Source organism: Vespula vulgaris, chromosome 13 (assembly GCF_905475345.1).
Source record: "Vespula vulgaris chromosome 13, iyVesVulg1.1, whole genome shotgun sequence".
In the NCBI taxonomy this organism is placed as follows: Eukaryota; Metazoa; Arthropoda; class Insecta; order Hymenoptera; family Vespidae; genus Vespula; species Vespula vulgaris.
Genome location: NC_066598.1, coordinates 5,248,115 through 5,320,203, shown reverse-complemented (window position 1 = coordinate 5,320,203; position 72,089 = coordinate 5,248,115). Strand labels below are relative to the sequence as shown.

General features: G+C 29.3%; 2 long non-coding RNA genes and 1 pseudogene across 4 annotated transcripts; 1 reads left to right on the top strand and 2 right to left on the bottom strand.

Annotated features, from left to right (window-relative positions):
* Nucleotides 1–25,211: 25,211 nt before the first annotated feature.
* LOC127068551 (uncharacterized) lies at nt 25,212–50,354 on the bottom strand. Of its 3 annotated transcripts, XR_007782970.1 has the most exons (7): nt 50,172–50,354; nt 46,455–49,262; nt 45,880–46,082; nt 45,608–45,776; nt 31,738–31,920; nt 29,532–30,063; nt 25,212–29,449 (listed from the first exon to the last, which is right to left on the bottom strand). It is a non-coding gene; the product is annotated as an uncharacterized LOC127068551 (long non-coding RNA). The 3 variants fall into 3 exon arrangements; XR_007782968.1 differs by lacking the exons at nt 25,212–29,449; nt 29,532–30,063; nt 31,738–31,920 and having other exon boundaries at nt 45,495–45,776; nt 50,172–50,352; XR_007782971.1 differs by lacking the exons at nt 25,212–29,449; nt 29,532–30,063; nt 31,738–31,920 and having other exon boundaries at nt 45,495–45,776; nt 45,880–45,984; nt 50,172–50,352.
* Nucleotides 50,355–50,364: 10 nt separating this feature from the next.
* LOC127068550 (uncharacterized) lies at nt 50,365–51,490 on the top strand. Its single transcript, XR_007782967.1, has 2 exons — nt 50,365–50,804; nt 50,900–51,490. It is a non-coding gene; the product is annotated as an uncharacterized LOC127068550 (long non-coding RNA).
* Nucleotides 51,491–61,320: 9,830 nt separating this feature from the next.
* LOC127068547 (short-chain dehydrogenase/reductase family 16C member 6-like) lies at nt 61,321–69,722 on the bottom strand (annotated as a pseudogene).
* Between the last annotated feature and the right edge of the window lie 2,367 nt (nt 69,723–72,089).

Sequence of the window (72,089 nt, the reverse complement as noted above, 5' to 3'; positions counted from 1 at the left end):
TTTCACGAATGAGTTTTGAATGTATTATTTATTTCTAACACTTTTATTAAAATGTACAGGACTTTTATAAATTTTATCCTAGGAATAATAATTGAATTTATATTAGTATTAGCTTACAATGATAAGTTACTAAAGCTGTGTCTAAATATACATCTTCTAATTAAATATTCGGTTGCTTATACCACAACTTGCGGTTATGTTCCAACGATATTTTTAGTATAAAAATTGTACAAAATAATAATGGAAAATTGTAGGGACTGCAATAGCAAATCTTACTTTTCTTGATATTGTTTTAAAACAGTACGTCAGAAAATTTAATTTTTGCCTAATATTCTATCTGTTAACTTTGAAACCAACGAAAACAAATGAACTGATCAATAATATTTGAAGTAATAATTAACATGTATATAAAGATGAATTAATATAAATTTTCTCTATTCGAAGTTTAGACTACTTATTCTGTTTGTTAATAGAAACAAAAATTATTAATAACAATAATTAATTATTGTCTACGATCTTTACTTTGCACTGTTTATCCAGTTATTTCTATTATTAAGAAGTTTTTAATTTTGCTTATATTTTACTTATAATAATTATTGAAAGTAATTAATTGGAAATTTTTACATAGTTATACCATAGGTGACTGCCATGATCCCGTTAACAAAACAATAGGGCCAAAATAGACAGAAAGTTACCAACTATCAAAGATCCGAAGTCGAGTAAATTTTATTAGAAGATAATTCTGACAAATCTCTGACAAAATTATTCTGTCGCTGGTCTCTGATATTTTTCTGTTAAAGAACTTTTTTACAATATTAGTTGCATTAAAGAAATCTGAAAATTCTATTCCATTCACAATAAATTCATATATTATTACAATTATATATATATATATATATATATATATATATATATATATATATATATATATATATATGTATATATGTTCTATTTTTATCAATTTGTGTGTGTCTGCATGTATGTATTACTTATAGAGGTTATAAATTATTAATATTATATAATTTTTATTCCTTTAATCCGATGATATTTAACTGATTGTAATGGAACAGAGAAAAACAAACAAAAGTCATTTCTCAACAATAGAAGATTTCTTATCTTAACAAAAAATTTTCTTTTCTTTGACGAAATATTTGTCACGAATCCCAGATATAACAATCGAATTTATTATTTTTTATTTAATGGAAAATTGCAGTCATTTAAAGCTTAATTTTCTTTTTTAAATAAAAAAAAAACCTACACTTTTTATGATATATTAGGAAACAATATGAATTAAATATTTCCGCAATTCACCAACGAAATTACAAACCTTTTTTGTATCCTTATGTGTTCCTCCGAATTCATAAATTCATTTCTTTCATATATATGTACATTGAGGCTTTCATCTAATGCTTGCTAATTGCCTACCTCGCTCCAACCTCACTACTTACTTTTGCTTGTTCAAGACTAACTCGTTCGCCCTTACTCTTTCAACATATTTTACGGTATGCTACTATACGTAATTAATTCTTCATAACACAAGATGAAACTTTTTATCATCAACCAGATAGCTTACTCATTACTATAAATTCTGTTGAAATATCAAATTCCCATTCGTGATAATCGTTCGATTAATCTATTCGTTTCTATCAGTTAATATCCAAGGATAATTTGAACATTAATACATCGATTAATATCACTAGCAATTAGACCGATAACAAATCAATACTATCGATATCAGTTTACAAATCATGATATCCTATCGAATACTAATTCTAAGTCGTAAGTATTATGTTATGAAAATATTCACGTGTATGCGCGCGTGTGTGTGTATATCGAAAGAGTGCTAAGATTAGTATCTATAAGATAGAAACGTAATACTAGTAATATAAATGACATGAGCGGTATGTAAGCGAGAGTATATGACCGATAGAGATGCACGTGAGGAGATTACATGATGTCTAGGACTTTGTTTGAAAAGTCCTAAAAGATATATCTGGATACAAGAAAGCGATAATAAGGGAACGAAAGAAAGAAGCGGTAACTAATATGAGAGACTAGGTATCAATGCAGAGAGAGCAGAGAATACAAGAGATCAGAGCAGAGAGTAGAAAACAATAAAGAGTACAAGAGAGTAAAATAGAGTAGTTGAATATTATCGAGTATTGACATTGTCGAGCAAATGTACAAACGAGAGAAAGTTTGTATATCTCAGGAAATAATAGAAAAACTGTTAATATTTTTATTTTCTTTGCTGTATCACGAATATTTATACGGCTATCGATACATCTGTGGAAGTATTAATACCCGTTCCGTACTTCTATGAAAATATAAAGACGATTTGTCTTTCAGTCTTTCATCTTTCAGATTTTCGTTCGTTAATCCAAAAAATCGCTATTCGTTTGTTTCTGTGTCAATATTAAACATCATCTCCTTTTTATTAAATTATATTATTATTTATTTAATAAAAAATTTATTTAATAAAAAACAATATTAAACATAAATATTAAACGAGTGTCAATACTTTCATTAGGTATCATCAAACGGAAATTGATTCAATATTATTAGGTATCATCAAACGGAAATTGATTCAATATTATTAGGTATCATCAAATGGATATTGATCCGATATAAACGCTTTTCAACTTGATATCGATTCATTGAAGTATGTCAGTTTCGAAAATTGATATCAAATACCTACAATTTTAATATATATCGACTCTTCCCATTGAGTGCTTTGATATTGAATTGCTTGGATATCATCAATAATATCAGTATCGATCCGATCATTAACTATTTTATACATAAAGAATAATGAAAGTTTGTAGAAATCGATCTTCCTTTTCGATAACCGATTGAAATCCAATTTTCAATTAACCATTTAACATATAATACTTTGTAAGTAGACCTAATATTTGTTTGACGACACGAGTCCTCTTTATTGACAATTTTATACGCAAACGAGTATTAAATGGACCTGTACTGTTATATTTACTAATCAAATTCTTATCTCTTAAAAAGATAAAGATGAAAGAAACAAGTTACTGTTGCTGAAATGTTTTCAAGATAAGATGATTACGCGCCGTGCCATGTTTCAAGTATCATAATCAATGAATTTTTTATTTCTTTTGAATAGTATTTAATATAAATAAACAACATATTTTTAACAATGTGTTTCCTAATATAAAAAAAAATAAATATTAAAAAAATAAATATTATTTCTAAACATAAAATGTTTCCCATAGAATAAATAAAATAAATATGTATTATAAAAATAATATCCTTAAAAAGGTATAATTTAATAAAAAGGAGATGATATATATATATCATTTTGTTAATTGTGACAAAATATTAACTATTAAAAATTCATGTTTTCTACATTAAAATGTCTGTGTCACGCCAATAATAATCATAAACTGGTAATATTACAATTATTATTGTAAAGAATTTATTATAACTAATTTTTTAATAATATTGTATTTCTTTTAATCATATACTAATAATAACAAATTTATTTAATAAAAAAAAAAATAGATAAGAATGCTTCTTTATAATGCCGTTCAACTTCTTGTTAACCCCCAAAACAGCTCGTTGATTTATTCTTTTTCGAAACCAAACTATTTGATTCCGTAGCTTTTTCTAAAACTCCTTATTCCTTCATGTCAGCAATTAAGTGCTGTTTCTCCTACTGTTAATGAATTTGAAACCTCTTAGGTGTTTATTTAATAGCAAAAAATCATCTGTGTCTATCTAACATTACGTCTCCCTATATCAAAAAAAGATTTGATAAAAATATCTTAATGATCCTTTCTAAAGAATTTTGTTCTATTTGTTTCGTCTCTTTCTCTCGAATTTTTTCTATATTCCTTTAAAACAAACCTTTCAAATAATAAAGTACTTCCCATTCTTTTCCTTTTTCTAAATTCTTCTTTTTACTTCATAATAACTGGTTTTCCTGCTATACGTATTTTTTCCTCCCCACCCATTAATTTTACATCTATTATACAATTATTCTTCTTAATAAAATTCGAATCTAATATAATATTCTCTGCTATGTTCGCTAAATGTACATTCTGACTTAAATAAAGTTCCCAATACGAATCTATATTAATTTTTGCCATATACGATTTTCAGCCCCCCTATTATCGTCGTAAATTCGATTTTATCGAATGAAAATGCTCTATATCTATTGTCCTGAAGTGAGGCTGACGGATCTGTGAGGAATTTTCGTTTTCTGAAAAGGAAAATAATTTCCTTGTTTTCTGTCCTTCGACGAAACTAGGTTATCCCTCTCGTCCTTACCTCGGTGTCACTTTTGAGCTTTAAATAATTCTTTTTCTTCTTTTAGTATTGCAGATACTAGTTCTTAAAATGTCCTCTTTTTCTGTAACGCCAACATTGCTCTATCCTTGTGTTACAGAATTTCTTTCTCGTCTCGTCCTGCTTTCCTGAAATTTTTTCGAAAATTTGTAGGGACGTTTCATCTTTCTTTCATTTCTAAAAACAGAATCATTGACTGATTTGAATCTCACAGGCTTCAACAATACTTCATCAAAAGAACGGCACTTAAATTAACAGAAAAGAAATTCAGCAGAATCATCACTTCAATACGAAAATTTGATATTTACATTTATATTTTACAATGATATAAATACGTATATGTATTATTTTTCTAAGTAATATTATTGTCAATTTATTGTTACAACACATTTTTTTAGATAGTAAGAGCAATATGGCAAGATAAACGAAAGATGAAGAAATACAGTACTTTTTGCAATAGAATATAAATATATTTATTAACATCTTTTGATAATATTATTACCTCCTAAATCATATTATTATAATATTATTATAATGAATTGTTTTAAGCAGATGCAAACAAAAAAAAAATGCATTTAGTTATTCGAGTATCTGAGGAGAAACTATGTCTAACTAGAAGACATACGAAGAATCTATATTGATTTTGTACCAGCTGTTCTGTAAAAATTGATAATTACACTGATGTCTTACAATCAGTTTAGTTCTTCAATTTTTGTTGTGGATGTACTACAAAATAATGAATACAAAACGTACTGGCATAGAAGCGTTACTACCGATAAAACAACATTACACAATAAACTGGAGATCACACTAATCCACAAACACAAGAAAATAACACAACTAATTGAAATAGCCATAACAAATACAATAAACATATAAAAGAAAACAGGAAGATAGTAAATATAGGAAGAAAATAGAAAAATACATTGAAGCAGCTAAAAAAATCAGAAAATTATGATATAAACAAAATAGTAGTAATTCTGATCATATTATCAACCAAAGGAGCCATAATACACAACATATGCATACTGTCATTATATACAAACATATATATACAGTTACGGCATTTAAGAAAGTCTATTACTCGTATCATATAATAGATCAGATTTATAATTCCGTAATATCTTTATCGAACAATATTGATTCAAATATTTTATTAATTCCAATAGCAATTTTAAATTACCGAAAGTATTGAAATACTACTGTATTTAATCCTTTTCTAATGTACGCTGCATTTCAACTCCATTCATATTATCTATGTCAATAATAATGTATTCGTTAGTTTTTTATATTTAAATAATTAAATAATTAAATTCTCATGAAAACGCTCCTGAAATATAATATATTCCGACTTGCTTTTTTCAACTTAATAGTAGTTGTCTAATTTTCTTTTCGATTTTTTTCAATAATTTTGATTACTTATTATCTTCTATTTTTTTCCAATTTCGAATTCTTTTTCTTCTCGCACTTCGTCCAGTGCTAGATTTATGCGGGGACAAATGACATCTACATTCTTACAAAGATCGATTGTATTTTTTCATTCCTCCCAACTATTGCTTTTAGCTTTACCTTCATTTACAACAAAAGCAATATTTGCAGTATCGTCGGTAGGAAGAATCTAATACTCCGAGAAAGCCAAGTAATGTTATTAATCCTCCTCACTTCGATATAGTCAATTTCCTCTTTTTCTTAACTTCTTAGGAAAGGATGAGTCACAAGTAATATCACAATCTCTAAGTGAATTTATCCTATTCAAACTTATGGAACCATATTCTATAAAGGGAAGAACCATAACAACTGACAATTTTTTTAGAAGCTTACCGTTTGTATCAAAATTACTAGCAAAAAGAATAACACTAGTTAGTACTATATGCGGAAAAAATAAATTATTTTATAAATAAAAAAATTTGTAAAACAAAGAAAGATACTATAGCTCGTTTTTCGTCATTACTTTCTAGATGAAATGGGATTGTTCTCACAATTCTCACAATTCGAGACTCGAAGCATTGTGTGTCGGGTCATGAAAAGGAGCAATAAAAAATCATAGAGTACATCAACTCCTTTATAACATTCAGCAAACCAATGTTCGTGCAACTGACTATGTTGGTTTATCTACTAAATCGATTAGTAAGATTCGGAAGGAAGGTTCCAAATTTGTATAAGAAGAAAAAAATATAAAGGAAAATGGAAAAGGTATTTCACTTTTTTGAAGATGAAAAAGTAAAAATAAGGAATATTATGTATGACTACATTAAATAAAAAATTTTATCAAGTACGCTTCAATTACGAGTACCTATTCGGGAAAAAATACATTTTCCGTGAGAACTACACAGTCTCTAGAAATTCTTGAAAAACTGTTGAAGCAGTGGAGGAATAATAACAGTATCTGTAAAATTTTAATAAACAGGCCAAATATTTGTGTTTCCGTAGCGGGGGAAATATATAAAAACGATTGATTATTGCAGATCTCAGAATAGAAATATGATATATATTGACGAAGAATATGCTAGTTAATAAACAATGCTCTATTTAGTTTCGATAAATATAGGCGAACGAAGAAAATGTTTGATGTTTTAAAAAATACAAGTATCTTTCATTGTTATATAGTAGTCCACGATGAAGGAGAACATGGATTTATGGATGGAGCTAAATTAATTTTTGAAACAAATACTATAATTGGCGACTAATATAGCCAAATGAATACGTAGAAGTTTGGAAAATAGATATAAGAAAATTTAATTCCAAAGATCCCAGTTAATTCTGTGATAGAATTCTAGTGATAGATAATATACCGTCGTATCACCTGACTGAAGTTAATAAAGCAATATACTGCAAAGAAAGACATGATTAAAAGACTCTTAAAAAATAAAGTCCCTCATTTATAAAATACGAAAAAATATCAATTATTTGCTCTGATAAATCGAAATAAAAATAATGAAAAAATATTTATAGCCAATGTAGCAGTTCATAAAACTGCATGGTCATAACTGCATGGTTTTAAGAGTACCTCCGTGTATGTGTAAGCTAAACCCCATCGAACTAGTATAGACAGAAATGGAACGAAATCCTTCTACTTTAACACGTAATGAATTGACTGATAGATTAGCTGATCCAAATAAATTTATCATAACAGATAGCTGCAAGAAATACTGTCGGCACACATCAAAGGTTCAGAAACCCTGATGAGATAAAGGCAGTTTAATGGAGAATGTATTAAAAATGTTATCATTACAAAATAATGATAGCGAGAATGACAATAAAAGTGATTCAAGTGACAAAGATACTATTTCTGAAAATTCTGAGGGAAAAGCAATTTACCTCGGAATTTATTTAAATTCCGACTAAAAAATTAATAAACCTTAAAATTTATTTCGACATCGAATTTACATTGAGAATAAAGAGAACTTAGTATTGAAGAATATTTTTTCATTATGTTAATAGCTAGAAATCCGGAACTATATTCATGATTTGACATTGAATTCATCGTTTGCTCTGTCTCATTTGTTCCTGATAGATCTTATTTATTATCTACTAATCTAGTCATTATCGTCACTTGATATAATTAGTATGTCTGACTGTTTCAACAAGACAGAGCAGAAAATATGTGTGAGAAAAGACCTCTCCTTTCATTCTGATCAATTAGATTCATATTCCTTCCGCAGAACTTTCTATCTCTACACAATAACAATCTAAATTTGTGAGAACGTAATAGACATTCCAAGTAAAGATCAATGATAGACATTAAAGAAACATGATGAACTTCGGAGAAAGATAACTGAACTCGACGCACAGTTCTGTAATGAAATTATTTTTATTGAACGAACATCGATGTGTTGTTAAATAAATGAAAATACGATGTTGCACGTTATAATTCGTAAAAATCAATATTATCAAAATAAAAATTACAAATCTGGTTTGTTATGAATTTTATGAATGTGGGAGATCAGATTTCCGGTGCCTTATAATCTCTATGCCAGTTAAAACTGTGTTTTTCCGCTGGCGATTATTTGTTTGCGGTAGTTATTAATCCTTTTCGTACGGTACTCATGGTTGCGATAAATTAAAATGGTTCACCGATAAATTAAACAGCGAATAATGTCACCTAAATAAAAAATAGTCGATCTTTTGCGAATTTTTGCAATATTTTAATAATCATTTATTATATATCGTTTACTATATCTTTTTTTATACTTCTTGTTCCTTTTATAATACATCCTATATTATTTCCTTATTGTAATAGTCGAGGCGTCGAACTCACAATAGTTTTGTCTCACGAATGATTTAAAAATGCCAGCAAAAAAAGGAAATCTGACAAGAAAAAACAGGCGCAATTCATTGGTCTATACCATCCGGTGACACTACGTTGATGCCACACGAAAATTTTCATACAGATGCTGGTAAGACCACGTTGGAATCTACGTAGCTATCGCATAAATGCCTATAACATACTGCTAGTGTTCTACACAAGGCAACAATTAATTACAGGTTGCAATACGATCATATTAACACATTTTCTCGTTTCTAACTTTTTAATAAAACAAGAAATTCTACTCTTTGATAATGGCAAACGAAGAAGTAAACTGGATAATAATTTATCCGATGTTCCTATTAAATTTTGGGATACATATTCAGATAAGGAACAAAGCCAGAACATCTTCATGGCTCCAAAACCCGAACTGATCCGACGTCGCACCATAAAATGTGTTACCAAGTGACATAGAAGAATCGGATGAAGATAACGATATAAAGTGATAAGATTTTGATTTACTGAAAAACAATAAGAAATTCGAAGACTCTACAGAACCTAATGTATTCTCCAAAGAGGTACAAAACGTGGAAGACTTCGCAGATTTATTTATTGAATCGGAATTGATTGAACTTATTAGCATGGAAACATACACACAGAATTCTAATAAGAGTAAGCAATATAAAAAAGTTTTTTATTTTTTTTTTATTTTTCTATTATTTTTCAAAGTTACTACACGCGAACTTAAAGATAGGTTGCTTTAGCGATTCTTATGGGATTGATAAAAAATCCGAGGATGAACGATTATTCGTCAACGAATTCGTTACTGGAAACTTCAATATTTCGTGAAATTATGACTCATAATAGAATTACAGAAATATTATCAGTTTTACATTTTTCCGATAACAACAGTATGCCCAACAATACTGATTGACTCTTTAAGGTGCAATCCATAATAGATTATTTCTCAAAAAAGTTTTGTGAAACCTTTAATATTAGGCAAAACATTTTCATCGACAAAGGTATGATACAATATCATGAATAAATGAGTTTATATAGTCCTTCGCAAATTACTAAATATGGTATCCTCATCTAAACGTTATGTGATTCCACCGTGGAATATATTTCATGCTTCAAAATATACTCGGGTATTAGACAGACCTTAAAGAGTACGCTGAAATATGGAATTACTGACATATTTTTTTACATTGGTATCATTTGTACATGAACAATTATTACAACAGCGTTGAACTCGCGGAGAATTTACTTAGGAAAAAAATCGGAAACTGCGAAAATATGTCTCAAAATTAGGATTTCCGACTAAATTAAAGAATTTTTAACTGAATATTTTCCAAACTCGATTACAACAAGTACATGAAAGTAGTGGATCAAACTTTTCAATTTCTCAAGTATTCCTAATTATTATAGAAAAAATATGAAATGGTAAAAAAAAGGCTTTATACCTTTCCAGAGTGCTCTATTCAATTTGTTCGAAATATATCAACACTTTAGTGTAAGAACCAAAAATCTACGTTTTAGTAATTTCTTATTGAAAATATCTGAAATTTCGTTAAAGGATAATTTACCCAATACTGAGAAAAACTTGTAAATCTCTGCAACAACACATCGTGCTTCACATCGTAATTGGACTGACAAACTTTCCGGGCAGCTAAAGCAATACTAATTGACACAAATTACTCAAACTTATAAACACAAAAGAACATGCAGCGCGTATTATGTAAATAAAATAAGCAAGGGAAATCTACTATGTAAATCATGTAGAGTTTCTTTACATTTCTGAGATTGTTTTGCCGCTTACCATTTAAGAAAAAAGTATTGAATATTCGCACAAATAATAAACATATATATATATATATATATATATATATATATATATAATAAGAATGAATCACATTTATTTACATTCTCTAAATTTCGCAAAAATGGAAGGACAGGATTAAAAATTTAGAAATTAGGAAAATAAGACATCTTACGATCTTTCGAAAAATACCGGTGACAAGCAGGAAAATCTACACGAAACTTATGTATGTCAAAAAAAGAAATGTTAGTTACACGTATGAACTATCCAAAGTTAAAAAATTATTATAAAAAGAAGAGAAAAGATATATTTCAAGAAAATATAAATACAAGTTTACCTAGCGAATCGTACATCTACAGTGTAATTTCACAGAATCCATTTTTGGAATCTGCACAGGTAATAAGTGTGAATATTTTTAATTCCTTTCCATGTCTTCTGCAAATTGAACGTAATTACAAATAATGATAAAAATTCATTTCAATTGTCAGGCTTTCGAGTAGTGAATATTGCATATATTTATAAATACCATTCGTTCTATAAAAGTGCATGTTCCTTTTTCTTGTATAGTTGTAGACATGTATCGAGTTTCAGAATGCTACAATAGTTTTGTTAACATCATAAAATTAAAACGTAGTATATGAGATTTGATATGAATATTAAGACTGAAGATACATTGGGAAAAAGTTCAAATATTAACGCCTGCATGATATTCGAAATAATATTTACATATATACCATGCTTCTCAAATATTACATGGGTATATACTATGCTATTGTATCTGAAAGTATCTGAAACTTTCCGGTATATGGCGTACAGGTTAATCAGAAGTTGCTAAGGTAAGAATTATTCGTCTAAAAGAAGAAATCGATTATGACGATATTCTTTGCATCGTCAATCTGGAGAAATTGTAGAAAAATATTCACAACACGTCGTACTGTTTTCGGCCTCCATGCGAAATTTAAAGATTGCGGATATCATTGTGTAGTAAAGCAAAAACTTCTAAGACTAATCACCCACGGTGGATATTAACCGATATTTTTTATGAAATACAATTGGCAATGCATTATATTGCAGTTAACGCATTCGGTTTAATATAACACGTCAATAATGATGTGGCAGAATTATAGAATTTTTATATTGTCAAATTTATAGGTAGCAAAAGAGTCAACTTTTCCCCATGCGGTTCATAAACAATGTAAAGATGCGGTTCAAACTCGATGTAAAGATGCTCTCATTAGTAAGAATTCCGGTAGTGTGTTGCACCGTGAAATAAATAATAAATTATCAAGTAAAGATATGAGCAACTTTATTTTATAATATATACGTAAAAAAAAAAACCAAGTTCGCTTTTCTCAAAGAGGAAGAAATCGTCTACATCCCGCAAAGAAATTTTATACTGAAAATATCGACGGTGATTATGCAGCAAATGCGTCTTGCCCTCAGATATATGATGTTTGTAATGAGAACTTAATTTATGCTAGAAATTACTTTGTAAAATTTTTGAAAAGAAAAGACCCCTTCAAAACCGAACGCGAAATTAACGAACAAGTAATTTCATTCCATCGAATACGAGCTCGATATTGAAGGTAGTGGTCTGATTATTGATAAAAATCATCCATTCTAAGCAATTTTTCCAAACAAGCTAATTGGTCCTGATATCATCGTTGAGGTCAAATGCCCAACTTCAGTGAAGGGTTAAAAATCAATGAAAGGAACTTAAAAAAATTACATTCATGCATACGATCATGCACATAGATAGAATGAAATGCCGAACATAAAAGACTTTGATAAATACATGTACCATTTGCAAAGTCTTTTATTCATGACGTAAAGACAAAAACATTATTTTATTGCTTAGACACCATAAGAAATGGTTGTCCTTAAGATCGAAAAAAAAGACCACTTTTTGTCAGCAGAAATAGAAAATAAATTTACGGTTTTTTATCTTGAGTGCTGTTTACCTGATTCGAGAATTGACCCGTATTTTATAAGCACAACGTACTTATAATTAGCAATTGTTGTTTCCTAAATAATAAAGTGTCTACAAAATGAAAATGAGCAGCCTTAAAGAACAAAAATTGTAACATTAACAAAAAATGTTATTACACGATTTGTATAACAATTTTGTACTTATTACAGAATGAAATAATAATCGATGAGATTCGGATATACATATCTATTATCAAAATTAGATATATTTTAACATGTCGATATGTAGATGAGGACAAAATAAAAGTTAATTTCTTAGATTTTTTTCGAGACAAGAATAATGCATGCTAACATATATACTAATATTTCGAATATGCATTATGTAAACATAATTAGTCGGTATGAAATATTATTCAGATTTCTATTAAGAATGTAAATGTTATATAGAGAAAATACAACTTGTTTGCGTTTGTAGTATAGGCTTCATATTGAAGGCAATTATAACGTTGGTTACAAGAGGTACTAAAGATAGAGAGAAACAAATGAACCTATATGCTGCACAAATAATATCAGAAGAGCAGCTACATCGACTAGATGAAGTCTGAAACAAATCTTAATGAAATAAAACGATATTTTGCTCTTATTATATGGATTGAACTAGTGCGATTACATAAATTTCACTTATAAAAGTAGAAATGAAGGATAGAAGAAGACATGTACAAGTACAGTGATATCTAGAAATCAATTTGAATCACTTCTGCAGTTTATTAATTTTAGTAAAGATGAAGAAAACGATCCTAATAATAGATTATTTAAAATTATTCGTATTATTGACATCCAGATGATTATTATTACATCCAGATTACATCCAGAATACATCCATTATTACAATCCAGATGGATCATTAACACCATCTCAAGACTGAAGAAAATTTCGATAATATTTGGTCAAACAAAAGTGTCATAGATACGAAATAAAAAATTATAAATTATGTGGTAGCGCAGGATACACTTGTTCCTTTCAAATATAAGCGGGGAAAATTGTAATGTCGTTTTGCAAGGATATATCTGGCAAAGATAATTGGTATACAAGTGTTGATCTGGCGAAAAAATTAATCCCAATACATACGCGTTTAGTGGTTATTCTATGGAAAAAATTGACGAAAAAATCCGCAAGAAGTAGTATTTCAAAAATTAAAACGTGGAGATGTTATGCCTTGGTAAAATAGAAAAAAAGTGAAAGTCTTAAAATGTAAGAAAAAGGGTGATTTATTGTTGTTCTTTACGAAACATTCGGCAAAATGGCTATTGTACATAAAATATCTTATCTATATAAAAATCCAAAAATAGTTGTGGAATAAAAATTAGGGAAATCTTCAATCGATTCATCTCACCAAATGATCGCATATAGTTCACCACTGTGTAGACCACAAAGTGATACAGGAAATTAGCAGTAGAACTGTTATTAAATACATGCATTGTAAATGCTATGTTATTGTTCGAACAGATAATTCGCAGAAACATTGAAATTCCCGATTTTAGAATGAAAATAGTTTCGTATTCAACGAAATGTCGCGAAGGTAAAATTGAGGATTACGTTTCTCCACGTGAGAACTTATTGAGAAAATCATCTCATGAAATGAAAAAATGCCCGAAAATTATAATGATTACTTCGCCACAAAAAATTTCATCGCAAGTGTTTATTTTAACTATTTATGTTGAATTTTGTACTAGAACAAACTTTACTGATAGCGTTTAATTTTTCTATACGAGGCAATAATGCTGCGATAACCACACACACCATAAACCAGGTATCTGGGCAGGACACTGTAAAGGAGAGGGAAATTTCGTTCTAGAGATTTATCACTACTAAAATGAACTGTGTGGAAGATCGAAGTTGTTTGTGAATAATGATGATTTGAAATCATTGATGGAAGTGAATCCAAGTGTAACAATAAAACAACCTTCTGTCAGAATGAAGGATACCATCCCGCTATTGGAAAGATCAAAAAATGAATAAATAGATACCGCGTGAATTGATTGATCAATATAAGCTTAATTGATTAAACGAATGTGTCATGGATTTTTGATAATAATAAAGAAAGGTCTGTTCGATAGCTTGACGGAGATGTGACACTTGCTCATGCTCCGAAATCATCACTTTGCCCATGTAAAATTTTAATGATAATTTCGTGGAATGTGAGTGGAAAGATTCATTATTCATATCTACGAACTGAGGAACGAACTCGGCATTACTGATCGGCAGAATGACAATACATTGATCAAATGTAGAAAAAATTAAAAATCGAACGCCCATTGTACACCAATACTTCTTCACGACAACGTTCGACCGCATACGTCGCAACATATAATCATAAAATTGATTGATTTAAAGTATGAAATTTTGCAACATCCACCGCATTCATCCAACCGACCTTTAACGTACTATCATTTCTTTAAACAGTTCGAACTATTTTTACGCAATAAGTACTTCAAAAAAGAAGAACGGGATTTATTGACTCAAAAAACTAAAACATTTTTAAGAAAAGCATTAAAAACTCATTGGGAAAAGTTTATCGAAGTAAATGGAGCCTATTTCAATTAAATAAACATTTTCTAGGAAAAGATATGATTTTAATATAAAAATATAAAAATAAAAATCCGACATTTCTTATCCATCAATTTAATTGTACACAGTGTAATCAATTAATACATCGACAGATCCATACTAGCCCTCAGCGAGCATTACATTCAAGAACATATGACCGAACTAATAGCATTTAAAGCATTTCAATATTCGCGGACTTACAATTTTTAGACAAGTATCCTATTATCGCCATAATTATAAAATAGCATTGTCTTAATTTGGAGCTCCGATCTTTTCGAGAATTTATGCATTTCCTCGAGCATTTTTGAATTTGCGCTTTGTTTATTTCTCAAATTTTCCTCATAAACTTATAAACGTTCCTTAAAATCATGCAATTCTTTCGCTCCATACAAGATAGGTTTCTTTCTTTCGCCATCAGTAATTACATGGAATACATGCTTTCTTGATGCCTCATTCTGAATCGTTCCTACAACAACCAACTGTTTCATTACCAAATAGTATTCTCGTTATATTTTTTTCTTTTTCATTCTTCTTTCAGACAGCATTTAATGTAATGAAATATTATTGATTTTAATAGAGAATTCGTACTTCAGAATAGCCTTTAAATGCATATCGCTCAAAATGTGACTTCAACGATAGATACGAAATATAATAAAATAATAACGTGTTAAAAAATGTCCCTTCTCTGGATTCATCATATCCGTGAATGTGCTCGTTAGGTACATTCATCCCCTTCACAACGTCGGAGCACGTGGATTGAAAATCTAAGTTGACAACGAGATATCAAAGAGAATACATGATAATCGATTTTTACAGAACAGCTAGTTCCAAGTCAATACGTATTCTGTAAGAGAAACGAAACGTATGATTTATACACAGACATTAATGCCCTTGACAAACTCAATTGACCTTAGGTGCAGAATTTTCTTCCATTTGCCTACAACAATTCAAGATATAATAATAATAAGCTGATAACAATATTGTAAATAATGTATTATTTATATTATTATAATATTAATAGTATTGTTAAAATAATTATGATATGTTATTATAAGTATGATATGATTTTAATAAGCCTTGAACAAATGATTCTACAGCCAAAATAAGGAAATACGTATTCAGCTCCTTATGTCGATAAAAATAAGCGTCAAAGATATTGAGATTGTTAAATTTTTCAAAAATTTGTATAATAATTATCTTCACATAGAAACGTAGCTAAAAACATAGAAATTTCATAAGTAACGTGAAACACAATGGCAATAATAATTTAGGAATTGTGACTTCAAGGCTATATATTTCTATTAGTTATTCTTTATTGAATAGATGTAAACAAACCTGACTAACTAATTTATCCTTTTCGCAATTACATTTATAATTATATTAAAATACAAGTTTAAAAACTAATCGCTTATCAGTTTATTGAATTAATCTTGGTTTATGAATTTCTTCGGTCTTATTACGTTAACTAGCTTTGTTATCATATCTGCATGTATATCATTATTATCCCAATATATTATATCAATCGTACTATTTTCCTAGGTCTCTTATGAAATAGTATAAAGTATCTATATCTTGCTAAAAATTACTATTTTAATCCCTTATAATTTCAATAGCTAAATCATTTTCTACTCGTGTGACATCATTTGTACCTTTTGATGCTATTAAGATATTATCTACGTATATAATTATATAGCTTTCCATTTTACTGATCTCTTTTGTATATAATCGCTTTTACCTTTCTTATATTTACAGAAGAAAAAATATGTCATCTTACGTGATGGTTTTTCGCACAAATTCAAAACAAATTATGTCCTTGATAATTTCAACACATAACCATCCATCGGTAGATACATCTAATACTAACTACAAAAAATGACAAATAAGAACCTTTTTTTTCTTTTTGTCCGTTTTAGTTTTTCCTTAGCTTTCTACATTACGATAATATCACTAGTTCGTAATGCATTTATTTTTATTCAATTTTTTAGTTACAATCATTCAAAGCGTTACTTACAATAAGCTTACTAGTTTTGTAATACGTAAATCTACAAATGGCGAACATTCGCAATTAGAAAACATTTCTGTCGTAATAAATATACCATACTTTTACACGAGTAAAATACCACGCTATTTGTATCTGAAGATTTATGTGATACAGACATATAAACTGAAGTTTTAATCTGCACGAGAGAAGGCATCGATTGCTTCTCTGAAAGCAGAGGTTGAACACGACTATATTTCTTGTATCGCCGTCGTCGCTGATGGATATGGGGTCAAAAGATCGTATAAAATTCGTTATAATCCGATATTAGGTATTACCACAAACGTCGGTTTCGTAAGCAAAAGATTTTATATATTGAGATTCGAAATAAATATGATTCTTTTTGCGACAGGTAAATCGTGTGTAAATCGCTCTTCAATCAATGTTGTAAAAAATGTTTATATCAATCGACATCGCGAAATAGAACGCGATAATAGAGGATTGTTTTACACATGGTACATTAAAACGTTGATAAACGTTGCTATTCGGAACGTTATGATATACTGAAACGTCGATATTCATGGTCTTAAATATATCAAATTGATCGTGAATGGGGACAGCAATTTCACAATTATACATTACGAAATTATAATAGCCGTTTGGAGGTTCTTTGTTTAAATAAAAATTACGGTATCGTCATATAGTGGAATACCTACCATCATACAGCGAAATTTAAAACGTTTACGAACTGCTGTTACGGCAGCAATTAAACATCGTAAGGGCCAAAAATCAACTTCATAGTATATAGTAACGTGGAGGAATTGCAAAAATAACTATATAGTAACGTGGAGGAATTGCAGAAAGATATTTGTAATGAGCCTTACCATGTTTTCGGCCATCATAGAAAATGTAGAAATTGCGGGTAATACTAAAGCGATGAAACAAAGCCAATTTGAGACCACTTACAGAGAACGCAAAGCACTGGCATTATTTATGAAGTAGAATTGGTAATTTATCGCGATTTAGTCAACGCGTCCAGTTCTACATGTGACGTCGATAATAATGTGAATTATTCTCCTATATTGCAAAATTTATAGGTAGCAAAATGGACTGTTATTAGTATGAATTCCAGAGAGACGTTGCATCGTGAAATAAATAATGAATTGTCAAATAAAAATACAGCCAACTTTACTCTATAATATGTATATAATGAAAAGAGTCCAGTTCGTGATTCGTGAAGTCGAAGCTCGATTTCGACTCGTGACCTCGTGTTCCGCGAAAAAATTTCATTTTCATATTCAACCCATCGATGGTGATCACGGATTAAACACAGTTTGTCTTCAAATATTTATGAGACGAGAACTTAATTTATGCTAAAAACTAATTTACAAAATTGTTGAAAGAAGGAGATCTTTCAAAGTCAATCACGAAACTCGTAGACAAATGATTTCTCAATCAAATGATGAGTTTAAATGATGTGAACAGTGTCGAAAATGAGCAACTTAGAAGAAATATACGAAAGCAGACTGCCCACTTCTTATTCAAAATTAGTAGAGTATTCGATATATCTGCTTCAAGGAAAGTACTAATACCAGGTGTGGAACTGAAAAAGTGCTATTGGCAATTAAACAATTCTCCATCGAGTATAGGCCCAATATTGAAAGTAATGGGTTAATTATTAATAAAAAATCAACCGTTTTGCCGGTTACTTCAGAATTACTAATTGACGTCTCACTGAAGTCAAACACCCAGCTACAGTGAAGGGTTTGACACCAATCAAGATAAACAAATTACGTTCATACTCCGACAAATGATATGCCGAAAATAATGAATCTAGACGTACGTATACCGAGTTAAAGATGTTTTACACGTTACTCAAAGACAGTGTTATTATATTCTTTGGACATCAAAAATAATGGTTAGCGATGAAATTAAAATAAATTATCTCTTTTTAATAAAACAACGGAAGAGAAGCTTATGATTTTTTATAACGAGCGTCTTCCGTCGAAAATAGTTTATTCTCGTAAAACTCACAAATTCAGATTTGGGAATGGACGCTTATTTTAGAAAATCTTAACACTAGGTGTTTAAAACCATCAATCCTAGGTTTCAAATAAAAATATGCAATTATTGACTTTACTATTATAATATCGAATGTAAATAATGTGCATGATACTTAAATATGTTCTTAACCATATCCTTTTCATTACTATGGATAACTATAGTCGCTCTTCATAAAATGCCATTGACTACGGTCATGCTTGTACTACGGTCGACTAAAGTCGTTCTCCATAAAATGCCATTGACGTATTTTATGGTTGACTAAAGTTGCTTTACATAAGATGCCACTGATATACTACGGGCAATTATAGTCGCTTTGCATAAGATGCCACGTATTGTACATATGACGAGCGATTGAAGTTGTTGCACATGGAATATCTTTTTGTGGAACTGTATCATCAGTCTTTTGTTTTTGTCATTTTTTTCTTATGAGATTGCTCAATCATAAAAGTCGCCATAACAATTTGATTGCGCTCGTCCGAATGTTCGCAACGAATAAAGTTAGTGCCTACTGAAGAAAGATAATTCGCTTTGTATCAACAACAGACACAAAGGTATACTTTGTTATTTTTTTAATTTTTTCACCATTATTTAGATTTAGTATTTTTTAACAGATTTTATCCCACCCCTTAAAATGATGAAAAATAAGACAAGATTAAGGACGATACGTCCGAATCTGAAGAAGAAAATTCAACTGAATCTGGAAAAGATAGTAGAGAAATTACATGGACTACCGAATTATTCCAACCGAATATTCACAAATTTCATTGCGAATATTGGGAGATATAAACATCAATTGGTTTTCCGGCATCAGTTTGAGAATTTTTTCAAATTATTCTGCTTCGAAAATTTTATAAATTTCATTGTTTGCATGACTAATAAGATAAATTCCCGAAACGCTTCTCTTCCAAAAATTTATTGCTTTCTCGCCATAAAATTATTAATGTCGCGAAATAAAAAATTATCATATTATGAATACTAGTTGAATTCAACGATGAATAGTTGAAGAAAAAATTGATAGAGAAGTTATGAGTAGAGATCGATTTTTATGTTTAAAAATTTTACATTTTAATATTAATAAAGTGACTATAGATAGTGACAAATTATACAAAATATGGGAAATTTGTAATATGCTTAGACAAAGATTTCAGAAGGTATTTTATTCTTTCGAAAATTTATGTATCGATGAGAGTTTACTCTTATGTAAAGGAAGATTGTCGTTTAAACAATGCATTCCCTCTAAAAGATTTGGGATCAAATCATTTATTTTATGTGATATTCGCCCAATCCGGATTTGTACAAGATTTTATAATTTATAATAGAGCATTGAGTTCTGCAAGCTGCAAAAAAGCTGCATAAAAACCATACATTGTACGTGGATAATTGGTACACAAGTCCGGCTGTTTTTATCCTTTTACATAAAAATGGAACTAATGCTTGTGAAACAGTAAGGAAAAGACGAAAAGGTGTGCCAATTATCCAAAATAAATTAAAAAATGGGTGAAGCGAGTTTTCGTTCTTCAAATCTTTTATTATCAATGAAATAGTGTGACAAGAGGCAAGTCTATATATTGTCCACTTTTCATAATGAAGTATTTGTTGACACGAGACGTCACTATCGCATACAAGAAATGATAAAAAAATCAAAGTGTGTTGTCGACATGGTTATCAGCAACGTTCATTCACAACACAAAAATATGAAGTTGTACAAAAAATATGTTTTTTCATTTAATAGAAATATACATTTGAAACGCTTATTGCTTATATAAATTAAAAACTGGCAAAGAAATATAAATACAAAATTTCACCTACAGTTAATTCTTTTAAATCGGCATTAATAAGGCAACTCTTAAATCATTATCTAGAAGGAAATAACAATAACATTTCAAATAAATCAGTAGAAATCAATCCACTTCATCTTATTAGAAGTTACTTTCCTTCACTTTACGCAAATGAAAAAGCCAAAACGAAAGAATCTGTTGCAAAAGTGTATTGTATGTTGAAAAAATGACAGGAAGAGCGAATAGCGATACCGTGTCGGATTTGCGATGTTGGTTTATGTGTAACATCGTGTTTCGAACAATATCACACGTGATACTATTAATAATAGTTATTATTATCATACTATTATATTCTGTAATTTTATTTGATTCTAAAGTGTAATTAAAAGTGTATTTTGAACTTATAGATACCCCGTTTTGAGGAAAGTTTTTCTTTTATTCAATAAACACCGTCATAGCAACTCGGGTTGTAATGAGACGTAAATGCAGTCACTTTCGATATTTCTGGAGCATCGTGCACATTTCTTGCGCGGTGGTTTGTTCAGTAGGAGTGTGGCGGCGGAGAAATCGCTCGTATCGAAAGAGTTTTTATTATATTATATTAGTAATAAAAGCAATATTAGTATAGATTAAACTAGTCCCACAGGAGAAACCATGTAAAAAAATAATTCTAGCACGTAAGAAGTGTGGAAATAAACTCAAGTTTTAATTTATATTAAAATAATATAATATTTAAATATTCATAAATAATTTTTAACAAAACATTCAAGAAAATTTTGTTTTTTATCGCAAATTTATATACTAGTTATATATATTCCAAATATATTAGTTATTCTCTAAACTGTGAACAAATGCATACCGACATCGTATCTAACACAAATCACTACGAGACCTACTGTCGAAAGAAGATATATACTTGTTGCCGAAGTTACACACGATTCAAAGGAAAGGTAAGGAGCAATCTAATACGAGTTTATATACAGTTTAATGCGAGTGCATACTGTTTTCTTACTGATATCGTCGTTCGAATAAGCTCACATAAATAGTGTATCAAATCAAGTATCTCCTTTGTTTTTCTATTCAAATCTTTTGGAAATGGTTTTCTTGATTTCTTTTCTTTAATATTTCACATATCTTCTTTGATCCACAGTTTTTTATTTCCAGCCTCATTAAAAGTCCTTTAGCAAATACTTTATAGTATCCGGATTACTATGTCCTAATTTCTTGTGCCATGTGTAAAGTATGTAGAAATCGTTATATTTAATTGCAGTTATATGATTTGTCCAAAAATGCATATCGTATTGTCCGTAAACATGTTACAATCGTTCGATTTGCATAAAAGCTATGCGCCGAAAAATAAGTCGCTTAATATTAGATCTAGTTGAGGAAGATCCGATGTTATGAGTGTAGAGATGTGTCCACAATTTAGAAATTCAATATAACATTTATACGCCATCACAGTACTCGAGTTAATTCTGGGAAATATGGTGGTGGGCAATTGCCGATATCCTTAGGTAATTTTATTCAGGCTACTCTTAAAGCACAATCAATCCTAAATCAAACCACGAAAAGTCAATTGCCCGAAAAATTTTCTCGTAATTCTTGATGTGCATTGCTATTGGCTTTGAAATTTATATCTGATTGATTAAAATATGATATAACTGGTTATAGTATATGATTGATACAATTAACCTTAGTAAAGTGCTAGTAGATGCTTCGTTATTTGTAGATCAGTTGACTGCATTGTCAATATTATCGATCATCAATGATTGAGTAACTGGTATCATAAATACATCTTTCAACGCTTTTTGGCGCAATCAAAATTCTCTCATTTTTGAATACGCTGTCTTTCACGGGATGCTTTTATACTTTCTGTACTTGCTTTTTTCGACTTTGTTTTAATTATATCAATTAATATCACTTAAAATTAATATAGCATTAACTCTATCATTAGCACAAAAAATTGGGACCTAAGATTTTCTCAGAAACAATGAACAGGAATAAATTCGCCGAAATTATTCTTCGGATAATTTATTTTGATAAGAAAAATGAAAGAATCAGATAAATTTGCATTAGTTTCAGAAATGTGGAATAAATTTGTATAAAATAACCAAATGTGTTATAGATCAGAAACTACCATTATAGTTGATGAACAATTATTCCCAACCAAAGCCAAATCTAAATATACGCAGTATATAACAAATCAGACAAGCTGAATAAATTTGGTATAAAATTTTGGTTGACATCAGATATAAAAAGTAAATATGTTGCAAATATATTTCCCTACTAGGAAAAGACGAAATGACATTATCAGTATCTTTGGGTGAATTTTTCGTCTTAAAACTTCTGGGACAATAAATTGATTACTGGAGGATAATGACAATAGATAATTTTTTTACAAGTTTATCATTAGCAACAAAATTGATAACTAAGAGAACTTCCTTAGTTGGCACTATTAGACGAAACAAGAGAGAATTACCTAAACTTGTAAAATCAAAAAAGCATAATATGCCTAGCTTCTCGACAATTCTTTACAAAACAGATAATTGTACTCTTACTATATACAAGACTAAACTAAATAAAAAAGTATTGTTACTGAGTTCGAAATGTAAGTCTGCTAAAATAAAAAAAGATTGTAAACTTTTGCTTGAAATTATTTAATAACAACATCAAATTTGACGCAGATATGATAGATCAAATGACAAGAAAATATACTATGAAAGCTGGATCCCGAAAATGGTCAGTATTTTATAATATCAGAATACAATTATAATACTATATTACAAATATTTTATAATATCTTAGATCTTAGGAATAAATGTCTGGATATTATACAAAGAAACAACAGGAGAAAATATTTCAAAAAAAGACTTCTTATTTCAATTAGCTGAACAACTTTCAGGTGACTACAAAAATCTAACCAAACAATTTTCAGTAAAAGCAGAAGAAATATCATCAAGCACAGCATCACAAAACCAGACACATATTTCGATAAAACGTAAACAGTGTCAAATAGCATATGTACTAATAATAAAACGAAGAATATTTGTGGTAGATGCTCTGCTAAAATAATTGTAACATGTAAAAAATATGTTTGAATTTTATACGTAATTATTTTAAAAATTATTATAGTTATTATATTATTATTATTTAGTTTATATTTAAGTTTCACTGATAAAATACGAAAATATATAAAAACGCATAAAATGCTATATCTTTTCTTAAATAAATTATTAATTGAAAAAGAACAAGTCATTTTGACTCCTCCGGTAGATATAAGTATACCTCAATCGTCGGTTATTCTAGTGTTAAATAAGTTTTGTTTTGCGAATAATTTAAAAAAAAATGCAGTCGAAAAAAGAAATCTGACAAGGAGCAAGAATCTAGCAAAGATTAAACATAATCCATTGGCGCTGAACAATTATTGAAGAAGAAAGAGAGATCAATATCAATATTTCAACAAAAGAAAATAAAAAATGTACTCACTACATTGAGCATACAATGCAAGTGCATAGAATCGACGTATGAAATCTGTATAAGGCAAATATTTCTAGTATCTCTCCATTTCATCTGCAAATAGTATGTTTATCGAATATAAATAGAAATGTAAATTTATTCCGGTTCTTCGAGTAGTAAATATTGCGTGTCGTACCTTACGAACAATATTATTTGATTAACAGGGACGCATTTACTTGTACCCCGCGTAAAAGTATTCAATTCCAGAATCCTGTAGTAATTGTACTAGTATTATTAAATTAAAATATATGTAGTTCGATTAATATAAATGAGACTGAAGACACATTGAAAAAAATTCGCTACAGTCCGTAGAATTTTTTCGAACATCATAAAAAATATAAAGATCGCATCTATTACTGTAGTGCTTGGAGAAAACTTGTTGAAACTAATAACATACAGAGGATGCAAACCACTGGTATCTTCTATGAAATAGAATCGTAAATATATAATGTTGCAGCTAATGCGTTACAGTTTGATTTGGGAGTTAATAATGTGACAGAATACCATAATTTGTATGTCGCCAAATCCATAAGTAGTAAAAATGTCAAATTTACCTTATGTGATCCATATCAAACTTTATCAAGCGAGAAAGCTGTTATTAATATAAACTCTGGTGATACACTGAACTGTGAAATTAGCGATAAATTATTAAGTGAAGCTACGAGCAACTTTACTATACAATAAATAGAAAAAGTCGATTTGTGTCAATTTCATATTCAAACTAACAACGGTGATGATGGAGTTCTCAGACATCCAATTTATGTGATGAGGATTTAATGTATGCTAAAGAATAATTTTGTAATTATTCTTCTATTATAATTAAATAATAATTTTTTTAATTATTGTATATATTATAATTAAATTTTTATTATTATTATTTATATTAGATATATTATAATTATTATATAAGAATAATTTTTTAATTATTCTTCTATTATAAGGAACAAAAGACGCTTTCAAATGTGGGTGTAGTATTCGTGGACAAATTACACCGTTTGAATAAAGTAAACAGTGTCGAAAACTGCTCCAGTATTCAGAACAATAAGTAATAGAAGGACGAGAACTTGTACAAAATTGGAAGATATTAAAAATTATTTATTGTTACGACTGATCCGTGCCTCCGAATATTATATCGATCCCGAGGAGCTCTTATCTTTCAGGATTTGTACCCGCTGCACGCGGTTATGGTTCGAAATTGGTGTTTGCGCAATATCCAACGGAATTGTAGTTCCAGTTACTTCATTGTTGGCTTGAATTTATATAAAAAGGATTCAGAAGGAAAAGTCATAGAATATAACATTATAGAATCGCAACAGTAATAACATATAATTGAATAAATCAAAACATAATAAACTTTTCTTAATGAATAAATCTACGAATAAGATCATTAAACAAATTCACTAATTTCACTAAGTTAACAAGCTACAATTTAACCGCTATAATTATAGATTACAAGAACAATTGTAACATTATTTTATATTGACTAATACCGAAACGAAGAGCTGAATTTCGACTTTACTGTTCGAGAATTGGTTGAAAACTACTTATGGGTCTCATTTCTCCCACGTAAGTGTACATGCCGCTCTGCATGCGGGCCCGTATCCCCGCGTCAGAGTAAATAATAACATTTCAGAAATGAAAAAAAAACTAATAACAAAATCAACCATTCGTGGCAGTTTCTCTAGACTAATTAATGCCAATACCCTCATTGAATACCCAACTTCCCTGAAGAGATTAATACCACGGAAAGCAACGTAAAAATTATGCTTACACGCCAGGAAATGGCATATCGAACATAGAAGATGTTGCTAGGTACGTGTATCAAGTACAGAGTTTCTTAGAAACATTAACGTTATTTTACTGTTTAGGTACCATAAGAATAAGTTGTTGGTAAGCAACAATTTCTCAATTGTGCAGTCAACCAAAAAAAATGACCGATTTTGATCAGAAAAAATGGAAGAGAGGTTTATGGTTTTTTATCCCCAATGCTTTCTGCCCGATTCGAGAATCGACGCATATTTTAGAAGCGCGATGTACTTACGACCACGAATCGTAGGTTTTTAAATAATAACATACTGAAATAATGGAAATGAACATTAAATAATAAAAATTGTATTATTAATAAAAAATGCTATTAGACGATTGTTACAACAACATTGTGCTTATTACAAAATAAAGTAATAATCGATGAGATTCGGATATATCCATAATCAAAAATTCGATATATTTTAACCAAACGAATAAAAACAAAATAAAAGCTTATTTCTTAGATTATTTTTGGGTCAACGATGGTACACCCAAACATTTATACTGATATTTCGAATATGCATTATGTAAGCATAATTAGTTGGTGCATAATATTATTTAGATTTGCATTGAGAAGTCAAATGTTATGTAGAGAAAACATACCTTGTTCGAGCTTGTAGTAAGCTCCATATTAAAGGTAATTTTAATATTGGTTAAGGGTACCGTTCTTTAAAACTATTTGAGCCAGCTCATTGAAAAATTGCGATCATCTAAAATATTGAAATTACCAGTAAAATACAATGTACAAAAGAGCAATAAATAAAATTGGTTTATCGATATCTTTGTACAGAAGAAAATTCTGTCACGTCTGAACACTTATTTTCCATAGCTGAAAATGAACTTATTCCTAATAGAAACAGATTGTCTGCAAAAAGATTATATAAATTATTTTTTCCCAAGTCATTGTAGAACAATGAGTGAAGTTACATATAAATGAACGAAGAAATATGCATTTGTTTTTTAGCTCATCTGTCGGAATAATTGCTAATACTTTTATTCTTCTCTGCAACAGACTTAATGTGTAGAACCTGAGTATAGCAGATATTGGATAAAATGTTAATCAATTTCAAGTATGAGATTATTATTGATAGAACTGAGTGATCGTAAGATAAAACAGGCAAGGTAGTTTAAGAACCAAGAGATAAAAACAGACTTGGATTTGAAACGAACTCCCTACAATTGGACAGAAAGTCTAATTTGACGACCGAGAACGAACTTTATCGACATCGGTGCCGAAAACGAAATCGCTGCCGACGTCGATATCGAGGGTGACTTTATTGTACTGTACGTCTGCTTTGAGAGCTTACGTCATGAATTTTCTTGGACGTAGTTCTTGTTCAATTTGGTGATTTGTTTTTTTCACGAAACAATCTTATCGGATTAAAAAAAAAAATGTTATTATCTTTACAAAAGTCATATTTAAAAAATAAGTAATTTTCAAAAATAATTTTCACACAAATGAAAACCTGTTTGGAAAATCGTGAAGGATGATCTCATATAGGAACTCTTTCTCTTTCGAATTCATGCTAGATCAATAAAACCGTATAAAAATTACGTTCAGAACTTATGATGTATATTCTTGGAACGCTCTGCAATGAGTTCAAGCTGATGATGTTTGTACAATTACGTTATGTCATATCAAGAAAATAATGGATGTGAGTACGTCTGATATTAATTTATTACAATACTTTCAAAAAATAAATAATCCATAGATTTTTAAACAAGAAATAAAATTATTCTTACAATGAGTAAATTTAGTACTTCAGATTTTTATAATGAACCAAGCTTAATAGTATAACGGCACTTAAGAGCGATATTCGAATAACAAAAATGCGAAGAGCCTTGTACACAGATATAGTTCAGTATTTGAGCCTTGGCGAAACGTATTCTGAAGCAAATCGAGCAACCGTCACGCGATACGATAATCACTTATATCCTAGTCTCATGACTTGACAAAGAAACATACAAAGATCCTCGGATCTAATGGATTTCCCACTCGTAAGTAATCTTTTAGTTTTTTGCATGAGAATTGCGATTTACTCATGCGTACACGTTAAGATATACTTGTTTATACGTATAACTGGTTATCACGTATAAATAAAGTAATGCGATTCTGAAAAATAATTCAATGTATCATCAGTGTGGATACTATACAGATCTTCGAAATCCACAAACAAGCCATCAAAACTACAGAATGAGCTCGACACACCTTCCTATTAACCGTAAATATACTTTGCGCCATTTGTGAATCGAGCTACTATACCTTTCAGTGCGCCAAGCTATCGAGACAACTATCCAACAGCGTCGCAGATTCGTCAAAAATTTTAAAGTTCAGCATATTTGTCTTTGCGTAGACCATGGCGTGAGCAAGTACAAGTTTATTGTCTTGCAGACGACGTAAGTACCAACATTACCATTTGCTTCATGAGGAACTACACCGACGGTTCCTAAAACATCAAATAATACGAGTATTTCCGCGGCCGCATATGGTTGTAAATTGTTACTAACGGCCGTAGTACAACTTAGATGCGGGAAACTTATCCGTAATAATAGATCGAAAACTTATCCAGTTCTAATAGATAGCACTTCTCAGTCGTATTTTATTACAGAAAAAATGGGTAAGCAGCTGAATTTTCCGCGTGAACGAGTTGACTTACCGATCTGCGGGGTTCATGATAACAACTATTTTAAAGGAGAACATCCGTAGAGTGCCGGTTCTTATGCTATCTCGTCAAAACTGGCATACGCTACGGAACCATCCATCCCCTATTTTATATTAAGTGCACGGACTCGGGAAAACCCAAAATTCCCGCAAGGTGAGCAGTTTTGTCACGGCTGACGTACCCGCAGTAACGAATAGCCGCGCTGACTCCCGCCGAGTCCACGGGGAACCACTCATAGTGTCATGTTTCGTGACACTTATTTCGTAGGATGGGAAGAGAGGATAGGACTGTAGATTGCGGGGTGAAAAAATAGAAAATGGCGTACGAGCTCCTTCGATCTCTCCCTGCTCGAGAGTGGGTTGATCTGAGAAGGTTACAGGCGGCCACCCCTACCACCAGGAACTTCGATAATTTCGGCTGAAAAGGATCTAAAAACTAAATGCCCTTGATAGAAAGGGTCTTTCTAGAAAAATCGTCGAAGAGAGAGAAGACTTCAGCCAAGGAGACGAGATGTTTGGCTACTTCGGTCTATGCTGACGCCTATTATTTTCTCCAGAGGGACTCTCTTCAAAGATCAAACAGTCAAGAATGTAATGCTGAACCGTGTCCATTTACCACACTCGCACTTCTCCTCTGTGGCAAGACTCGATGATGCGAGTTTGGCTTTGAGCCTATATGTATAGTAGTTTGGAGAGATGAAACGGGCGTTCATTCCCTCTCTGACGTCTGAGAAGAAAACGAATGCCGGTCTTACTTTATTCGACAGTTCCCATCTCTATTGCCAAAGCGCTAAGATTTCCTTATGTACCTTTTTCACTAACGCGGATTTCCTCTTCTGACTTCTCGCGTCACGATTTGTTGTTTATATCTCTGGTTCCGATTTCGATGTAAGGTACCTGTTTTTCTTTCGCTGTAGAATTCCCGATATTTATGAAGTTGAAGATCAATCGGGGGTTCGCTGACAAAGACGCATATGGGCTCCGTCGATGCCATGCGGTACGCTAACGTAATCGTTATAAGAGCCCGACTTTGCAGCGCATATTTCCCCTCTCTCTGCAGAGATCAGGCCATCCTGCTGCCGCGCACGTAACCCTCGATGTGAACACTCGTTGTTAGATCATTTGTAGAGCATTTGAATCTCCCTTCCATATTTTTTTTATAATACTGCCGTTTCGCCTAAGGGTGCTAATAACCTTCTCGACTCGGAGCTTGTTAGATCAATGCTTATAAACGAAGCCCCAAGACTTTAAGTTATCGTACAATGTTACTAACTTCCTCCAGCTGTTGAGTCTAGCTCGACGGACCTTCTTGATGTATACTCATAAAAAAGAACGGTATTCCTGCAATAGGCGAAGGAGTCTTTAGTTATTTCTTTGTCTTTGATGGTTCATAATGACAGTAAAGTGGCACACGATTCAGTCAGGCTCGAATCGTTAAGAACCAGATTTTCAGAGGAAATAAGATATACTGTCAAGATTAAATCCAGCTACATCTTCGCAAGTTTTAGATCGCGGCAAATTAACAATTCCGTCATCTATAAAGTTAACGGATTTTCAATTTTATAAGTCAGCTCCTATCGATGCCATCCTCGGCATCCCTCTATTTCATTCATAAGTTATTTTACTTCAGACAAATTTCAGTTCTCAATGATTCGATCGTCGCATTAAAAAACAAACTCAATTGGCTAGTATTTGGTGAAATGCACACTATGGTCTCAAAACAATATATTATGTGCAATACAGTGATAAGTTTCTTAGAATCGCAACAAAATTCTGGGATATCAAGGAGCCACCAATGAAAAGGTCCAATCGGCTAAGGAGATCGAATGCGAGTCTTTTAAGTATAATATATATTACGACTCTGAGAGAATGTTACGTCGTCAGTTTACCGTTCAAAAACGATAGACCGTATCTGGGTGATTCATATACAATCGCGCCTAAGATATTTCATGTCTTGGAGCGCGCCTTCGTAAGAAATCCAACTCTTAAGGAGCAATATTTAGGTTTTACGAACAAATATCGTGATTTATGGCACATGTCCGAGATTCGGTTATATGATTAATACCGGTCCCACTACTTCAGACAAAGTTACGCATCGTATTTGATGCCTCAACGTATATCACTATAAGAATAACAATCTTTCAATGACAATCTTATGATGAATTCAACATGGAATGAACTATTTGCCAATTTGACTCGGTTCCGAATAAACGCGTGTGTATTGATCGCGGACATCGCAAAAATGTATCGGCAGATAATTTTGCGACTGGACTAAAATTGCATAATATCAATATCACTAGATATTATGACATGAAAAGTCGCTCCTTATCCATCAATGGTAACGTACGGAATTATCATCGATATCTCTTCTAGCTATTAGAACATTGCGATAATTAGCTGACGACGAAAATGCAATCTGTTCCAAAGCCACAAACATTATTGAACGCAATTATTACGACGACGATCTAATCATGGACACTCACATATTCGATGAAGCCATAAGAATCAGAGACAGAATACTTGATATCACGTCAAAGCATGATTTTGCCTTACGACAGTGGACCTCCAACGAGGACAGTTTAATTTCAAATTTTGTCAACTATTCAGCGAATACATATATTCGTCTAAACCTGGAAGTTTTTTTTTTTTACTCTCGAGATAGTTTGAGTTCTACATCAGAATGATATAATATACCGTAAAAAATGATAAATTCAATGAACGCGTAACAAAGAGCCATCCTTTCTCGTATAGAGAAATTATTTGATCCACTCAGCCTACTTGGCCCGATCATAGCTTAGATAAAAATAATAATGCTGCAACTTTGGCTAAGTAGTGTTAGATGGGACGAACCGACCTCCAACTGAAACTATTGATTACGTATCGAGATCAATAAACTTATGTTGTTATATGGGCTGCATCTTTAATTGAACATATCTAAAGTGGATTGGCGCAAGTGCCAATAGCACGACTTTCGGCACGGCGACACATCTAAAAATTAAAACAAGGAATACTTACACGGCGAGCTGACAGCGAGAAGGAAATGGCATCGGGGAGAAACAAATAATCTTAAGATCCGCATATTCGTGCTCTTCAAAGAGTACAATGCACTACCGATCCAATGGTCGATAGGTCGCATCATTGATACATATCCAGGCATAGTCCACGTAGTCTCGATTGTTCGAATGTGGCCATGGCCATCTACAAGAACAATATCAAGAGCCTTTACCCTTTGCCTACCGATGACAGCTAGATGCAGACGTACCTTGACTATATATAATTTCATTATCTTATAAGTGCACACTAGCTATACACACACTAGCTTATAAATTGTTCATACAAAACGCGTACACATTATACATATGAATTATCATACATGAATTAACGCACAGTACGATAAATTATTAAGCCATTATTTTATATCAAACACTATATCTTAGTGAATCTCCAACGAATGTCTCTCTTCCCTTTTGTTTTAAACGCGAATGTTCAAGGGCACTGCTATGTTAACGCACACGAGCGTACCCTCGGTAAGTTCCAATACTATCTCTTAAGGGTCATATCAATATATCAATATCAATATATAAAATATTTGCCCTTAAAAATTCGTTGGATATTCACTCAGAAAACATATAGACAAAAAACGCATTGTCACCTTTGTCCGTGATTAGGCATTTTAGTCAAGCACGTAGTTTTCAATAATGTGAGGAATAAATAAATGTGAAAACCGATTCCTAGAGAAGACGAGTCAGGAATTGATGATTAACGTCTATTCTTGAAGTGTCCATTTGACGCCTGCCAATCGACACTACCATCGGAACAAAAGGGCACACATGGAATTGTTTAAACATTCCCAACGAACTATTCTATCCCACCCTCGACCATTAAGCATCTTTCCTTCACTTTCTATATTCAATTTTGACTCAAACTCCTCCCTTTCCATTTCTCTTTTCTAATCGCATTATTGTCTTCGCGGATAGTTCGAGAAACTCCAGAAAGTCAGTCAACCTACAACTTTTCTACTCAACTCATCAAAACCACCGAGTCTTACTAAACATTACCGGCCATCCCTTTTTCAGAGACCGCCAAAAAATAAGTAACAAAATACGAAACTCGCAGCAACTGTAACTCTTACTTAGAAATATATTGTTATAACTTCAATTCGCGAACTATTCTTTTTTGCGCATTTACTTCACGAGCTCTTTGAGATCCTTCAAAGTAATTGTGTTCTCTAAAAATTAATTTGCAAGAACACCGCATCGGTATTTTACGCCATCATCCTTATTCACCACGATCAATAGATCTATCACTTTGACTATTAAGAAGGAAAGGAGATCAGATTCTCCGTGAGAATAAACAACATTGCAGGTCAGGTGCGAGGAACACAATTAAACACGCTCTCATAGTTGCGCCCTCACGACGCAACACCATTTTATATGAATGTAATACGTTAATAATGTCGTCTAAACATCAAAAATAAATTCAAGATGTTAAATATTGTTCGCATAAAATGTATATATTTGTACAGTAGTCCTAATCATTAAAACATGACAAAAACATTAAAACGCATTGCAACTCAATTTTGTTAAAAATCCGAGTATTCCAAAGATTTTGATATACCATCGGAGGAAACATTATTATAGAGTTATTTCTACCGATAGAGAAAAAACAAAAAAAAACAAATTTTAAACTTATACAATCGCAAATAGTCAAATAATAAGAAATAGTAGGAGTCGATCAGTACGAATTATATGTGCTATCGGTGATTTTAATACAATAAAAAACTTATTGAAAAAAAAATTAATAAAATCTATACAGAAAAATGAAAAGCGTTTTCAGTTGTGTCATAGTTGCTTCGTCTTTTTTGGAACCGTCCTGTTTCGATCATTACGTTCGCCTTCCCTTTTGTCCTTTTCTCCCAGAGCCCAACCCTAATTCTCTTCCACACGCATACGTACACACACACATTCATTCACTCTAAAATAAAGCCTTGTAAAGTGACCGATACGAGAGGAGATACACTTATGCGTACCGACTCGCTCACATTACACACACAAAACATTGACCAAAATTCTCGATACCACATATACGTCTATGATTTTACATCAATCTCTATCTATCTAAATTATTGGAGCCCTTGTTGAACGTATTATCTATATCAATCGCCCAATTTTGATAGTTTATTACTGGTATTACCATTGCAGCAAAAATCAATTTACCATTTATGTCACTAAACTTTCCATTTAATACTTGCAAGAAAACAATTTCTGTGTATTTCTCTCCGAAACGAGAAATTTTCGCAAAACCTTTTAAGAGATTTATTTGAAATTTTGTACAGTAACATAATTTGTCATAATCCAAAAGCAATAATTTGTGGCCTATAAACTAAAATTGTATATATCGAAGTAAGCATATGCGTTAAATAGTAAACCTATATGATGGATAAAATTAAACAAATTTTCTTACCATTTCCAAAAAATGCGTTTGATATTATTAAAAACTTGACCATTTGATATTATCGGCAATAAAATATCAAATCGTTTAAAGTTTTATCATCACCTGCCATTATTTAAGAAATAGTCATGTTTCCAAGTTTTAGATGAAAATATCTCCGAAACTAATGATTTTTCATGTAAATGGTCTAATATTTTCTCGTAAAAGATAAAGAATTGGACCGAAGAGTTCATTAAAAAATATATATTTAAAAAAAAATTACCATTTTTTCATATTTTCTTTCGCTTGAAAGCTTCAAACAAGAAAAAATTGAAAAGAACCTGATTGGTGAAAACTCTATTTGGATTACTTCCAAAAGGAAGGACAGTTCATGTAAGCTTAAGAATAATGTAATGTGATGTGAAGGTACTCAGAGAATGCAGATTATTTCCAGAGTTTAGGAATTATTTACAAATCAAGACAAGCAGTTACTTAACGAAAGTTCACTTAGGAAAAATGTATTACGCGAACACTACAGACTGCTAGATAAGTTATCAAGAAACCAACTTTTTACATAGCTGTAAATAGTGTTAATAAAGTACTGCTCACATTCATATGCAAGACAGCAAGACCTTTGTCTCTTTGCATAATAAGTTGTACAATAACTGTGTCTAGCTTTCTTCAACGACAATTGACAATTAATTTTCATCACTTTTTATATTATCACCGTCATTTTTCTTACTACCAATATTTCCAAGGATACATGTTTTCTTCTTTCAAGTCACGTTTATATGATCTTTATTATTTTATAAACATACATCCCTAAACACTTTATTTACCGTTCATTATGTCTACTACTTTTATTTTGTTAAATCACATGGAGTAAAAAAGTATTCCGAAATTGCAATATTAATAACTTGATTAATGAAAAACTTTCACAGAGAAATAAAGATTTATAAAAGAACACTAGATTGTTCAATTTGAAATATTTTCTATAATCCTTTTGAAGATGTACATATATTTACTGGAAAAAGAAAAAAAGAAGAGAAGAAGAGAGTGAGAGATAAAAAAAAAAGAGATAAAATGAGAGAGGAAGAGAGAGAAAGTGATACGTATGCAAGTATGATATGCATACTTATTTAACTCTTAAAATAATGATTAAAAATAAATAATCGATCAAGAAAATTTATAATAATCTTCGAAGTAATACTATAATAATTTTATTTAAAATATTTTGTTCTCATATCTGTTAATATAAACATTGGCATAAATATACCTATGAGAAAAAACACGTAGGAGTTAAAATTAATATTATTACTAATTTAATTAAGTACTAGTTGATAAAGAAATGATACTAAAATTTCAAAATGATACTATACAGTTTCAATGTAAATGTTATTTTCTTTCCTTTTTGCACCTAATTGAGAATACATACACACATGCACGCACGCATACACACACACACTAATTCGACAAGAAAGAACTAGGGTAGTGTAGGACTCATAACTAATAAAATCTCCCACAATCACTCTAGGGACAATCTTCTCTAAGAACTACACTCCCAATATTATACTATTAAACGACGAGTATTCACTGATGGAATTCTCCAAGTATATTCTCCAAGTATATGAACCATGAATTCATTATCCTTTTATACATTATCTCTTAATGTTTGTGCGGAAAAAGTCGTAATAGCTAGCGACCAAATCCAGGAAATACAAAAAGCCCCATCAACTCCACAGCACATCCACGATAAGCCTCTTTAGGAAGATAGCTCCGCACCAACATGAGACAGGCACATCTATTTGATACCTGATAAATGATGATAATGCATTTCCACCACCGCAACCGAACGGCATCGATACTCATTCATATATTAGGAAATTGAATCTTTCACTGCCTCCTGCTATATATATTTTACACTAGGAGAAAACGCTAGTAGTAGCTAGAGAGAAAGTGGAGTACAAATGTGTTTATTTAGTTAATAATAAAATTGCTTTTATATATTTAAGGAAAATGTAAACAATTTTTCAAATAACAAGATAAATAGTGCCATTATAAAAATTTTTTTCTTTTATTTATTTATAAATGTGGTGAAAATGTACCTACGCAAAGTTCACGTACATTATATAAGTAATAGTATTAATTTCAAATACTCACACGTACATAAGAAAAAGTATAATAATCTTGAAACAAACACTAGATAAATAGATTGAGTATATTATCGCTTTTTTTCGATATTAACTTGGATACACAAAAATCTGTATACGCATACATGTACGTGTTTATATAATCAATTTTGATATTCACTTTAAGTATTTATCAATATTATCAATAAAATCAATTTTCCCATAATGATTAATAACTAAAATGTTTATACAATTTCAAAAAACATAAGCAAATAAAAAATCTCTTTCACGAAACAATGTAATTACAAGTTTACGAATATATAGCAGTACTTAGAAAGTGAACTATTTCTTAACAAAAGAACTAAAACTTGTTTAGTTTCACAACTTTTGAAAAATTCACCCTTTTTCAACTTAATTTCTCAAGATCTGTATTTCTCAAGTATGTAATGTATGTAAATATCCACACAAATATATTCACACATATATTCACACCGAGCAGAATGATCCAATTTGACGTCATCCTTCGAAGAGAGCAGACGTATTTTGTTTACACTTTGAAGGTGACATACAGTATACAATTATCATAAATTAAACATTCACACGCATAGATACTATAGCTAGCATATACTTTTCTGCTGGATAATCGTGCCTGCAGCAAGGAAATCCAAATGGAAATGCAGCAAAACATATAACCAATTGTAGGAAATGACTATGTAGAACGAAAAATTAATCATATTACATCCGATATCAGAATGCAAGTTAACTTGTGTAAAACAACTAAAAAGACATAGAGACATCCATAATATTCAAAATGTCAGACGAAAGACCCAAGAAAAGGAAAGTTGCTGCTAAGAAAAAAGTAACAAACCTACGAACTACAACAGTCTCACAAGCACCAACATCTAAAAAATGATTAATAAATACCAACATTTCATTCACCGATTGATACAGTACTTTCAAAATGTACAACAGAGTAGCATTGAAACATACTTGCCCTTAAACAAAAAACTAGTCCGATTTTCTCCTCCATTCAAGCCGACATTGTATATCCATTAATCCAAGTCCTTAACAAATCTATCAGGATCACATATAACCTTAAAGCCACTAAGCAATAGATAAAAATCCAGGCTTCAATCATGGATACATATCGCCAAATTACAGATGCGAGCAACTATACATTCCAACAGAAAGAGGAATGGAGGTATAAAGCAAGAATCCAAGGTTTACATTATACCATATGCACTGAACAAATCAAGCAAAAGCTTTATCTTCACGGACATACAGCATTGCATGTGAGTAATATAATCTGCCAACAATCCTTGTTAATGTTTTCGGTAGAACTACAATCTCCCAAATATAACAAACAAATTTTTAATATCACAAAACTGCTTCACACAAATAATATAAATCGAATCATCTAGAACGACAGATACTAACATTTCTCAATGCTCATGTTACCAAGCCTACAGCTCTACACACAATTATTACAAAAAGAATACAAATGTATAAAATGTGCCAAACAATATGCGTCTAAAAATTGCCTCAGTGGGAATAAACTAGATAAACCTATCTACAAAGAATGCAAAGGTGCTTACCTGCGAAATTATAAAGGCTGCTAAATGAGGAAAAATCTAGTAACTAGAATAAATAAGCAAAAAACTCGTTATTCTCCCTCAAGAGCAAACAGATAATCTATATGCAAACATCTATATGTTACAAATAGCAATTACGTTATAAGCCCCTCAATAAATTCCTCAACCACAAATCCAAAGAAATCTTACCCAAACACTATCAAAATATAAACAATAACAAAATAGTTATAGATAACAGTTTCAACGCACTGGCCAAAAAATTATTCAACAAAATATCTCTGTTTGTAAGATAAATGATGAATCAATTCAAATTCATCATGGAACTTCTAACAAAATTAGCAACCAAGAATGGATAAGTTCAAAGTAATATTATAGAATTGCAACAATTTTCAGCTAAAAATTGACAAACTGAAGACATTTCCCTCAATCCACGATATCGATAATATATGTCTGCTACAAAAAACACATAAAACAGATAAATTCTATAACAAGATACACGGATGCCAGACTTATACAACAGGCAAAGCCCATGGATGCAAGAGGCCTCATAATTAGAAATATCACCGGAGTTCATGATAGCAAAACCTTAGGACTATTAGTATCCTCAATACAGACGATTGACGACTTCTCATCTGATCATTTATCAATTCTGATAAAAATTAATTTGTGACTACCTTATAAACAACCTATCGTGTTAACTACAAAACTAACCAACTGGGACGAATTCAGAGGCATGATCGAATCCACTTACCTGCAATGTCAGACTTAGAATTATCGAAGATATTGATACTGTACTCGAAGATTTCACGATCCTTCAAATGACAGTGTACAGAAACACACTAGCTACCAAACAATTACTATATGAAACTAAAAAAATTCTTGAACATATTTTATAATCGATAAAAGACAGGAGACTAACCATTAAACTTTGGAAAAGGAACAGGAACAGACATAATAAAGCGTGAGTAAACTATTTAACACAATAAATAAGAAAATATTTACACATCTTCCGAAATCAAACATTCAATACTATTCAGAACATATGTATGGGCAGAAAAACCTTGTGAAGGATTATGAAAAACCTCAAAAGACCAAAGAGAAACATTTCTTGTTGGAACGACAGAAATGGCGAAAAAATCAGCGACCCAACAAAAATTCTAAAAGTAGCACAATCTTATATTCAAACGATTTATACGAATAGTGGAAACCCTGCCTATCAAGATCAACCTAAAATAATATCACTAAGTACAACATTTAAGGAAGTCAAAGATTTAATCAGTAAGCTTAATCTTAAGAAAGTACCTGAAGCAGATCTAATAATTGGAACGCTTTTACAACTACCTGATAAAGCAACTAGGTCCCAACCATCCTATATAATACAATGTAAATCTAAGCTACTTCCATAGATTAGATGGAAATGTGCAAAAATTATATTGATACCAAAACCAGGAAAACCACCAATTACATTGGTTAACTATAAACCTATATTTCTCCTTTCAACTATATCTAAAATCTTGGAAAAAATAATCTATTTAAGAATGTATGATAAATGTCAAAATATTCTAAACCACTAGTTTGGATTCAGGAAATACCATAGAACTATCGAACAAATCCACAAACTAGTCACAAAAAGAGAGCATATGCTTTCTTGGACAAGGGGACCTATAATTATGTCTTTCTCGCGTCAGAGAAAATCTTCGACAAAATATTGCACGATAAACTAATCCAAAACCTCCAAGACAAATTACTAACGGATACATCATCAATCGTAATTAACTATCTTGTTGATAGCATATTTTTCGTTGAAACCCTAAAGAAGATATAGGATATGTAGGTATCAATAGGCAATGCTTCAAAAAAATATATTTGGCCCAATCCTATTTTCTATCTATATAGCTGTGCCATCCCAAATAAGAAATAATGTCCTCACCTTTACGGATGACACAATTCGCACGCAAAATGAAAACGATCAAGACTCATCACAAAAGCTCCAATAATCGAATCTTCTATCTTCTCAAATTTTCGGAAGAAGAGCTGGCACATACAGTTTGCTCGCAACAAAAACGATCCAACATCTATTAAAATAAACAATGAACTCTTTCTGGTTAAAAATGTAATTACGTAACTAGAAATGGTCTTGAATAAAAAGCTTACATGGAAAGCGCACATACACCTGATCAGAAAGAAAATTGCACAATACTTGATAAAATATGATGAGTTATATAGCGTAAGTCCCAACTATGTACCAAGAATAAAACACTGATGTATAAAGTCTTGATAAAACCAATATGGACGTATGGCATAACATTATGAAACACAGTCGCAAAATCCAACAAAGTCAAAATAAGAGAGTTACAAATCAACGTTATGAAGAAAATACTAAACGCCCCTTAGGAAACCAATATCGATAACATGGAAACCGCACTCAAGCCAATTCTCAGTTAACTCTGAGATTGTTAAATATCGGAAACGTAACTGGGAAAGATTAAAAAACCATTCAAACCTCATTATATTCGATTGTTTTCGGAAACTACCAAATAAAAGAAAGTTAGGGTAATGTATCCACTGGATGACTACTTTCAACTATACCTTAAATCAATGGATTGAGGGAGATAGAAGAATAATATTACTTTTACGAAGCGTCAAAATTCCTCAAACATTTAGCTGTAAGAATCATTCTATACCTAAAAAAATGTAATAACTCTTTTGTAGTTATATGTGGTAATAAACGATATTTGAAACAAAAAAAGAAGGAGTAAAAGAACTTAATCAGCATTGGAGTGTATAAAGTTTGCATTCATGCCTTGTACGAATATACAGTCATGACAAGTGCGTTGTATTGTTGTTCTAGTAAATGTTCAAAATCGGTGTGTAAAAAATGCAAGATATATTGTAAATATTCCGAAATTGTTGATTAACGCAAGAAAGAGAGACGGAGAAAAAAAACACTCATTTTTGGAAACTTTACAAGAAGTGCTCAATTCTTTCTTCTTTTTTTCTTATCGAAATAACTATCTTATCATTCATATTTTTCTTTAAACGTAATTATAAAGTTTAACCATTGATTAAATTGATTTCTCAAACGCACACGATTTAGAAGTAAATAGAAGAAAGAAAAGTGACGAAGTACGAAAAATTATTTGACCAGAAATAAAGAAATAAATAAAGTTAAGAAAAAGTAAAAAATAAAAATACAAAAAAAAAAGAGAAATTATCTGGGAGTATAAGCAATATCTTGTTATATCATACATTCTATATTGTTTTTAAGTATATCTTTCGGCACAAAATTACTAATAAATATTAAAATTATTATATATGTCCATATAGCATCTGTTTATAAACAGAATTACTTTATACCTAAAATATATAAAGAAAGAATTCTTGACGAGAGACACTGGTGAATCTCCACGGTTAGCGTTAGATTATTGTAAATGATTTGGCCATACATATTTGTGAATTAGTTACCAACACAAGAGATTAAATAAAAAAAAACAAATGTAAAATAATATGGCATTTCATCATGAATCTATGTATTATATCTCCATATATGTTTGTAAAAGTACATGTATAACAATACAATATATAGCCTTATTAATTTCATACATATATTGAAACGAGAGATTTAATCAGATTACCTGTGATGAGGAGGTTGACCCTCCATAACGTCATGTAAATTTGAAGTCACACACTAAAGTGAATAAAAGAGAATTTTTCTAGCTTTATTCCTGATATAAAAAAGCATCAGAAAAAAACGAGAAAAAATGAAAGATGTTGCTGATATTGGATAATATTCAATTGCATCGCGTAATGAAATTGAATAGGTTAATAAATGAAATGTTTCTTCCTATGAATTCTCCAGCGAATGTAACTTCATTGTTCCTATTTACAGATCAGGATGTGTTTTATGAAAATGAGAAGGTTATACGAAAAACGCTTATTTCAACAAATATTGCTTGAAAACAATGAAAACTTCTATGTAATGCTATTTTTTAAAAATTTGACGTTAAAAGACTGTTTCAATATGCTATATTAATCATCGAACTTATTGACAGAGGAAAATCTCCCAAAAGGATGGAAAAAATTTGACTTTCATGACAAAGAAATAACAAAAGAAAGATCTCAAAGGAAAAACTGCAACAGAAAGAAAAGTTTCAATATTCATGAATTTGTGAATCGTATCTCATGTTGAAATTATGAAAAAACACAGTTTAGAAGGAAATACTACCGATTCTTACATCTATCAACCAATCTAAATGATTAGATCACTATACTTCAGTACCATGATTGGAATTATCTTTTTATGATGTATCTATGAAGTAAGTTAATTGTTATAAATTGGAGCACTATTAACAAGAGAGACTTTACAGAAGATCACCAACAACATAAGGACTTTAATCCTAGAAATTTATCCGGAACAAACACAAGGATAAAAAGGCTTGTCAAAACTATTCGAAATCCTCATCTCAGGAAGAATGTGGCTTTAGCCATCTCTAAGTGCTGAATTTTAAATTAAGTATTACATAAACTGCTGAGAAACATATCAATCAATGATTCCATTTTTAGAAATGAAAAGAAACATCAAATATCCGATTTTAAGAAATTCTCAAGGATACAAAAATCAGCACGTGATAAGAGAACGAATCCGTAACACAAGGATAGAGGATGATATTTCGCAATGCTAAAATTATGAATAAACCGGTAATTTCAGGAATCAGGATCCACAAGGAAGAAGAAAGTATCAAAAACCGAACATTGATGCGGATATAATAAGAAATGCGATTCCATAAAATATAGGCAAGCACAGAAAGGGGAAAGAAGCGGAAAAATAAGAGGCCAAATAAGAGTGCACAATTTTTTAAAAATGTTATTTTCTTTGCAAAAATCGTGTCTGCAAATAAATAATTTCCAAGAGCAATTTTCACACAAGTAAAAGCTTGTTGCAAAATTCCTTATTTCATGTAGAAAACTGATTTTTCTTTTAACTTGTATGTATTTTATAAGAAATAAAAATATCAAGTGGGAAATTGAGAAACAATCGACTTTAGCAATCATTCAATGTTTCACAGAGTTTCTGTTCGAAGTTATGGTTTAATTGTATAGATATAATAATCCATCCTACTTTAAACAGATCGAATAAAACAGATCATTGCACAAGGTTACCATCACAAAACAGGTGGGTGTTATTGATTATAATGTTAACACGGCCGTTGATAAAACTGACGTGGGTTTAAAATCAATCAAATATACTAGAGTACAAAAAGGTATCAAAAGTATATCTTCTATGTGCTAGATATGGCTATTAGGAACTCGAACTATTTGTATAAAATTTCAACTGGAAAGAAATTGACATTTGTAAATTATTAATAAATAAAATTTTATTACTGATAATGCATATTACCAGTATGCAAAGTAACCTTTTTGTACAAATGTTGTTCTGCATCGCAGATAGACAGCTTGTATAGAAAAAAGATGTGCAAAAATTACACGTGAGCAAACAACAAGAGTAAGCATTATTAACATGTTATAAGAATAAGCATCCGAAATTATTAAAAGAAAAGTTAATATCTTCATTTAGTGTAAAAAATTCCATATATTTTTGAAATAAAATAACTAAAATTTTAACTGTAATGAATGGTGCTACAAAAGATTAGAAAGGTTTATATAAGGAAGATTACATTTCTACAAATTTTGCAGATCAGAAAATTGAACTTTTTCTATAAATTTTCACAAATTTTCTTTCCAGTTCTGAGTTAAAAAGTAAATGTAAAAAACACTATTATTAAAAATGCATTAAAAATTGAAATTTTAAACCACAACTTCAGTCAACGATCTAAGGATAATCTACATGAGTTCATATTTTGTTTCAACCACAAATCACATATTACAGTCTTTCCCTTAAATTGTAAGAATTTCAGGTGAGTTAAATGTTATCTGAAACCTGTTTAAAGATTTAACATAAGATAAAATTGTTCGGATTTACTCCACTGCACAAGAAAAAAATCTAATGTTAAGTTTACAATTAATAATAATTGATTATTTTCAATACAGTAAATACTACAATGCATGAAAATCTAATTCAGTTTTTGTTATTAATATTTCACCATAATAAAAATATATTTATAAAATCTAACTAAAGTACTGTTACGAATATGTAATAAAGTATTGAACTTCTTTACAATAACTCTACCTTTGATTTTATTCTTGTTAGAAAAGATTAAGAAAACAATTTCATACAAAAACTGTATTTGTAAAAAAACTGAACATTATTTGCGAAACGGAGAATTTGATTTCCAGAAAATAGAAAATCGAATGAATTTTCAATGCTTTTACTTCTTACAATCGTAACAGATACGATTATAATTCTAAGTAGGACGGAACTGATTAAACTAATATTATATTTACAGTTGTCAATTAATTTGTGCAAATTAGATTAGGATAGTTATAATAATTATGATAGTAATAGTTAAAAGATTAAATAGAATTTCAATTTCATCTATCAATGAATGTTTTCATTCCTGGCATGATTTCCTCTCAAGCATTATAAAAAAACATTCTGAAAAAGCAATTTATGGCAACAATAGAAGATGATAAATACAAAAGTATTGACATTATAGAAAGAAGAAATCAATATAGAACTTTTAACTACTGTTCATAGACATCTATAAAATATAAAACAAGACTGTACAAAAGGATTGAAAAACTCAGAAATAAAATTTAAAAAAGATCTCACAATTTTCTAATTATTTACATTAATTAATAAAATGAGATAGATACCAGGGTTCATATTCTGTATATTTCTTGCGATGTATGTAAGAAGGCATAGTAGCAATTTTTCCTAAATATGATTTTCATAGCAAATATTACCATGTTGGCCAAAGGATAAATAATAATTATCAATTGAATTATCGAAGGAAAGTATCGAGCATCAAATTTACTACTCACTGCATAGAAGAGAGTAGATTTATTCGCAATATCGCTTGATAATAGTGCATAAGCATACTAATGAATGAATATATTCGCATTTATTACCATGTGGGTAATTTCACATTTAAAATAATGAAATATTTTCTAGCTATATAAGGGTGACAAACCTAGAGTAAAGATAAATGTATGTAAAATCCACTATCTAATATACCTACAAGCATAAAACGTATGATGCACTGTATACAATTATTAATGCACTGGCAATAACGAGAAATGCAGAAATTTAAAATTAAACCCGTACTAACTCTTCCTCATCCATATGAATAACACATCAGCAGATGCGTACATGTGTAAAAATTCAATGGGACTTAATAAATTATTTGCTCAAAAGATGTATATTCTGAACTAAAAATTGACTACCTCACTTTAGAGCCTACAGTCTATGACCCTACAAACTCTTTATCTTTTAAAAATTACTCTAATTCAACTTCTTTTTATTTTCAAAAAAAATGTTTTCTCTTCTGCTTTATCAATAATAAAGATTGAACATTTACTGAATTTTTAATAAAACAACAGTCAAAACCTCGAACAATTTTAACAAGAAAAAATTCTTCTAATAAAAAAACAAGATCATAATCATCACCAAAATTAAAATTGTATCACATACAAATTAATCAAGAAGACGAATTGCTAATGATTATGTTCGTCAATAATTTATTGAAAAAGATTACAACCAATAACTTATATCTTTTTTGGACCTTTCATCCTGTTCATGATGAGTACTAAAGAGACTTAAATTTGTTCACTCACTACTTAAGAAGTTCTACAATGGCTCTTGAACACTCCTCCATGATGTAGGTTGACAATGAATGATGCTAATTTATCCATAGTAGATAGATCTTAAATGAGATAAATTCACATCCATGAAAATGAAATTGGTTAAAATTGTAGTAGATTCGCTTGAGAAAGTAATGATAATCTGAAAAAGAATGAAAAAAATTTTATTAAAGTTATAGTAACATAAAAAATTGTAAAATTGTATCAACAATTCAATTTAAAGATTTAATTATCAGTTTCCTTACATAGAAGTATTGCGTTCTTGATAATTTTCCATTATACACTGATCCTAATATACGAAATAAGACGCAAAAGCTTCTACAGATACTCCATTGAAACGATTTATGGTCCTTTAAAAAATATTGGTAATGTTTACAATTTGTTATTTTCTAATAAAATTACACATTTAACTACGATACCATTAATAGAATTTAACTTTTCATTAGACCTGTAACCAATAAAATAGTGTGTATGTGCATGTTTGTGTGGGCACGTAATAACTAAGATTACTCGTAAAAATAGAATATATAGATACAAATAATGTTTAGAAGAATAAATTAATCTTAAATACAATAAAAGTAATTTCTAATATTTTTATAATACGCACAAATTAATATATCATTTATATTTATAATATTTTATAATATATATAAATATATAAAGATATTTTACATATGTATATAATAAAATCTCTCATTGTTTACATTAGTAAAATATAAGAAAACTCATTCACACATATTTTATTACGTATTTTTATTATATTAAAATTTAGACATCCAATGAAAAAAATTTCAATATAAATAAATAAAATAATATTTACATCGTTAAGTCTCTGCGTATAAGACATGCTAAGTTGAAAACAAGTGGACAGTGCACAAATTTTTTCCTGAAAATAATCAATAATTTTTCTAAATTGTTATTTCTTATAAAGATTAAATACTTTGTAGTATTTTATTAATATTGATAATATTAATAAGATTAAACTTTTTACTTGAATAATAATAGCTGAAGTACTAAGCTAATAACAAACTACTAAACTAATTAATAAACTTATTATTATATTCAATTTATATAATTAACAATATTATTAACATTAAATTTATATCAATAACAATTTTACTTCCATTTTTACAGTACAATTATTTATATTTATATTATTCTCATCAAATATAAGAATTTTATATATATTGTACATATGCACGTGCACACAAACATGTCCAATAATCATATTGAGCAGGAAATATTTCAAAGTAGATAATAACTTTGATTTCTCTTCTTTCTTAAAAAACGAATATTCTATCGATTATATGCAAAAATTGATAAAATCTTCATTTATAATATCGAAGATACAGCTGATGATTATAAACTAGATTGATAAAGATGGCTCTGAAAATTCTTATCCGTTGGGGTAGATAGAATATCTGATATCGTATAAATATTTGATATAATGACTTACATACGATGGTACTATTTTACATTTAACATTGGATATCAGATATAATTCAATATAAATTTATAAAGTTGAATGATTCTTGATGATGATATTCGTACTTCTTGGAATTTGACATTCTTTGGGATTTTGGCTTTTATGTACAATTTTTCAAAACGAATCAATTACGACCGCATGTATTGTTTTCTAAAAAATATTATGTTTTTAGTCTGTCATTTTCTATGAAAATTATATATCGTATTACTTTATTAATTATATAAAATTAATAAAATTTCCCTTTTGATTCGAATTGTAAACAATAAAATAAATATAATAAAAGTAACATTTCTTAAACTCTTATTTATTTAATCTGTACTTTTATTGTGTTTCTATAATTAAATGATCAATATATATATATATATATATATATTTGGCCATATGCAATAAATAAAAGAGTGTTTCAAATCAGCAAATATCGAGTTACTTTGAAAAAAGTCATATTCATCTTATATGATTTTATAATTAAATGCGGATTGTATCTTTCAGCGTTCTAACACGAAAATAAATTTTCTGGAACATATCATCTAAAATAGAACAACAGAAAGATCATTGTCTGACATACATTTTTAGCTTGAAATTTTTTGAAAGTAAGTGAAATTAAAGGTAAAGTGAAACATGTTGTCTAATTACCTGTCATAAATATAAGTAAAAATATTAGTGTAAAATAATCCAGAATTGTGCAAAAAAGTTTATTTTATCTAATTTATTTTGATAATTGGTTCACAAGTATAGATTTCTTTTAAAGAAATGAAAAAAATATATACAGAATAGTTAATATACTCTTCACAAATATAAATGGAATTGACTGTGAAAATAGTAAAATAGTATCATAATAAGTGGATACACTTATGAAGTATATTTTGTTGACATAATATAACCAACAAATATAATAAAGAGATAAAGAAACCTAAGAATGTATTGACATTGAACGCTTTAATACAATAAAATTATATAATTAATACATATATTGAGTAGACTTACTTTCCTAATTACCTTTTACCAAATAAAAATTCTATCAAAAAAATGGTATCTCGCATTGTGTTCTATTTATTGCAGTTAACAGTAGTAATTATTTTGCTTTTATATTGAAGAAATTGTCTTTTATATAATATAAATGATATCGAAGAAGAAAATGTCAATATCGTTTCTTATATATTAAAGCCGAAATTGCTTATTGCTTATGACAAGAATATAAAAGAAATAAAAACAGAGAATGTCCTACTTCACATTCTATGCTGGAGAAATTACATTACAGGAAAAATTAAAAATTATAAAAATAGAGAAAACAAGGAATAACTGCAGTTATTCCAAGGAAAGTTTGCAAAGAGGAAGTTTCTTATTTTTTACTTTTTTTTTAATACTGATTAAATAAATTGGATTTGAATCGTTATTTTTTATTTGGATCATTTCTTTATCTACTTATTTTCTAAATTACCAGCAATAAATATTACTAAGTGTTTTTAAAATTTATACTAGTTCACTTTATTCGAACTATATTTATTATTTTCTTAAAATATTTGAGGATTAAATATTACACAGAACCCTTTCCTTATTTGTCTAGCTAATGCATTATAATCATTATCGTATGATATAATTTTTATTTTCTATTACCTTTTTTTTGATTTACTACTTGGAATCTATTATGTGTCAATCCTGTAACTATGGATTATCTACTGCAAATTAAAATTTGCTAGTTGTGCATAATATCATTTTATAGCCTATCTGATTTTGTTTTAATTATTTGCCAAAAAATCTACTTCCCATAATTACATAATAATTATTAATATTACCTAATACTAAAATGACAAGTAGATTGTCCTTTGCCAATTCTTTTTATTATTACCTGGCGCGTATACTACTATTATCCACAAGTTTTCTTACACAAAAATTTTTCTTTTGATTAAATTTCTATTAATTTAATCATGAAAATAATGTACTTTCTTAACTCTGGACAAGTCCTGCTAAATTCAACTAATTTCGAATATCTTCGAGGGGTTCTATGCATTTTCATATTTACACGATCTAACTTACAAATTTTGGGCAGGTCCGGCTTAATTCGGCCAAAATTCCAATGCTCCCAGACAAATTTATTACTTCTGGACAAGTTCAAATAAATTCTGCTAAGGTCTGCTGTAACTTCTGAAAAATTGAGGTAAATTCGGACAAATTCTAGTAAATTCGCTTACTAGTAAATTACTCGTTAAATTTGCTACGATCAATTACGGGCAATTTCGGCTACTTTCGAGTAAATGAGAATAATTTTAGCCAAATTCGATAAAAATTTGGATAAATTCCATTAATTTTATGTAATTTTTGTTAAATTCGATCAAATTCCAGAAAATTCAGACAATTTTGTCAATTTTAGGTAACTTTGATTAAATACAGTCATATTCACGAAAATTTTGATAAATTTGATTAATTTTGGGTAAAAGAAGTATTCTGGAAATTCCGATAAATTCGGTAAATTTCGGCTAAATTTTGGCTAATTCGGTCAAGTTAGGTCAGAAACGATAATATTCGGATAATTCGGTTAATTTCAGGTAAATGCAGGTAAATTCGATTACATTAGTGCAAATTAAGTTAAATATGGGTAAATTCGGACAAATCGAGTAAATTCAAGCAAACATGAGCTGATTCGGTAAATTCGACCGAATTCGGAAAATTCAAGCAAATTGAAGAACTTAGGGCACAGTTGATCAAATTCAGACAAACATGGAAACCTTTTAGCAAATTCAGTAACTTTGGGCAAATACGGGTAAATTCGGTCAAATTCGAACATATTCAGGAAAATTTAGATAAATTAAGTCTATTTTGGGTAATTTTTGTCAAACTCGGTCAAATTTAAGAAACTTCGGATATATTCGGTCAATTTCGAATAAATTCGAATACAATCTAATAAATTGGAGTAAATTCAGTCAAATGCAGGTAAATTCGGTTAGATTTGGACAAATTCTGTTAAATTCGTTCAAATTCGAGTAAATCCGGGCAACTGTGTAAATTCTGACAAATTCAATAATTTCGAGAAAATTTAGCGAATTCTAGGCATACCTGTGCAAATTCGTTCTAATTTATCCTAATCCAGGCAAATCTGAAAAGATTGGTACAAATCCTGGCAAATTTGGTGAAATCTGTGTATATCTATACAAATCCAAGCAAATTCGGGAAAAACCGAGCAAATACAGGATAATCCAAATAAATAAGGGCAATTCTAGGAAAATTTAGGAAATTCTAAAATTTAGCGAAATCTGTGGAAATCTGTGAAAATCCGATGAAATCTGGGGAAATCTAATGTATTCTAGAAAAATTTTAGAAAATGTGGTGATATTTGTTGAAATCAAGTGAAATGTGGTGAATTCTGGTATAATCTAGGGAAATTAGGAGGAAATCTGCTGAGTTCGAGGTACAATCTGGAGAATCTATTAAAATTTAGTGAAATGTGATGAAATCTGGTGAATTCTGGAGAAATCTTGGGAGATCTGATAAAATCTTGTAATATTTGGTAAAATCTAATGAGATCTGGTGAAATGTAATGAAATCAGAGAAGCTGTCGAATCGATTGTTAACATTTCCAGGAATCTGGCAGAATTTCTATACAAGTGATTACGATCTTTAGTGAGAGGATTGCATGGGTATACGAAAGAACGGCAATTCTATGTTGCAATTCAATGAATATCCTCGCATGTAAGTTTTATTTTAGTTAGTCTTGTTAAACTACATTAATGGAAACCGGTTTCAAAGGATTTGGAAAAGATTTCAATTTGTCACGTTATGACCAGGGTCTGCATACGCGAAAATCAACGAAACGAGAAATGAAATAATCTTCAAAACCTCGAATCCGTTTGTACAAAGGCTTGTTCCTTGTGTAATTTGTCTTGACGAATCGATTAATAATATTTCTAGGACAGTGGCATAACCTCTATAGAAGTTATTGCAATCTTTACCTACACAATTGAGAATCACACAGGACTGCGAAACGACACCAATGTACTATTGCAATTCAGAGTATGATCGCAAGGACTTCATATTTTAGTCGCAGTTGTTAAACCACATCGATAATCGATTACTTTGAAGTTTCACCTCTTCACCTTTTCGACAGCTACATACGCGAAAGTCGTCGTTAAGTCTATGTTATGTCCACCGCCGTATTTATTCTATCTTATAAAGAATCATTTATTAAAACTAACACTGTTTATACATTGATATCATTTTTATAGTATAGGAATTAATTTTTAATTATACATATAAAAAGATTAATAAGTACTTATATATAGGATATTTTTGTAACTTAGAAGATATGAACTAGAGAAACTCGAATCATTTGGTCTTATGGTTAACAAGGATTTATTAATTACTATATTATAATGATACAGCTTTTATCTCTTTGCTTTTAATTCTTAGGTTAGTTTACTCAAACTACCTTCAATCCTCTTTTTTCTTTGTTTCACTCAAGATATATTGTTCTTTTTTCACTTCTTCTCTGTCACCTTTCTCAATCTAATTCACATGGGTGCATTCAGAAATTCTGATATCCTATTTGTTACTTATCTCATTTTCATCTTATCTTTACTTCCAATATCTCAGCTCTCTCTTTTCTATTTATAAACAAACACACTTCACAAAGAGCAGATCATATTCTCGCTCGACTATCTCACTTTACCATTTTGCAATTCATGATGCAAAAACTGTAAATGCATAATTTCAAATAACAAATATTGATATCTTGCCTTGGCCATTAAAAAGTTCTGACTTTAATCCTATAGAAAATCTTTAGGAAATTTTAGCATGGAAACTATATGCTGTGGAACTCATAAATGGTATAAAAGAAGCATGGTTTTAAATCGAATCGGAGACATTGCATAAATTATATTATTCAATTAAACTATATCTTTTGTAATTCATCTTAAGAAGAATCAATTATGACGAATAAAGTAAAAAATATTACATAAAATATTCTTATTGCATAAAATAATTAAAACAAAAGGTGGACTTAATATTATTTAGGCCAGTGTGTGTGTGTGTGTGTGTGTGTGTGTGTGTGTAATTATATATAATTATTTATGACTTTAAATTTGCAGATGTCATCGCTTTAATTCCATGTCTTCTTTATCCATAGTTACAATAGCTACAATTCCATCAATCAATACATTGTGATCTAGAAAATCATTTAACGCAACATCAAACCTGAAAATAAATGTCAAACCATTGATTTTTATTTCTGCTTGAAAACTTGTCAAAATTTTTGACATTTTGCTGATACGTGATCGAACTCATTGCACTTAAAACATTTTGGATCTTTGATCTTGTCCAGGCAATTCAAGCTTAAATGCGTCTTATTTCTGCAATTAAAACAATATCTTAATTTTTCATCACCTTGACCTTGATTCGATATTCTCGTTTTATTAATCTTCTGAATCTTCACATTAGACTTCAAATTATTTTTTTTGAATTTCGTATGGGACAAATTTCTTTTTCAATTTTTTTATTGTAAAAACATTGCATAATATTGACTCATTTGCTTCATCGTCCTGAATGCCATGAATTATAAAATATTAAATTTTAGCTGTTAATTTAATCTCTGTATAACTGGCCATTCCCAATACACGTAGATGTACGCCTGATATGATTCATCGTGCTTTTTTTTTTTTTTCATTCAAAATTGACGAATAATTTTTCTGAACCTCTTAACAATCTTTTGCAATAAATAACTTTCTGCGTTTCTGAGCATGCACCCCATTTCGGCAGTTTCTTTAAACATTAAGATCCATCTGTAAATATTCTCACTTTTGTCGTCGAACATTTCCAATACATCTTTGACATCTTTAACCTTTTATACTCTGAGTCATCTCGGACATTACCTACCAACAACTTGGCGGCACTTCGTTGCAAAAACGTGGACCTAGGACTTGCATCATATTATATAATATAATGGTATAATCAAGTAATATATTAATAGTGATATTTGATTTATATGAATTTGTAGACATTGAAGAACATTTTTTGTAAAAAAAAAAAAAAAATCAAAATTTCGTTCCCTATAATTTTCTATAGTATGATAAATTTTGAAAAAATTCTTCTATACTACTTTCATCACTATCATTATCTAGAGATTTATTCGTTTTCTTCTTGGTTAAATTATCATTATCACTGTTATCGTTTTCTTCCGGATTAATATTTGTTTTTCTATCTATATCGTGCTTTTTTGTATAAATGTCTATCTGGAATTTGTCTTCACTACTGTTTATATCATGAAATTCATTTGTATTTGGTTATTTTGCCATTGTTCTGATAGAAAATAGGTAAATAAATAGATCGGAAATTTCTAATTGTAAATTACGAAATCATAAAATGATATATACCAAAAGAATATTACTTTTCTGATTTTCTGACTTACTAGTGTAGAGATCTTTCTATACTAATTGATGTTTCAATACGGATAAAGTTCAACTTTGAAAATCTTTCTTCAGTTTCAGGATTGCTTGTTTATTTTATCAAATTTCACTATATCTTACAAGGCATATTTGCATACTATTGCTATAAAAATTCTTATTTTTATTTTTATTAATTTTCTTTAAACGGATTAGAAAAGGACTCAAACTGTGATGAACACGTTTTCAAAACAATTTCATATGTCTTGGTAATTATATTATTTTTTGATTTGCTTTCTTGTACCATTTCAATAGAAAATTTTAGAAAAATATGCATCTCTCAAAAAGTTTCGGTGGAATTAATTAATCCTCCATAATCACTAATCAACTCTGACATCTCCTCTGAGGAGGTATCCAAATATGTTAGAATTATGATCCAAGTGCAAATTTAGACCTAATAATTAAATTTAAACCAATTAGAGTCGTAACGGTGATATTGTACAATAGAAAGCAAACTCTTTACCCTTTGTAAATCTCTCTGCAGATTATGAACTAGATGTGTTTGAAAAAGGAGAAGTCAGAAAAATCTGAAAAGACAAGTAGTATTTGTCATTCTATAAATGCAATCACAAATTAGACAGTACATTCGTGATTCTGTAATAGGTAAAACCGGTAATTAATCAATAAATCCGTATTTTGCATACTGTAACATTGGCAATTAAGTAATAAGTCCATATTCTGCAGTTTGTAGAACCAATGATCAATTGATAAATCTGTATTCCGTATTTTATAAAGACACTAATAAATTTATAAGACTATATTAAATAGACAATATTCTTTTAACTCCTATTTAACATTGTCAGACTAATTCATATAAATGAGAATCCATCACTTATAGAAAAGTTAAGGAACTTGAAATCTTTATACTATTACTTATATCTACTATTCATGATTTATCTTATTTCTTATCTATCTGATTTCTTTCTATTTCACCCTATTGACCTGTCTCTTTTTCTCGTCGTTAATCCGGATTTATTTAAGGTCAATCCCTTAAGGTAAAGACTTCGGCCTAACCAAAATCATTTTGAATTACATCATAAAACGTGACAAATTTATACATATGATAAATTTACATATCGTTTCTTATCACTTTCCCTTCTACCTTCATCTTCGTATATCATTGCTACAAAAGTGAAAAAGTATTTAATTTTTATATGCTTAAAAAATCCATTATATTCACAATAGCGTATTTTCTTATGTTCTCAAAATTATTAAATTGCTTATTAATAATTGTGAGAATTATAAAGGATAATTGTTTCATTTTTTTTTTTATTTTCATCATTACTAATATTTTTACCATTATTTTTTATATAACAAGATATAGGATCTTGTAATAAATCCTTTAATTATGATACAAAACTGTTTATGGAACAAATAATATCGAATAAAGAAAGATTCTCACATTTACTATATTATTATTGAATTTGACATATTTATAAAAATTATCATTTTGTAATGTGGAAATTTTAACGTTAATATATTTAAAAGATTTTATTCAATATTAAACTAACACTGTTAAATATATCCTCGATCAAAATATATTTCTTAGATTTAAACAAACATTTGTCTAATTCTATTATATATACTCTTTTATAGAATACATAAGTTTTACAGTTATTCATTAAAATTACTGATTGCACTCCATTGTAATCCAAATCATTACCGTATACTTGTTGATTTAATTTTGGCTATATGCGCTTTTTTTTTTATTAAATTGATAAAAAAGTAAGATGATATTACCTCGTATTTACTATTGACATCGATGAAAATTCTCCCAATGACAATTCTCAGATTTTAAACACGTTAATCTGTTTGCGTATGAAAATACCATCACAAATTACTCCATTTCCACTTATACTCATGAAATAATCACTCGTACTGCAACGTGCGGTTTGCATCAACTTTTTCATCTCTTTATTTAATGGACCGCCCATCCGAAAACTTCAATTTTGTTAATAATAAATATAGGATATTTTTCGCAACCCTACTTAGAAGAAATAGACTAGCAAAACTCAAATCACTTATTCTTATAATTAATAAGGATTTTATTAATTACTATATTACAATGATACAATTCTTCTTTATTCTTTATTCTTAGATCAGACTACTCAAAGCTCACTTCTATTTCCTTTTTTCCACATTTATCCCGTCACCTTTCTTTCTTATCCCCACTCACGTCCGTACACATGCTTCGCAAATTCCGATTATTTATCCTAGCCGTTACTTTATCCTATTTGTTCTTTGTCTCATTTACGCTACACTTCCATTCATTCTACTCTCAATATCTATCTCTTCCTTTCATAAACGAAACGAACGTAAAATGGAAGAGAAGCTTATAACTTTTTATAACGAGTGCCTTCTGCTCGAAATTGTTGATTCCCGTAATTCATAATCTTCCGATTCGAGAATTGGTGCGCATTTTAGAAGCATAACATACTTATGACAATCAATCCTAGATTTTCAAATACTAACATGCCGCCATTGTATTTACTATTATAATATAAAATGTATTAAATAATATTTAGGGATATATAAATTACGTACATTTTTATTACTATTATACTATATTATTATTATCAATAGTAGTAGGTAAATATAGTACTAGTAACAGCAGTAGTTGAAATAGTATAGAGTGGACTAGTCATATAGGAGGACTACGTAAAAGAACAGCGCTGGAAGTAACCTCATAGATACTATGGAAATGAACTTGTTTTAATTTGCATTAAAATAATATATAAATATTCACTAATAATTTTAAAGAAAATTATTTCGACAAAATCTTATTTTTTATCTAAATTTATATATTAATTTTTATGTGTCAATAATATTTATTATTTTCACTACATTTATATTGTGAAACAAACGCATACCGACATTGTATCTAGCACCACTGCGAGACGCACGCTACCATCAAAAAAAGATATACATCTAAAAAAATAGTGTAAATTCATAATTTACTAAATACTACCTACTGTAACCCACACATAACCGATTGTTATATATGCGTAAAAGGGGTATATAACCAAACAAGTTTATACACAGATGATTTGTAGTTCATATTTTGTCTGTATCTGTCGCTTAAATCACACAAGTTTCGAGCGAAAAGTGATGAAAACAGCCATAGAAACAGTATTTCCGAAAAAGATAAATTGTTTGGTATTTCCGAGCTTCTATCAAGCCATACCTTTCGCAAATGGCGGACCGTAACAAATTAAGAATTCCGTCGTTTCTTAAGTTTTTCACGGGCATTTTCCTATCAATGTCATTATATGCGTTCAACTGATTCATAAATTATCGTGCTTGAGAAAAATTTCGATTTTTGATGTGGCGCTAAAAACTAAACTCTGTTAGATATTTACAAATGAAATGCGTAATATAACCCCAAAACATTGAGTGATTAGCTTAAATGCCAATCGTTTGAGCATAAGACAACTGAATATGAAAGCCCTCTGTATCCGTGCATCGGATATTAATATTATTTCTACTTCTACGAAAAATAAAGAAATTTAGGAGGAAATAGTTTTTTATCAATGACATGACTGATCGATACTTATAGTCGCGTTAGTTTAATATGTTGACGCGTTAGTGAAGACGTTGATAAAAAATTGATTTAAATAATTTTCATAGCCTCGAGATTAGCTTATCAAAATTTGTTGGTAAAGAGAATAAAATGTAACCTTTAGACTATATACAAATGACAATTAAAATAGATTACGAAGAATTTCCAACTACAGTCTACATTGTATCGAACGACTCAATGAATATGAAAGATGTAATTATCACCGACATTATAGCCGAATTAAAAATTGACCTCGACCGTATCAGTCTCGTTTTTAATGCAGATTACTTCTAATGACGACATATCTTTAAATTTTAATCGTGTTCATACTGAGATGCATGAAGAATTAAAAAGTTTAATTAAAATGTATAAGCCAGCAGCGTAAAACGATCAATTATAATTATGCGTCTTATTCTTAAAAACGAGAGATTAACCAAAAATCGCGTAGATTGCTCATACCGAAAAAAGGGATCATAGAAAAATAAAAATAAGTGAATTGATAAGATGTGTTGAATCCTATACTCAAAGTATACAAGAGTAGTAGTGGTCGTAGAAAGGAAAAGATAACCTTGAGTGTTATTAACAATTATTAACAATTTGATTGATTGAATAAAGTAACGAGAAAGAGATACCTGATCTTTTTTCTTTAGTTGAAGAATTGTATCGGTTACAGAATGCATGTATTTTTAGTTTGATAGATTTGAAAAACAGTTTTTTTCGTGAATAGTCAATGATGACAGTAAAATATACAATGTGATTGTAACACCAATTTCTCAAAAAACAATTTTGAGAGGATCAACATCAATTTCTCAAAATGCCATTAGGACTTTGCAATGCTCCGTTTATATTGTAATAATACATAAATCAAGTATTCCGTATTCTTATTACCCAAGATATTATTTTATTATAGAAAACATAATTATTCTGGTAATGGACGAGAAAGATTTAACGAACCTTAACTATATAAGTAGCTCAGAAAGTGTGTTTATACAAAAACACATTGAATTTCTAGGACATTCGATTGAAAATGATAAAATTTATCTGAAAAATTTATCTGAAGAAAAAATAGCAGCTGTAATTAATTTTTCGAAACCAAAACATATAAGAAACGTACAATGTTTTTAGGTTTATCAGGATATTTTTATTTGTAACTATTTAATATCAGGATAAATTTATTTGTAACTATTCAACTATTGCAAAACCTTTAAGTGACCTTATAAAAAAAGAAATTACTTGAATATAATAATGAGACAAGAGCAGCATTCGATATTTTAAAAAGAATTTTGATACGAAACTGTTTTAAGAATTTATAATGCAAGTATCGAAATTGAATTACACATCGATGCGAGTAGACGGATACACAGCTGTATTAACTCAATTGCATCTATAAGTGGTACATTTCATGCATGACACAGTTCACGTTTTGCCATCAATCTGTTAGTATTTGAGCTATTTTCACTGCATTCTTAACAAATTTTACTTTTGTTAACTGTTGTATAGATCTCTCTAACTACCGTTAAGAGTAAGTTGTGTCAATCTAAATCTAAATCTAAATTTAAAAAGTACCTAATTTTACAATTCAAAATAGTATTTACTTGCCCCAATGGATACTAACTATTTTGACTATTCGGATTCAAGTGTAGAAATAGGATATACTCAAAGGCACATTCTTTATATTTCATCAAATAACGAAGATATGTAAAACTATAATACACTAAACTGTAAGTACATTAAATCTGTTAAGAAGGAAAGTCCCTGATTTATGTTTTAATGAAGAACTAGTTATAAAAGTCTAATTTCGAAAACAAATAAATACAGATCAACTAATGCAAATTTTGTACCAGTTACAGACAATGAACTAAAGATATTTATTGCTTTAAACATTTTGATGAGTTTACTTCCTAAGTACATTATTCAGAGTTATTAAACCAAAGATAAAAGTATAGAAACAGGACGTTATATACCGTAACAGATTTATCGACATCAGTACAAATTAAAATTTTTCCAGTAATATCTCTAGCAACCCATTAATAAAAATTCAAGAAGTTTCTGATATTATAAAAATTTTATTCGTATGTATGTACCAAATAAAAATATATTGATTGATGAATCGTTAATGCAGTGTAAAAGCAGTTTATATTATATACAATTTATTCGAACTAAACGAGCGAGATTTGGTTTTAAGTTTTATAAACTGTGTGATTGTGAAACAAGATATGTACACAGCTTTAAAATATATATAAGAAAAAACAAAACTAACACTGGATCTGCTAACAGAAATATTGTAATAAATTTGTTAAAAAAGAGTAGACTACTGTACAAAAAATATTGTTTGTTCATCGAGTTTATATAAGGAATTATCTAATATGTAATGGTACATAATATGTAATTGGTACAGTTCACCGAGTTTATATAAGGAATTATCTAATATGTAAACAAACGTATGTGGAATAGCGAGAATGAATAGAAAAGGAATGCCTGGGGAACTAAAATTTCTCCGATTAGAAAAGAGAGAACCTATTGTATCTTTTACATCAAATATAAAATAAGCCATAAAAGTGAAAGGATAAAAAAGATGTTTTATTAATAACTATGCATACCTTAGATTTTGCCGAAACGGAAAGAAAACTGATATAACGGACAAAAAATTTTGAAACCATCAGTAGTAATAAATTGTAATAAGTATATGGGTAGAGTTCATATTGGCAATCAAATATTAAGCAAATTTCACACTATGTGAAAATACAAAAAAGCTTATAAAAAAAATATTTATTATAGACATGACGTTACTAAACAATTATATAATTTTCAAAAACAATAAAAAATCGAATATTCCGCAAGTAAAGATTAGCCGAAGAAGTTTTTGAAAAATATTTAGCAAACGTATATGAATAAGAAAGGCATCATCTATCAATGATTTATTAACACCATATACTGGCAGCCATTTTCCTATACGAATACCTCCAACACGAATAAGGGAAGATAAAACATCAAAACGAAGCATTGTATGCTTATCTATGTTAATTCGAAAAGAAACAGTTTTTAAATGTGATGTTTGCAATGTAGTATTATGTATCGATCATTTAAAAAAATATTGTTAAACTATTCTGAAGTTATTTATTGAAGTTATTTACGCGTACCTATTATAATAGTAAACGAAAATAATAAAATTGCTGATATACGGCTACGCGTGCTGACACGGGCCAATAATCAGACGCCGATGCCTGAACACAATAACTTAAGTAGAGTCATGATGCAAATGAATTAATGCAACGATCTCTAAATGATAATTATTTTCATCCAATTTATTTCATGATTTGTAAGACAAAACCTGAAGAAAGAAATTACAATAGCTATGAGCTCTTATCTTGGTAAAAGAGCTCGAAAAATTTTGTACTTATTTGCTAAGCATAGATTTTAAAATCGTTACTGATTGCACTGAGTTTCCAAACATTATGGGCATAAAGTACATAATTACGCGTATTGCTAAATGATTTCTTTTTAGAAGACTAAGATAAAGCATAGGCCAGAGTTACGAATGAAAAATGTAGATGCTTTAAGCAAAAATGCCGTTATAACGATAAGATAATTCCTATTATCCTAGTGCTATTATCATATTAGAATTTGAAACTTGCAAGAAAATTCAGAAATTAAAATTATTTGTGAATTATTGAATGATAAGACATATAAAGACTATTATATATGAGATAATTTAATTTTAGATGCCCATTAACTATTAGTAGTACCACAAATTTTGCAAAACGAAATTATACTCATGCGTGCGATCATGCAAGAAAGAGAGGGAAAAAGATCTCGAGAACTTGGCGACATGACGTTTGCTAAATATATACTTGTATATATCATGCTCAAATTATGTAATAAATAATAGCAAATTTTGGGGATCCGAATAAAAATAGCGAAATATTTTTCCTAGAAAACAAGTGAAACAGAAAGAGACAAAGATATGCATTAATGAATCTTGCGCTTGCGTAACTGATCCCATTAATTGGATAATTAATTGGAATTTTTGAGTGAAATTTAAGAGAGTATGAATTATAAACGCAACGGCCAATGAATAGTTTTTATCGATTTTTTGTCAAACATATTTATAAAAAAAAAAGGATAATTGAGAAAATTCTAAATAGGTTTTACTTATTATGATCGATATTTTTTTATGTTTATGATATTTCCCGAATGACGATTCTGTGCTTTATTTGGTAATCCGTATTTTTTTATACATAATTTTACATCAGTAAATGATTTATTTCATAATATGATACGAAAATTCACACTGTTTACGTCGCAATATCGTGATTATTGTATTTTTGTGTGTTTACAAGAAATGCTGATAGAGTTGTTTTTATATCGCTTGTTGATGTAACGCTCTTACTAAATTAAAGCATCGAATATCAGGCAGTTTATTAATCTCTCTTGCTCCGTACACACATTGTCTCGGAGGTTCCAGATAAAATTTTAGCAACCTCTCGAATTTTGCAGATTTCATACGACACTCCATCTCTACAGCTATTAATTATTAGAATTTTACAACATATTTAAATTTTCGGACTTGCATCGATTTTTACGAATTAACAGCCATTTTCGTAGGAAAATATATACTAATTAATTATCTGCTTGATCGCTTAAATTATAAGTAGTAATTATAATAAAAAGACACTAATAAAGAACTGGATCTAATTAATTATTGATGTTTGGCATCATCATCCTGGATCTTCATAGTTATATTTGTCTTTATACCATTAATCGATGATTTTTCTATCGGTTCATAAGTAGGTGAAACATCTCTGATTAAACAACATAATACTATACGAATGAAAAACCGCGGAAGTATTCTGAAATTTTATTTAGTTTTGTTTTTTTAAATTGTAAACGATAAAAATTAATTGTAAGAGTTATAAATGTACAAGTAAAATTTACAGAGAAATTGATTATACTATTTAAAAAGTAGTAGAAATTGGAAGTATGCTGGGATCAAAATTAACTTCTTGTTACATCGCAAGGATGTTATTATTTTTTCAGCGACTTCTTTAGGACTAAGAGTCGGCAAAAACCTGAAACAAATATTTATTATTAACATATTTGTTCTGCAACTTGCTTTACATGTATTAAACATTCATACCGAGAATATCCATCTATAGATATGCCCGTACTGTGAATGAAATAAGGACATACTACTGTAGTGTTGATATTATATCTTTGTACTAAAAAGAATATATAAATGACAAAAATAAAGAAACACATAAAAATGTACTCCATCAACTGGAATTTTTAAAAACAAATAAAGATACTAAATTAAGAAAAATATATACCATTAATTCCATTTGTAATGCTTCATTGAATCCAACAACTGCGCATTTTAAAGTACAATACTCTACCGATTTTGGAAACCCTATGTGACCAACTACACTTGCTATACTCACAATTTGACCCTTGTTGCTTTCTATCATTCCTGGAAGGAATGCTTTCACTGTCTGTAAAAACGCAGTTTTTATTATCATAAGAATTTATGATTCCAGTAGGAATATATATCATCGTACCAAAATTTTATATTTAATTACAATAGAAAGATCTGGTCGGTTACATATATATGTAATTCTTTTATTGTACTAATATCACACAATAAATTTGATCAATCTAGCTAGCCAATATTATTTTTCTCTTTAAATGGATCCAAAACATTGTCACTTATCTATTTATGCTATTTTAATATAGCAGAAACATTTAAAAATAATTAAAAAGTTTTCATTTTCAATTATAAGCCTACACTCGTTTAATAATTTTTTATAACTAATTGATTAAAATATCTTATTAATTAAAAAAATATAGTGTGTTCCATGAGAAAAACTAAAGATCATTGAACTTCTAGATATTTTATCTCGTATTCTTGAAATATTTAACACATGAAACCATGTTTTCCTAATATTTTTCTTTTCTATTACTTCTAACAAAAAAAATATTCAATTGGTTCTTAATTTATAATCCATTTGTATATTTAAAAAGGAAGCATATCTTATTGGTTTCTACTCATTACAAAGAGCGATTTAATCATATTTAAGACGTATAAATATTTTCACTGTATTATATTACATAAAGTTTAAATGGAATGGATGATCGCAACTTCTTTCATAACATAAACATCGTGCTATACTGGAGAATAATTACGAATAAGTGATATAAAAATTAACAACGTTGCACGTGATTTGATAAATGTAGAATCGAATGACAAATTTCCAGACAATAATCATTTCAATTACAGCAATTTCTCATTTTATTAGATATCTATTGATTAATTTGTAGAAAGGGATTATCTATTGATTAATTTATAGAAAGAATTTGATAAATTAAAAATTTCTTTTCTTTTTTCTATGAATTTCTTGACTCGTAAAAATTTTATGTTCAACATAAACAATAGAAAATCTATTTTCAAAGCTATTTATGTTACATTAGTATGATCGAAATTATTGGAGTACAACATTATGCAAATAAATATATGTAAGTATCTACGCATACACAAACACAGAAAGTATTCACGTGCAAGTATAAATACAGAGCGTACTTATATGATTTATTTAGGAAAATCTGACCTGTAGTTTTTATGACACTTTTCCCGGTGCAAAGGACTTGACAAAAAAAAATAGGAAGAACTGTCAATCTAAAGGAAAATGCAAAAAAGTGCATTTTGCAACCACACAATCATTACAATATCTATATCTATACATTTACATATTACGTTGCTTATTTATTACTAGTACTGTGTAATCCACCCCTACGTTAATATTTCATTTTTATAAAGAAACAATAATATCTGACAGTAATAATAAATGAATTTATTTAAAATTTAGAATATAAGCAATATATTATAGATTTACTTACCCAAAAATGGCTCATAATATTTACGTTCATTGTACGAGTAAGAAGATTGTCCGGAGTCTCCCAGAACTTTCTAATATTTATTACTCCTGCATTATTTATCAAAATGGTTACCTATAAATTAGAAAAGGTCTTGAATAAGAATATTCTATGATCTACGTATAACAGCATAGCATCAAATATTGTGTATGATAACGATAATTAAACAAGTTATGAATCATGCGATGCAATGTGATGGTTCATCGCAAAACATCGTTACCGATGAGATTGACAATGAACTTCTAATACAAAAAATTAAACAATATCGCGAAATTTGAGACGTTAGAAACAAAGATTATTACGATAAAAATAAAAAGAACAGTTCGGATATTTGGCGAAAATTTTCAAATAATTTTGATAAAAAAACTCTAAATATCTGAAAGATTTATATTCATCCTCCTAAATAACATTAAAAATCGAAAAAATGAAAGTATGATGAAGATACGTCTGTCCTGTTTGCGGCAATGTATCTTGCACGCATTGCTTACCGCACGTCTATACAGGTCCTGCAATACGTTTCTTTGTACTGCCGCAATAATGTAATGGAGCAGGCAACTCCATCGACGGAGCTTACGTTAAAATATATGTTCACTGTAACGAACATTTGATGAATAATAAAATATCGTACATCATCGCTTGTACCGCCCCATAATGTTTTCCCACATTAGATTATTGTTTACTATCTTTTTCCAAGCGAGTACGTCATTAACACAAGAACTCATTTGTTCCAAAAACTATCATTCTCAGAAAAAGGAGATATGATCTCTCTAAACAAAACCTCGAGTTAAAATCGACAGAATTTATCAGCCTATTCCTTAAACAATTTTGTGTTTTTAATGTTTTTTCACCTTTCCAACTTCCTTCCTAAGTAAAGCTGCCGTTTTATAAATGTCCTCACAATTGCAAAGATCGCAAACAACCGTAGCAAGTACCACCAGCAACTTTTATTACTTTCATCGTCTCTTCGATACCTGAAAAGTAACAAAAACAATTAATCATTTATTTAAGCATCTTTAAGTTTTGATTTACGGATTAAAAACAGCTATTATGTACTTATTCTGATCGTAAATTCATTTGAAACTTACTTATTTTAAATTAACTATTATAACTGTTCTTATCTCAGATCGGCTGATGTAACGAATAAATCATATACATATACCATTGACAAATGTAATTAAATATCTCTATTTATTTGTATTCGATGAGAGATGAAAATTCTATTAGAAATAAATTAGGAATAACTGTGTATAATAGAAATAAGGTACATTTATGTATGTATTAATTAAGATTAAAAATCTATAATTCTCTTATTATACAAGTTATTTTATCTTACAGGAAAGGATTGTCACATTCTGAGTCAAAAATTTACTAAATTTGATTGTTTGAACGGCCTATGTTAGTTATGCAGCTTGCACAACATTTACCGTAGACGGCCTATAAATCAACTAAATACAGATTTGTAGTGATTTATCTCTGATTAATTATTTACTGATATAATTGTTATATCACTGTCTGTGGGAAGTGAGTGACAATTTAAGGTAATATGAGTGAATATTGGTCGAGGACTTAGAGAATTGAAAAGAAAAAAAAATTGGTAGGAATATGACCTTGTCAAGACTTGTGTGTTAATGACGTGAAGTTCAAAATAAGATTAATTTAAATAATATAAACAAATAATGATATTATTAGGTTTTTTGTAAGAGATTAATCTAATTGGTGGATTTGACACAATACACAACCATTATGATTTATTCGAAATTACTGATGTACTTTCATGTACTATAAATAGTTTTTGAGAAAATGGATGAATTTAGATCGTTTTTAGAGCAATCAATGGCGTCTTAGTGCTGTAATAAATCTTTTGCCGAATATGATACTTACAACTGAGTATTTAATTAAGGGGCTGCATACTGTACAGTTCAAAATAGGGCAATTTTTGTCATTTTTGTTACATGACATTAAATCAATGTCGAACTAAACAGAGCCGTTTTGTATAGCATTAGTGATGTCAATAATATTTTTTCAAAATATTATAAAAAATGAAAATAACCAAAAAGCCTTTAAAAGATATAATCCTCAAGGAAGTCGATTTTTGATATTTCGATTTAAAAAATCGGGTAATATGTGATTTTCTACAACAAATTTCAATAATTTTTCAATGATTAAAAAGAAATTATGGCTCTTAAAAAATTGTCTATATGACTAGATAATGGATAAAATAATAAAGACTAGATAATAATATGAGAGATAATCGTGCCATATTTCATTCAAATCAATTCAGTCGTTTTCAAGATATTCGCTTCGAATTGAAATATATGGTTTGGAAAAAAAAAGACTCGACAAAGTCGACTTCAAACGATTTCGTTAATTGTTTTTTTATTTTCTGATGAAATTGTTCGAAAATATTCCTAAAGGATAATTTTATCGAGTAAAAATATATGTGAAAAAATGTTTTTTTTAATTCTTTAGGTGTATATAACCCCTAAGTGGAGAATTTAACTCCGATCGTCTTGTTTCCCCGTTTCAGCGCCGCTGGTATCAAAGAAGAATTTTCGTGTTGAAAGGGAAGCGTGCGTAAATGCTACGATTCTTTGAATAGTATACCCCGAATTCTGCAGACTTTAATATCGCAAAGTTCCATCTAAACATTACAAGATATAAGTACGGTTAAAAAAAATTTTCAGAAAGTTAAATTACAAATAACAAAATAAAATTTCGCAAAGGTATTGCTGAAACCTTCAATACTATGTTAATCTTTATAGAATCTAGTTTCCGTTCGATGTATATAGGATTTTATCCAAGTAAAAGTTTCTTCATTGCAACAAAAAAATGTTAGAGATGTATAGAATCGTCTGTTAATATAATTAATTAATGTTTCTCTTAGAATGTTTAATCTATATTTAGACTATATCACTTCTAATAATCAAATGTTAAATCTATTAAGATTTAGATTCACTTTTATTCATTTGGTTAGTACTTTTTCTTACTTAATGGTAAGTATTTTGTAAAATAAATGGCCAATATGTATATGTATAAATAATTAAGTGTCAGGATTGCGTCATTTATATTACATACTGATATTTTATTATATACACTATATTGACTAAGTATTTAAAAGTACTGACCTAATAAATTACAACATTAAGTGTTAATTTCATTTATAAATTTCTACAATTATAGGCGAATCTTACATGATTTGGCTGATTAAAAATTCTTTCACTATAGAATCTGTGTATAATTTAATTGAATTTAACTATTTTGATAAATCATCGAGAATAACAAGAATAAATTACATGTTTAAAGTTATTTTTACACCTTTAAATCTAATCTTTTTTTTACGTTTTATATCAAATGTTAACGGATGATAATAATGATGAAAATTGTACTGCGTAAGAGAAAGTTCTAAGTGAAAGAAAGTGGTAATGACAACATAAAATCAAAGTATTAGAAATACTCATACTTCCTGAATGGTCTTGTATTATATGTACATATAATCTTGTTCTATAAATGCTCACAATTCTAGTGGGCTCGGTTTATTTATAAATTATATTAAATTAATCTACAAAAAAGGCACTATAATAGAAAGTTGGATATTAAAGAAGATTGTTACTGTACTCTGAACCTTACATAACATTTGTTGGTTTAACAAGTTAGCGAATATGAATGATTATACAATACAATGTCATATGTGCAGTTAAACTCTTTGTTAAATATACTTTATTCATATTCTTAATAAATCGTAGTACGAATACATGTATATAAGCCTTACCAAAACCATCAAATTCATAACACAAATATTTAGTGGTGGGAAAGTCTAATACGTTGATATCTCAATAATATACCAGGATTAGACTATCACGCTACTCTATTGACTATATTTATCTCAAAAAAATGATCTCATCCCTTTCATTGAATCTTCATGGCAAAATACATAACATAATAAATAGATAAATAAATATGTATATATACATGTGTGCGTGCGTGCATTTATGGAAATACATACATACAAATATATCCAGATTTTTAATCCGTCTCTATAGGACTTAATAAATTTGATAAAATAAACAATAAATTTATTAATTTATTTAACATCAATATTAATTGTAATTATATTATATAATATTAATTATAATTATATTATATTAATAGTAATTATTAATATAAATTTATTAATTACTATATAAAATATATATACGTAAATTCAATAATACATCCATTCAATAATACATATAAGATAAATGCACAAAACGCATATAAAAATAAATATCTACAAATAACAATGTACTTTTTCTGCATATCATATCAAATCAAATCAACAAAAAATTTCAAAAAGAATTAAAAAATATTATCTAAATCAACTGACCTTTCTGATTGATATCCCAAATGACAACGATGACACCAAGATTAGCTAATCCGAGAGCTAGTGACCTTCCAAGCTCTTCGCCTGCACCAGTGACGAAGGCAATCTTGCCAGAGACGTCCTTCATCTGATACTTGAGTAAAATAAAGATCCTAAGAATGTTTCTGATGATGTCCATGAGGAAGTGCAAGATAAAGCTCAGCATACTACGAATTGTATGTAACAAAGACATTTTGTCTTCTAAAAAAAAGAAAATTAATTTGATGCTTTATTTTTAGTTGAAAGATTGATCGTTTAAAATTTTATATCTCGTCGTATATGTAGAAAACACTGAAGATCATCACCATATTAGAAGCATTCCCTATACGCACATCTTTATACTTGATCGGGCCTTCGATGAAAAAGTCATATACGAATGACGTAGCTTGAATATAATTTTTTAAAATACTAAATCCCCACTGTTTTTTCCTCGGGATGATATTAAGTTTCTTATCCGACGTCTCTCTGCAAAACATAAAGAAGATAGATATTATAATTTTTCTTCATTTACAAAAGACAAAACACGAAAATTCTCCAAAATCTTTAGAAATGTAACGTTTGTTTGAAAAATTCACCAACCATAATTTAATCAAATCTTTTAAGAAAGATTTAAAATGTAATGAAAGATAAAGCGCAAAGATAAAAGTCAAATCTCCTTTTTTATATTATACTTGCATAACTCAGAAAGAAGATAAAATATCCATATGTTTATAGGAACTTTTTTTATTCTTTTAAATTAAATCTATCTCTTATGCATAGATGAACTTTACAAAACACTCTATTTAATAATCACAAAAATTTCATAACGAGATTAAATGTATCTTTATACTTTCTATAATCAATTTACGGATTATCTATTATCAATTTACGGAATTACATTAATTAACATTTATTAGTATAATATTCATTTTCATTTTGAAAAAGTAATTAGAAATTAATCTAAGAATTTCTAAAAGATATATCCTCCTGGCCCATATCCGTGCAATTTTTACAAAAGTGTAACGTGAATGCGTGAGAAGAATAACGTTCCGATGATTAATGTTATTTACATACGTAAAGAAATCAATAGTCGATCGACCTAATTAGAATCGAAGTACAATAGAAAAAAGAAGAAAGATGAAAATAAACTATACTTGTTAATGCGATCATATTTCTTCTCATAGAAAAGAAACTTGTTTTGTTCTCTTTAGAATCACCAATACTGAATAGAGAGCGAACTGCGCGAGGTGTCCTTTTATCTCGCAATAATATCAAGTGTTGCACAGTGGGATATTTACAGAATAAAAAGTCAATTTGTTCCAAATTTTTTGTATACCTTCAATACATGTATGTCGTTATATCCTATATCACAATAACGTAATTAAAAATCTTTTTTGAAATAAAACTTTTATAGCGAATATAATTTGGTGCCAAGATAAAATAAAACTAAAAGAAAGGAAAGACATAAAAGAAAGAGATAATATAAGAGAGAGTTTGTTTTCATCGTAGGTAAGAGGGAGATAGGAAGGAGGAGAGAGTAAGAGAGTATAAGAGAAAGTCAGAGAGATTGGAAGAAATCATGCTTATAAGTTGCGTTTAAGTACACATGAGAGAAATAGGAAGAGAGAGAGAAACAACCGAGATAGAGAATAAGTTGCGCGTTTTTGTTTTGTTCGTGCGTAAGAGAAAAAGCATAGTAAAATATGGTGACAAGCCGTACACATTGTTTAGTATCCGTTATCTTGCTCTCTTTCTTATGCAGAAGGACAATAATAACGCGTAGCTACTGCTTTGATTGATATACTTCTTAAAAAAGATTATAATAAAATATCAATGATTTTGAATGGGGCTTTTAATTTAAATTTTGCATGAAAATAATCGCTACCTTTAATTACTTCTTACGCGTAAAATTGAATTAAAAAATTTCAAGCAATCCCACAGAAGCGGGGAAAAGATCAGAAATAACTATTTTTCTGCTATTTTAAAAATATGTATCTCAATGGAATTGAAACATAGTTTTCCATTTCTTACTTTAGTTATAAGTCAATTCTCTCGTTTTTAAAAAACGACGAAATGGATATAGAATAAAATATCATTTTTATAAAGATAAGTTAGTTTTAATATTGTTAATATAAACTATAATTTTTTTAACTATATTCGAAATCTCTCTCTTTCTACCTTCAAAATTTACCGCAATAGAGCAACTGAGTACGGGAATAACATGGGGAAACTAAAATTAAATAACTAAATTAGACTAAACTAAATCGATAATCATATAAAAACATTTTTTTTATTATGTAATTTTTACTTTTATTCTTGCCAATCTTTTTTCTACGATCAGAAAATAAATTTTGTATAGTACCTATATATGTAAATGGACAGCGTGCTCGATTATAAAGGGTATATTATAGGAAGATTGGAAATAAAAAATTTTAGTTTAATAAGTGTATAAAAGAATTTATAAGAAATAACTTATATATTTCTAATTAGATTAAAAACAATACAGAATTTAACTTTGCTCTATATAAGTATGATATAGAGAGTAATAATAACTGCAACAAAAATATTATTACAAATATAAATCTTAGAGAGCTATTATTTATATCTTATAGTTCTCTTCCTGATTAAAGCAGCGTCCTTCCAAGAACTTAAAAGAAATAACACTATAAAATAAGGAAAGAGCACTATCTTATCTAATTTACATAAAAGAATGTTCTTTTTATTTTCTATTTTTTATCTCAAAGATAGATGTATTGAAAGTATAAAAAAAAAAATTCATAAAAAAATATGGCCATCGGCAAACAATGAGTTTTGCTTAAAGACATCCGGCTTTAAAAGATAAAAAGACGAATTGATGATCTCTTATTTAAAAAAGTTTTGTATAGAATGCGACGAATTGAGAAGCACTTGTAGAAAAAATAATTTATTTGAAATATTTATTCTCGTATTTTATCTACTGTCTTATTCGTTTCCCAACCTATTTATCAATAAGATCTTATATTTCATTCTATCGAGTTATGTCTCCCTGTTCCATCATTCGTCATCGAATCCACGTTCTTAAAGTGAATCTCTGATAAAAGCTTTATCGCCTGATCAAAAATTGATCATCTTGAATTATGCCACAGGACGCAACATGTTAACTTTTTTTCACTAATAAACTACAAACATTTACAAGTAGCAAGAATACGTATAATTTTTGAATATGTGAATAAAAAATATCTATGAAAAAAAAAAATTAAGAAGGGAAAGAAAAAACCTGTCGTTATTGAAAAGTGAGAATAGATGATGATGATGATGATGATGATGATGATGATGATAAAACAAAAAACAAACAATTACATCCCAATTCATGTATGGAAAGGTTAATAATTAACAGAAAAGAAAAAAGAGGATTGGTAAATGTAAATGATCTACACGCAAGATAAATAGGCACTGTTACTGTAAATTACACCTGTTTTCATCGCTGATTATCACGAGATTATCGTATCCGATTTTTGAAAAATGTTATTTTCTTTACAAAAGTCATGTTTAAAGAATAAGTAATTTTCACGCAAGTGAAAAGTTTTATTTTGAAAATTAGAAAAAATGATCTCATGTAGAAAATCTTTATCTTTTTAATGAGCATTAAAATTAAAATTAAATGAAAATTGTGAAGAGAATGTTTTCTACAAAAGAAT